Source organism: Bacillus rossius (genome assembly GCF_032445375.1).
Source record: "Bacillus rossius redtenbacheri isolate Brsri chromosome 4 unlocalized genomic scaffold, Brsri_v3 Brsri_v3_scf4_2, whole genome shotgun sequence".
NCBI classification, from domain to species: domain Eukaryota; kingdom Metazoa; phylum Arthropoda; class Insecta; order Phasmatodea; family Bacillidae; genus Bacillus; species Bacillus rossius.
This window is the reverse complement of record NW_026962011.1, coordinates 52,725,765-52,797,853: the sequence shown is the minus strand read 5'-3', so window position 1 is coordinate 52,797,853 and position 72,089 is coordinate 52,725,765. Positions and strand designations below refer to the sequence as shown.

The window sequence follows — 72,089 nt, the reverse complement described above, 5'->3', positions numbered from 1 at the left end:
TAGTTTGAGCCAGCGATGGCACATGTCCATGGAATAATTTCAAATTTCAACATGGCGCATTCCTTCCGCCGATGTGGTCCGGGAGAGTCGTGCCAGATACAAACTGGGGCACGGACAGGATAGTCGGTGTCGACGGTTGTTGCCGGAGACCCGATGGAGCCCACGTCGCGACTGTGGAGTTTGGAGACGGTCCTCGAAGCCGGCTGCTGCAGCTGGATCCATTCTCCTGAAGTCGCCCTCACTCCAGCCAACCCTCCCCTCCCCCCTCCACGCCCCGCGCCTGCCTGCGTGGCTCCAAGTCTGGCTGCAGTGACAAAACACAGTCATACACTTGCAAGACTTTCAAGACTGCTTGGCCCAAGAATCAATTTAAAAAATTCAACGACGAAAAAGTATATAAGTTGTCTTTATGATAGATAAAAGCAAAAACAAAAAATAAATGTATTTTAAAAATGTATTTTAAAGACAGTGATTACCTTCCAGAATTTAACTAAGTGTTGGAAGATTGAATACCAACTTATTTCTTTAGCAAAGAAACACCTTCGCGTGGAACGCTTATTCTGTATTATATAACATTGTGTGTTTCTTCGTTATTTATGCTTATAGTAAAACTTGTTCAGGTAAAAAGGTTTTTCCATTGGATACAATTATAAAAAAAAACTATAGTGTTTAAAATTTGTCTGTTTCTCTGTTGGGATCTTCGTTTGTCTGTTTATATATTTGTTTGCCTACTTCCCACACTATGACGCTAGGGAGCAATATTTTATCACAAGTGATAACATCTTAATGCCACCTTTACACATAAAGCTCGGACTTATGAAGAATTTAGTGAAAGTGATGAATCGAAGGAGAAGCTTTCAAGTATTTAAAGACAAAATTCCCACATCTCAGTGATGCAAAGATCAAAGAGGGAATCTTCGTTGGACCACAAGTTCGAGAGCTGTTGAAGGAATGGAACATTTAAAAGGGCCATCGAAGGGAAAGAGAAAGCAGCGTGGGGATCCTTCAAAAATGTTGTCCACAATTTCTTGGGAAAACGAAGAACTGAAAATTACAAACTAAGCTGTTAATGAACTTCTGAGGACACACCAAGAGCTAGGATTGTAATATGTCGCTCAAAATACTCTTTTTGGGCTCACATCTCGACTTCTTTCTAAGCAATTGTACCGCTGAGTGATTTCAGAAATGGAAAGAAGGTATCAGGGCAAGTGGAACTCATCTATACTTGCAGGCTATTGCCGGAATGTCATGATAGATGCCCCAGAAGTAGATTACAAACGAAAACTAAAAAAAAAAAAAAAAAACAGAAACGCTCAGAGTGAAAAATTTCATAGGTAAGGAACCAAAGGGAGAAATTCCATGCATACATGTATGGTGTGTGTGTGTGTATATATATATATATATATATATATATATATATATATATATATATATCCCTGAACCAAGAGCTAACAAAACATTTCAGGTACCATATTCTTGTTCTTCGACCTCATTTTGGTCGGAATTTACTATTTTTGTTCATGATAGAGAAAACTTTAATTTTTTTGTAGACCAGTTTAGTTAACGTTATTTGTAAACCGTTCCTGAACAGCTTTCAAGTATTAACTGCGCATGTTAATAAGTATATTAAAACAAAATAAAGTTGGATATTCAATTATCTTTTCCATGATTTAAAAAATTTTGCATAAATTAAAATATAAAATTATGCGTTATTTTTCAAAAGAAATTTTAAGAATTATCTCGAAAAACGTATTTCGTATTTGCAAAAAATAACTGTAGTCATGTGTCGTACAAAGTTACAATGTCGTTCTTGTAGTATTACAAACTATTTCTTGCAACTGGTTTCCAAAGGAATCTTTTGTAAAATTTCAGATTCCCCCCCCCCCCCCCCCCCCCCATGTGTTGTAACCCTTGCTCATAACTTTCAGCCAATGGTCACAATACCCGCCCCCAGCTGGGTACTAACGTGTATAATTTTTTTTTATTTTATCCAAATGCAGAAAAATTGCTCTGCCCAAAATACAAACAGTTCCAGAGCCAACACCACGTGTAAAACCCACAAATCAGAATGGGGGCAGACTTAAAGAAAATATTACAAAATGTTAATATCAAAATTAATTCAAAAGCTTTAAAAAATTCTTCACAGCAGAAATCCCAGCACGCGGCATGTGGCACGCCAGGCCAGGCCAGGCGATGCGGCTCGGCCAGACGGCAGATGCAAGTAGTGGCACCCCTGGCGGCCGTGCTTTCATCTCGCACCCCGCCACCCCCTCCCCCCTGGGCCGCCCCTAATTCAGCAGTGACAAAGTCGACTCTTTTGTGTCTCGAGGTTGCAAACAATCAAAAAAGACTTTTGAAGAGCGCGCGGCTGCGGCGGCGGTCGTACGACTTCCTCCCTTTGATTCCTTCCCTCAGATGCTACCACACCTTATCTCCACCCCCCTCCACAGCCCGCTCCACTGGAACACACAAAGCAGCCGCGCTCTTAACCTCCGCACCGCTTCTTTCCGTCTCGCTTCCACTCTGAGTTCTCAGTCCTCTCTCTCTTGCAGGACAAGTGCTGCAAACCCCAGTCCACTGAAGCCAGCATTACAATATTACAACTGTACATTTGTGTCGCTAGTGACAACTGTGCGTAAAACCATTTTCTGTTATTTTCAATTTCGTAATTTTGAAAATAAAATCATCACGTTTCGTAAAATGTTTGAAACTTTCTCAGTTAAAGATACCGTGTCCTTACCCATCATGCAGTTTATTCCCGTGATGTCCTTTCGGTCGACACCATGGCCAAGATACGTAGCTACGCCGTCTACAACAGACATGTCTTTAAGTCATCTGGCTCGCACTCACATGTAAGGTGATTTCATATTGTTTCTTTGGAATAAGTTTTTTTTTCTTCAGTATCTCTTATCATCAATGAGAAACCACACTAATATTTGCACACAAATTACGCTCATACCATTGAATAACAATAAACTCTTCGAAAATGTTTTGAAACTTTATTTGCACGGGGAAAAAGGAGGATATGTTATTTAAACCTATTTTAACAAAATGCTTCTAACATAATTGCCTAAAAAATAATCACATTTTAAAACAATTTCTATAGAAAATGAAAATAAGTAAAAAGTAACAAAAAGTATTTTCTGGAAAAATTCCATGTTACTAAAATATATAGCATATCCAACTGCTTTTGATTTTAAAAAAATCTAACACAAATACCCAAACTTTAAAATTTTTTTTAAATCCGACCCACCAGAGAGTGACATGGTGTAAACGTTATATAATATAATATCGGTAACTCTATACAACTTCTTAGAGCACCTTTTTTTCCCTTAAAAATACTTCTTATACAAATGTAAAAAAAAAATTCAGACCAGATGTTTTGTAAATACCATTCAAAGGACTGGAAAAAAGGGTAGATAATGTTTCCTGGGGTTTCATGCACAAGGTGGGACTGTATTCGATCGAAAAACTTTGGCTGCAGGTTCGCTACGTAAAAATAAGTGGAACATGTACACTCGACTTAGGGTCTAAAGTGCTTCCTAAACATGGCATACGTCTTTGAAATTGCAGCTGAAACAGCCATTTATCGAAAATAATAAAAAAAGAAATTATGATGTAATGTCAATGGTCTGAATAATGTCAAACTGAACACAGTTCTACAAACAATGCTACTCTTGTCACTAAAGTAAATTGTTTTGATTGAAATAATTTAGGGTAACACCCTTATTTAAAAATATATACATATATTTGTGACGCGGAGTTTTTAAAGGCAGATTAATAATTTAGATATAAAAATTAACGAAAAATGTCACATTAATGTATAAACCTTTACCCTAACGTTTTCGAGAAAAAATAGCAACAAATTTAGGACGAAATACTTTGACGCCTGGCAGGCGGATAACACTGACAACAATCTGTTTGAAACATTTGCCTGAAACTAGGGGCGCTTCCATTACTTTTGATATCTAAATTGTTAACCCACCTATAAAAACTACCTTATGCCTCCGCGACACAAAAAAATATGTGAAATAAGGGTTTTACCCTAAATTATTTCAATTAATTAATTTAACTTCTGCAGATTTGCAGTGCTTGTAGAACTGTGTTCAGTTAGATATTATTCAAACGCGCGACTTACATCATAAATTCCTTCTTTATTATTTTCAATAAATGTTTGGTTCAGCTGCGACTTGAAAGGCATATTCTAGCCTTGAGAATCACCTTAGATCCTAATTAGTATGTAGGTTCCTTTCACCTTTTTTTTTACGTGATAAACCTGCGACTGAAGTTTTTCGGTCGAATATCACAGTATTACAGAGTACTGAAACTGTGCTGATGAAGTTTGTTTACGTTTTGCGTTACCGTCACCTAGCAACAACATCGTCATAAGTTTTTTTTATTTACATTCTCAGGATGTTTGTTTACAAACTGTGTTTTGTTTTTAAACGGTATTTAATGTCTTTTGAGAGACGTTGACACTAGGAATTTTATTTATATTATTTTATAAACATTTTCAGTCGTTAAATATTGATTGATCGGGGCGTTGGAACTGAACCCACGCGCGCCCGACGTGTTTGCGAGTCCCAGCGCACGGATAATGTCTCGACGTCGCGGCCATGGGCGATGGAGTGAGAATGGAGCACTGAAGGAGTGAAGTGGTGGAACAGGAGCACCACGCTAAACTCCCCCCGGGAATGGAACCCGGCTTGACAGGCAGGCGACGCGCGTGAGGGAACAGCTCGCGCCGCACCAGGTGTCTGCCCCTCCTCGCTCCCCCGTCACCGGCGGAGACCGCCGACATCTTTTCAAAAAATGGCTGCTTAGCATTCCCTTTGATCTGCGGATCTTCGCCGACGCAAGACCTCCCCTCCCTCCCCTTACCGAGTTGATCCGCCGCAATCCGAGATCCCGAAACGAGGTGCAAAAAAATAAAAATAATAATAATAACTTTCAAGTGGCCGTCGGAAGCAGCGCGAACACTCCAGGGCACTCGGCGGCGGCGGGGGCGGCGGCGGGGGCGGCGGGGGCGGCGGGGGCGGCGGGGGCGGCGGTTCGGGGCTGCGCCGCGCCGCACGGCGGCTTTGAAGTCGGCCGCGGCTGAGGACAAACCCCCCCCCCCCCCGGGCGCCGAGCACAAAGGCGATTGCAATTTGTTTTTATTTGTGTTCCGCCGGAAGGAGGAGAGGCCCAGGTCGTCCAGGTGAGAGGCCAAGATTAAAAAACACGAGAGGCGCGGGAATAATCAGGGGACCGAAACACAAAGAACCAGCGAGGCATAGTGGGGGGAGGGGGGGAATAAGAATCTCGCGACTCCGGCGAGGCTTGCGCGGAATTTGCATCCGGTTAAACGGGACGAGACAATCACTGGGGGCAGGTCAGAGTGGCGACCTGTGTCCCCTTGGCTCGTGCAGGCACGCCCAAGGCACGGCTGTTGCCTGTGTGCAAGGAGATACTGTCTGGAGTCTCGGGCAAACCATTTATTAGTGTCGACAATATGCCATTCATTCCCTGGACTCTACAGAATTATTTAGTTGGCAACAGAAACGATTTGTCCATTTTGACTACTGTATTTTTTCGGCGGCAAAAAAAAAAAGTTTTCTGTGTAGCCTACCTCGAAGATCTGCGTTATTAATAATGTATTAAGAGCCATAAAGTTATTTTATTCCCACGTTTAGTTTTCGTTACAAATCGTAAAATATTGGGTTTTGTGGCAGGTGACGGCCACAGAAATACTGTGTGTACGTATTTCTTTACGTAAAATATCCTCCACCTTTTTAATTTTTTTGTATTTTGATTGTAAATGTTACCTTTTTAAAGCAGTCCAAACTTAAGGTTTACAAATTATTGTAATTGGCAGTCTTCGTGATTAAGTTAGGTTATTTAGTTTTGCTAAATTTAAGTTTTAAGCTTGTTACTTAAAAATAAATTACGGCTTGAAATTTACGTAGTCTATTGGTGTACATGCAGTGCGAGAGCGCGCAAGACACGCGGCGCTGATATGTAATTCCATTATATGTCGATCTAGTGCCTTTCGGTCTACTGGCGCGTTCACATAAATACCGCAGAGAAAGTATGTTATTTTATTCCAAACCTAAATCGTAACTGCAATGTTAACGGTCACACAAGACTGCTGTAGAGAAAAGAATACACTGCTGAAATAAAATATGACTCATATTGACTCATATTAACTTTTACAATTGGAACAAACATGGCGACAATGAACCAGAAAAAAAATGCCCAACAGTCGGTTCTCTACGCATTCGCACGGAATACTGAGGGGTGAATTTCAATAATAATACGCAAAAAAAAAAATTCTTCGCAGTGCAAACTGACGCCCTCTAAAGAATCTATGTACTAAATTTAACAGATCTTGGCCTCTGTCTCTGCAGTACTCACTCTCTCATTTATTACGTATAGGTAGAGTTTTAGTTGGTTGTTTGTAAGAAATTGCCTGTAAAACTACTAAACCGATTTCAAAAAGTCTTCCATTGTTAAAATACACATTATTCTAGCTGAACGAGTTTATGTTTTAGTCTAAAAAAACATTGTTTTGTAAGATATAATAATGTTTATTGCTAAAACCTGAGAAAAAAGACAATATTGACTACTTTCTTGGCTTAACGCTGAATAAACCTTCAGATGTAACAAAATGGTTGTGTTATGCAGGCACGATTTGCACACGTGCATAATCTTATTGTCGTATCTCGCTCTTCAACATTATTTTCGGTTCTTAATTCAGTCTTTCTATAACTATCCTGGCTATAATTTCGACACAGTGTTGGTTAAATAAATTTGAATTTGAAGGAACGGTACAAAAAAATAGTAGTTGTAACGTGGTATTAATTTGTATACAGGTTCTTATAGTGATTATCAAAAAACCTTTCTCTGTTAAAATTATTTATCTACTCGTCCGAAGCCAGTCACCACAGCCGTAGTTTATAATGAAAACATGCGATGACTGTGATTTCGTTTCCGTGTGGCCGTAAGGCGGAGGCGTTTAAAGTGTTCTGGGTTTGAGATAGCTTACGTTTACTTTCTGAGTGCATAATTCCCGACATCACTTCGCCCGCCCAGAACACTTTCAAAGGAGAAACGACGCTCTGCAAACGCTTTGCTATGTTTTTATCATTTTTCCCTCCCGCGAAGAAAATGTAGTCCTTTGATGGCAGGACGGGAAAAAAATTGGGCCCCACTTTGATGTTGACATTTTACTTGGAATTTAAAAAGGTTCTTATTTCAAAGACTTCGTAGAAATCACATCTTCTGTTTTGTGAAGAAAATTCATTTAAAATTTATGTCTACAAGAAAGCGCTTCGTACGTACTTTTCTAATGCACAGTTTTTTTTATAAAATGTGTGACTGTATCTTCCAGGGCTGATATACAAGTTATTACATATAATGTAGTTAAATAATGTTGTTCTTTGATGTTTCACATGAAAGTAAGGCCGTTCTTTGTTCTTATTGAGTAGTTTTTCTCTGACATACGATATACGTTTATTTATTTTTTCAAATGCATATACAAGGGCTTTCAGCTTAGTGTGAGGAAAAATATATATCCTGCACAATTAAGGAAAGTATAACCTCTTTATGTATGTATCCCGTTCTCTGGGCTTGATTAGGTACATAACTAAATATGCTAACATCAATGATTCTCTGTTGTGTCTCTATTATATCCTCATAAGATCAAAAGTAGAATATGGTTTTGTAGTTTGGAACTCAAACACAAAAAAAAAGTCCCTAACATTAAAAAAAAATGCTAGTTAACATTAAAATTATATTTGAAAGAATTTATTCGAAAGATGCACATTTTAATTATCGCTGTATTTTACAAAAATATAATAATTATTCTCTTAAAACTAGAAGTTCTGTCCTGGATGCGTATTTTGTCACATTTTTTTTAAATATATGACTGTATAGAGTAAAAGAGCATACGTCCCTGAAAGTTCCAGCTACAGTCACAGAAACAATGAAATATTCACCACCCCACGATCATATAAATTTCTCATGCGTTCTGTTGCTTGTGCCAATAATTGTAGCAAATCGTTCGATCCTTGTATTAATCCTCATGAAATAAGTATTAATGATTGAAAACAGTCTCTGACATGCGGCATGTAAGGCTGCCTGACTGGCCGGTGTGGCAGAGATCAGAGGGAGTGGGGGTGGCTCTATCAGCCCTTAGAGCAGCCTTAGTGCTTGTAATGACAAAACAAACTGTAATAGAAATTATTAATTTCCATCGATGATGAGTATATGTATGTATTTTCAATGTGAATTTAACAGTGAATTCCTTTGTGTTAATTTTTTTTAGTGGTAGTCCTTCTATTTTAATTTTTTTATTTAACTGTATTCACTTTTAAATGTATTGTGTGAGATGGCTTGGATATGCGTGTCTACACTTGACATATCATTTTTTTTCTTTATTTCTTTTCTATATTTATGTCATTTGTAATTGTTTTATACTGCATTAGTGCCAGCCTATTTTGGACTATGTCTGTTGGCCGGCGCTTAAAAAGTATATAAATTAATAAAAATGTAAAAGCTTATAAAGCACGCAATTAACTGCGTGTTTGAATTCTTTAACTGTGACAAAAAAAGAGAGAACATTTTGCTGTCGATTCTGGCTTTGAAAAGCATTTTATAAACATTTACCCAAATGTATGCCAGTTTCTTAAATGCTCAATAAGATGTGTATATGTGAGTGATGAAATTCTTAAGTCGAATGTTTTCCAAGTGATTTTAAATTAAGAAGATCTATATTCTGGAACATATAATTACTATATATAGCATGCTCTACTGTGGCTCAAAGGAGACTCACAGTTGAAAAAAAAAAACTTGCTGAAATTGACACAAAATGTATGTCGTGGCAGCAATCTCCGCCGATGAAAGTGTGAGTTTATACACCAGTATGTTTACACTTGTGCTGTTTATCTGGAAACTTCCCCCTGCTTGGATATCACCAACTTGCTACGATTGCTTAGCATTGAATACATAATGTAGAGAATCCTTCTGAACAGTTGTGCCGGCAGCAAGAAAACATTTATGAGTGTGACGTCATCGGTAAACAAGAATCTAATCCCCGAGGTTGGTACACAGCCATCCAAACTAATGCAATATCCAAACTAATGCAATGCTACAAGATAGCAGCCTATATAGCTATAAAAAACGCAAATAATATATATATTTTACCAATGTAGCAATTTTTTCATATTCCAATTCTCTGCTCGAAGCCCCGCCTCCCCGCGCCCTGATAAGGTCGCTCCGAGTACAGCAGAGCCGAGGTGTTGATTGTCCGGTGTGGAGGGGGGGGGGTGAGTGTTGTTTACACCGTGCGGCGGTGTTTTCTCTTTGAGGCAGCGGTGACGCCTCCGCTTGTTTGACCTGTGTCGACGTGCCGCGCGAAGTGGCGAAGTGGGCTGTACAGTTGTCGGCTCGAGATGAAATACCGCGGTCGCGATTGTTTGTCGGAGAGCTCGCCGCGCCGGTGTTAGGCCTTCTTGGCACCGCATCAAAGACACGAACCACTTCCCTCCCCCTCCCCGGCTCCACTTGAGCGGCGAGACAGAACAGCCATGACACGTGGTGCCCTGACGTCACCAGCCGTCACTAATAGCCCGGGTGTGTTTTGTATTCTGTGTCCTTGCTGCGCGGTGCGTTCTGCGTTCTTGCGTAGCACGGCCGAGGGTGCGTTACGAGTTACAACCACGGATAAACACTTACGACACTACGGTGGACCAGGGGGGAAGGGGAGGTAACTTCTAACCCTGAAAGCAGAGTCACCCAATATTTACAATTGTAGAATTTGCTAAAAGCATGAAACAAAATATTTTTTAAAAAGTTAATAAACTCGACTTATTTTATTAATCCAGTGTTTGGCTTAGTCGTGCTTAGTTTACATTTGTAAAAAGCTGCTGAGAAATAAAATATTGGTATCCTTGTGGACTTAGGCAGTTCGACACCCGTTTGTTAATATAAACGCATTGCGGTTATCAAAATCCAAACAATTAGACCAATTTGTGGATACAATATAAACCAAGCAATGTGTACTTCGATCCATTTTTCCACTAGAAAATACTTTTCAAAGACTGGTTTGTAAACAATAATGCAAGATGCAAAATGTTCAGCCACAACACTTTAGATTACCCATTTATAAACTACGCAGGGTGCAAAAACGCAACGCAAAATGTTCAATTTCCAACTTTCTTGCGTTTTGGCTTGCGGTCTCAATGGCCATAAATGAATAGAAGTGTTCCGAAAACTTTATTATGTGCGCAGAAGAGCACGTTTTATAATTTTAAGTTTATGGTTGGTGGCATCAGATGACTCGCATGTTTTATAAACGACTGTGATTTCCTGGCTTTGATTGTGTGTTGCTTTGTTTCTTCCTTGTGTATCTTCCGTCATTTATAAATCCAGTATAAGGAATAATTCTGTCTTGACATTTATTATTCATTCAAAAAAAAATTGCTACATAAAATAATAAAATAGATTATTATGTTTGGAAAAAAATTATAGTACATTTTCCTATTCATATTTATTTTTGTGAGATGCAGCTCCACCCCGTTAAAAAAATATACACTTTATTCAAAAATTCAACTCATTAAGCTGATAAAATGAACCAGCAACAATTTAATATTCAACACATGTAATTCACGAACGGAATATTTTCCCCCTAATAGTTCATAGTATCGTCCACCTGCATACACAACTCAACCTAACTCCCAGTTATTCTTTTCCCAATCACTATCTGAATAATGCTGACACACTTTACTTCCTCTAGGTATGTCTTCACCTTAACAAAATTCATGTTATTGCTACTGCTGAACAGTGCGCTGTACCGAGCCGAACTGTTAGTGCACTCTCGCGAGATCGAGCTGCTCTATTTTTGGTTTTATCCTTCCGTGAATTTGGTATAATAATAAATAATACAAATATAATCATAATCTTTACTGAGTAGTGTGCGAATATAATTTACTATAAAAATAAATTACAAAAAGTTTAGCGACTTTAATAGCTCCCTCCCTAAGCAGTGTAATTTAAACACCTTCTAAAAAAAATCTTAATTCTCCTGAGAATACTTTGGTTTTGCATACAAATTAAACTAATTTTTTGGTGGCAACATAATATATATTATGTCTCGCCTTACTTCAAACCATCACACTGTTCTTTACCCACAAGTAAATTAGTTATGTCCCGATAGTAATTATCGTTTACTATTATAATCTATCATATCCAAAATAAATCGAGGTATTAAAAATGTCATTAAACTTCCCCACCTAAATTATTTATGAGTTTACGATACATGCTGTATAGGCACACAGAACTACGGCATCTTCCAGGAGAATATACGTAAAAATGAGGACCAGACATGTCTGCGCCCTGCCAGCGGAATATACGTCGAAGTCCTTCCGCGGTCTACGCAATTTACTGATAAGGCGAACATCTGCAGCGGTTGGAGATAATCAAGAAGGCTCCAAATTGAGTTCGGCGCTTCGACCCACCTTGTACCTCCCGAACAGACTTCAGCAATTTCTTCTTCTTTTGTACATTCTATTACCGAGACGAATGAACCGTTTGGAGGAGGGGGGAGGTGGTGAAAGGCAGTTTCTGACCATTTCAATTTCCAATCTCTTTCTTCGGCCCTCCTTCTTATTTCATCTTCTCTCGAGCCTGCGAGGATGCGAGGATGCGAGGATGCGAGGATGCGAGGAGGCGAGGATGCTGGCACCCCTGGTACTCAATCCTGCCCCTCCCCCCTCGGAGATCCGGCCTTCCTCCCCCCTGCCCTCGCAACCCGAGTTGATGGTCTGTTGACCAGAAAGATTCCCAGTCCTGAGTCAACAAGCGTCGCCGGCCAAGTTCTCCTTATTGGAAGCCTTGTTCGATGGGCGGGGGCTTCGAACGTCGTCCGTAGACGCTCCGCTGTTTCAGTTGGCACTCCTGACGAACAGTGTTTCAGCCCAAGTGCAACACCGCTCATTCCTGTCCACAACCGCATGACAACTTAACCTGAAAATAACCTAGCTTACTCCCAAGCGACAACACGACGACACAAAATTTCAAATTTCAACAGATAATTTGAGTGTGATAAAACCCAAAGCATTTTAGTGAGTTCCAGTTATCTAGTATGGTCCGGAGTCTTAAATCATTTATTGAATAGGTATCACTTAAAACTGTTTCTATGCCCTGTCAAACATCAACACAAACTATTATCTAAAAAAACATGTACTGAGCCACTACAGCCATCTTTTTCCATTATTTCATCAGGAAGTGTAAGTGTTCTCAGCTTCGTACGACCAAGACTTGGCTCGGATTGGCTGTGACTATGCAGCGCATTATAAACAAAAACAATGAAATGTTGACGAGATAGGCCTACATGTCATGTTTATTTCAAAGTATTTCTTACCGCTAGCACCGTGACTGACGCAGCGCTGCTTCCTGATAAATCTCGAAGACCTCACTCACCCTTATTTATACGCCTCGAGCGTAAAGTAAAAATTATTACGTACACACAACCGAATATTTGTGAGGATATTATGGTGCATGTGTTCTGTCAACTCTGATTGGTTTGCGATCTCATGAAGTATTGCAATTCATTCCTTAGACGTTATCCTGAGACGACTTACCTATTACTGAGCTGAGCTTATGTTTATGTCTTGTACCATTGGAAACATTTAGCTAAATTAACTGGATTTCATTAGCTGTAATAAAGGACTTTGATTCTAAGAAGAAGTCTTAGTATCACAAATTTTTTTCTTGCAGAAAGTAATTTTTATTCGTCGGAATTATTTATGGTGTCTTAACTTTCCCCAATTGTGATATTTCATGAGTAGACACCTGCAAAATTCGCGGTTTTGATGGCCTTCAGGATAGACTGCACATACCCCTGTACACTCGGGAAAATAACGCAAGTTCATTGGCTGCCGACTTGTAAGTCGTCTCAGCTGGTTTGTCTGTGATTCGATCCTTCTTTGGTTGAGGGTTTATAACTGGTTGAGATTCGTCCAGATAAACAGTAAGCCAATAGCAAAATTATCTAAGAGGTATATGTGTTTGAATTCTAGCCTATCACCGAATGAATCCGCGAATTTTGCAGGTCTCTAGTGATGAGCATTTGTGGTTAACAAACTTTTGTTCAAGCAGCAATGTTCGCGAATTTTTAAATTCACTGATTTTATGTCTCTTAAAAAAAATATGCGAATGTTATGTGATAAATGATGAGCCGGTTTCAGATTTTTTTTTTTTTTTTTAAAGAACGACACGTAAAACGAATTTCTTTGGACACTTGAAGTAATAGTGATGAGGAATCTCTCGCGAAGATTATTTATGTGGTTTATTCCCCGCCGTGATGTCAGACAGGATTCGTATCCCGCGCCGCGGTGGCGATGCGTGGAGGCTGCCCCCTCCACCCGCGACACCTGGCGCCAGGGGGGGGAGTGCTCCAGGGCGAGGAGCAGGACCGGATACGGCACAAAGAGGCGGCGTCCCTTTGATGTTCCGCGAGCTTTGAGAGCCACTTTTCCGTCATCCCGGCTTGTTAAATATGTGTGGATATCACCGGCGCCCGCCCCCTGCGCGCAACTGTTCTCAAAGCCCCGCCTCTAATTGCGTTTGTCTGTAGAGTCGGCGACGCAAACACTACCCCCTCTCACTCTTTCTCTTCAACCTCGCCGTGCGAGTTCTGAAACTCTCGCCTCGTGTGTGTCTACGGCCATTTTTTTCAATCCCATTATGTGATTTTTTTATTTTATTCTGCTTTTTAACGTCCTTGCTTTGATGCCGTTGCGCTAAACGGCGGCGAAGGGAAATGGTGGCTTACTAACGTAACTTGCCCTGAAGTTACAATTGAAAAGACCACCCGTATACATGCCTTACTAGGGATTCCAACCCAGGACCCCGCGCCCCGACATTTGTTATTCGGTGCAAAAACTGTATACCTCAACCCTATTGGCCTCTCTCATCCAAAATACGACTTTATGCTCACCTTTCTGCGGTTAGAGTGGTTACATTTTTATTTTATGTAATTTGGCAGATCACAACCAACAAAAATGACATATCTTAATATAAAGATTCCATAACCACAGTTTCTGACACCATAGTTACTTAAAGCGTAAATAGTATACCTACATTTACAACTTATATTAAACTACACAGTTTATCAACATGTGAAGCAGACTCTTTATTCACAGCTTAATAAAACATTTTGCATTAATTTTTTATTTAGAATCACGAACCACATTGAAGCCTATTATTTCCACTCAGTGCAAACCTATCGAGCTATCAAGTTTTCTGAGACATGCATAGAAGGCGCCGTCAATTATGGTGCTCTCGAAGAACGTTAAAGCCCGAAGAAACATGAGTCGAAGGAGACATGAAAACGATTATTGCGTACATCTTGTGTTACGTGTACAACAGTCATTGTGTAGTAGCTTAGTGCTTGTTTCTAACTTCTGCCAATCAAAATGGACGGTCTGACGGCAGGACCGGGAGGGGGGTGGGGGGTAAGGGGCGGCTTCTGCGACCTCCCTTGAGACGTCGTTGAGGTACGGAGGCGGAATATCTTGGCCGTTACTGCTGGAAGAAATTAGCGACGTAGTTCCCCATGCTATTTGCAGCCAATGACAGACGTCGAGCTCAGCGGAAATGACTCAATTTTTCATCGCGGCCCAGCGGGGACTGCCCGGAGGGACTTCAAAGACTCGTGGGTCTCCTCGCGGCCCAGCGGGGACTGCCCGGAGGCCGGTGTATTATTCACGCGCCGACGGTTTTTCCTTCCTCTTTCCCATAATTCCCGCTGCGATCACGACCACGCCCTAGCGGACAAGTCGACGGCTGCAAGTAGCAAGTATATACACACGCGCGCCGCGCTCTGCTGTTCCCGGAACAAGGGGACGAGCCTTCAGCCGGCCTGCCATTGGTTCCCATGATCACCCCCCCTCCCTGGCTGCCAACATGGCCGCCAACCTCTGGAAAATTCATCGGCCGACGGACGAACTGCGCGCGTCCTATATACTCATCGGTTCACTTATTCACGGGAGAGATTAAATTTTAAAATCAAACAGCCACCGGTCAAACCTTCACTTCCTTTTCCTGCTCGGAAGTAAAAAAAATTACAAACCTCCAAATGAAAAGAAAGAAAAAAACCTCTTATGTTTCCCACTGCACGCTGTCTGTCGGGATAAACAAAGTAATGTGTCAATCGAAATACGGGATGTTGTTCCTTTTTTCCCTCTTCTTCTAATAGTTTCCGTCATTTGAGAGCAAGAATTGTAACTTTGAAGTATTACGATGTCACGATCCTGAAGCAACATGTATGCCATTTGATTACGCACTTAATGTATGTGTATAACTGAATATGATTGACTATGCCAACAGTAACTTACTTTTTATTAGATGACTGGAAATTCCCTCTGTGTTACGTACTGTATTTTCGTGATTCAAATTCGCAAAAATTATCCATTAAAAATTTTTGTTTCAAATTATTTTCAATGTTCTTCTGATTTAAGTAGATATATGTTGACAGATATTTATAAGCATAATTTAAAAAAATCTTAATTATTGATGGAAATATAGGTTGTGCGCTTAAGGTGAATCTGTAACAAAGAATTTTCAGGCAGCAAACAGAGTATGCGTGCTGTTTTACGGTTTACATGGGAAAGAAATTTCTGTTTTACAATTTAAAAATAATATTTAAAAAAAAAATAAAAAATTTACGTGGATACTTAAAACTCCTGAAATCACCCCCAACAAATGATATCTATGTTTCTTAACGAAACCTATAGTGTTTATAGGCAATTAACAGTATTTTACCCAGTATTTTAGATATACGAGGACTATTCGTAAAGTAAGAACCGTTTGGTCATCTTAATCTATATAAATCCAGTGTCCTGATGTTTGTTTCCAGTGAACTCTTCACCAAGTCAACCGATTTCAATGAAAATTGGCATTTATGTGTAACTTTTTCCAACTTGAGAGATAGGATAGTTTTTATTTCGATTAATGGTCTTAATAATTTATAATTAATAATAAACTGATTATCAATGTTGATTGGTGTTATTAATCGTAAGTTTCATAAATCTCAAACAGATGGCGCCTTAAATAAGTTTTTTACAGACAACTGTTGTACTGTCTGACATAAATATCTCATAGATGGCGCTACGTTTCAATTCAAATTTTATTTTTCTCCATGTTGTGCACATTTTCGTTGATCAGTGTACTACGTAACCTCGCTTTTTTGTATTATTTTTGATTTTATTCTCACGTGTTTACAATTATTGATATCTATCTTCAGCTGTCAATCTACAGATATAATAATAAAAGAAATAATATTAGTTAGATAATCAGAGTTCATCAAATTTGTAAGTATTAATGAATTCTACCTTTCCTGCAAATTTTATAATCTAAGTTTATAAAAATTACAAAAATATCTATGTATTAAGTGCTTGCTTTTTATTTTCTCATTTTGATTGAATTTTTATTATTTTCAGTAAAATGCCACAGCAACGCGTGGCCGGGTATGCTAGTTAAAAAATAAACTCTTGAGAAAGAGTTTTAATTGAGAGTTTTATTTTACTATATATCTAATTAACATTTTCACATGATCGCCAATCAGTTGCAAGCACTTTTCGCAACGCTCTACCAGTTCATTTAACTCCTCTGCATAGAAGCTCGCCTGTCGCCTGGGAATGGAACTGACGCCTCGGCCATAGACATCATGGTCTTCGAATACCTACGCAATGCGTGCAGCCAAAGTACAGGCGCTTAGTGAACATATTCGGTAAACGTTTAAGCAGTCTCCGCACTAGAGTGGAAAAATGGTGGCTACCGTTTTTCGGGACGAAAAGAGCATAATTTTGGTAGATTTATTGAAACGTGGGTCAAACAATTACAGCAAAAACTACAAAATTACGATTCTCACTGGTTTAATTTCCAGGCAGCAAACTTCTATGCAGATGAGATGGGTTAAAGAAACTGGTACAAGGTTGCAAAAAGTGCTTGCAACGAAATGGTGATTATGTGAAAAGGTGAATTAGATATATATTAAACTAAAACTACCAATAAAAACTTTTTCTAACGAGTTTATTATTTTTAATGGCCAAACGAATATCTCTTGTATGTTGTGTGTTATCAGTGCTGATTACCAGCAATATATACAATAAAATTTGATAAATTAATATAAAAGAATTAATAGAACAAAGTCTCACACCACGGCAAGCAGAGTGTGTACTGTTGTCGCCACGATCTGTGAGGGTTATCTGTGCAGGGGTGAGGCCACGCGCCCCCTTCATGCTCTGCACCGTTCTAAAACACTTCGCTTCGCTTCTCCGAATATAGTTCTCAATAATGAAGAGTGACAAACAACCAAAGCTTTTTAGTTGTACGCAAGAAAAAATAGTTTTTATAATGGTAAAAAAACGCTCGCAATTAAGAAGTAAAAAAAAAGAGTTTAAGTAAATAGTGAGCAGGCGAATGTTTGCAGGACGGTTGGTAACCGAGTAGCATGTTATTATGTAGGGGTGTTGTTTTACCACCGATCTGATCATGCATGAAGAGAGAGGAAAACTAGGAAATGACGCTGGGCGACAACAGAAGTTAGCTTCCATCAGGTGTATAAGCAGCTGCTATCCGCTGTCGCTGGAGTGAACAGTCTTCAGGCGAGAACACTTGGACCGTGTTTACCCCGACCTGCCCTAGGAGACCTCCCAGCCAGTGGTGACGATCCAGTCATCTGTGGTGTGGGTCTCCAGTGTGTAGGCGAGCGACACAAGCGACAGCCTGGGAGCACTGCTGCGGTGCGACAGTAGCCCCGTGGCTGACTATACCAGCAGCAGCTCGCCCATGTTGCAGCGTTACGGGCGGGGAGTGTCTTCGAGATATTTCCATCCGCGTGTCTCTCTCTCTCTCTCTCTCTCTCTCTCTCTCTCTCTCGCGTGCCCGTCGTCGTGAATAATTCAGCTCCGGCCGATGAATTATGCGCGTGCTGGCCTGTTTCCTTCCGACCGACGGCCACCACTCCCCCCCCCCCCCCCCTCCCTGTCGACGCGACACGCCCGGAGCGCCTCGAAGCGCACGGCGCTGCTCGTTCCTCGTTCGACAATCGATATCCACGCGATATACACGCGATATCCACGCGATATCCACGCGATATCCACCTCCGGACCGCTACCCGCTCCCGCCCTCATCTTGTTTGCCTTTTTTGATTGCTTGCATCTGCTATTCTCTCACATTTCTGCAAATGGACGCACCTACAGCAGATTCGCAACGATAATAGATGTGCCACGTGTTTGCTTCATGTTTGTCGATATCCACGCGATGGTCCGCGCGCAAGGCAGGTGTTGTGGGACTGGCGAGCACCAACAAGAGGCGCGGATTGGCGAACACCAACAAGAGGCGCGGATTGGCGAACACCAACAAGATGCGCGGATTGGCGAACACCAACAAGAGGCGCGGATTGGCGAACACCAACAAGAGGCGCGGATTGGCGAACACCAACAAGAGGCGCGGATTGGCGAACACCAACAAGAGGCGCGGATTGGCGAACACCAACAAGAGGCGCGGATTGGCGAACACCAACAAGAGGCGCGGATTGGCGAACACCAACAAGAGGCGCGGATTGGCGAACACCAACAAGAGGCGCGGATTGGCGAACACCAACAAGAGGCGCGGATTGGCGAACACCAACAAGAGGCGCGGATTGGCGAACACCAACAAGAGGCGCGGATTGGCGAACACCAACAAGAGGCGCGGATTGGCGAACACCAACAAGAGGCGCGGATTGGCGAGCACCAACAAGAGGCGCGGATTGGCGAGCACCAACAAGAGGCGCGGATTGGCGAACACCAACAAGAGGCGCGGATTGGCGAACACCAATAAGAGGCGCGGATTGGCGAACACCAACAAGAGGCGCGGATTGGCGAACACCAACAAGAGGCGCGGATTGGCGAACACCAACAAGAGGCGCGGATTGGCGAACACCAACAAGAGGCGCGGATTGGCGAGCACCAACAAGAGGCGCGGATTGGCGAACACCAACAAGAGGCGCGGATTGGCGAACACCAACAAGAGGCGCGGATTGGCGAACACCAACAAGAGGCGCGGATTGGCGAACACCAACAAGAGGCGCGGATTGGCGAACACCAACAAGAGGCGCGGATTGGCGAACACCAACAAGAGGCGCGGATTGGCGAACACCAACAAGAGGCGCGGATTGGCGAACACCAACAAGAGGCGCGGATTGGCGAACACCAACAAGAGGCGCGGATTGGCGAACACCAACAAGAGGCGCGGATTGGCGAACACCAACAAGAGGCGCGGATTGGCGAACACCAACAAGAGGCGCGGATTGGCGAACACCAACAAGAGGCGCGGATTGGCGAACACCAACAAGAGGCGCGGATTGGCGAGCACCAACAAGAGGCGCGGATCTGTAGGCTTGGCAAGGAGGGCCCGCAGGGGGACACAGCCCGACAGTTTTATATGGAGTTATCGACACGTCATTTCTGGATGCAATGCTTGTATGTTGTATACTGCACATATGTTGGCCTACATGCGTGCAATAAGCAGAAAACTTATAAATATACAGAAAGTTTTCCATAAGACATAGTTTTGACATCAAACCCGTCTCACAGTCACGCTTTTGCAAGTGAGGGAGGCCTACCCCCCCCCCTTCCCGGTGAGGGGCTTTGGGGGGGGGGGCTGGATCTTCACCCCCTCCCCCAGGATCAACGCCCATATCAGCAAGGGTGTGTGTGCGATACATAGCATTACGTGTAGATAACTGTTGGAGATAAACCCTCGCGTGGTAAGTCAAAGGTTCTTCGCCCTGCAGAAAATATTCGTGTGGCCAAAGGCACTGGCTGGCCAGTATGTGCGTCACTAAACTGGTCAACGATTGACTGGGCGTTAATTTCAAGCTTCACTTTCGATTGCCTTACTTTCCGCTGGCCAGGCTTATTTCTTTGACGTGTGCTCAAACAGACGCAAGCTAACATCACGCGTGAAGCACTGTAAGTCGCTAAGTGCAGGGTGTGTGGAGGCTCAAAGATAGAGGCAGGACAGAAGGTAATGGATTTGCTTCAAGCCAATAACTTGAAAAACGTTTTAGTAACTTGTCTGGCCATGTAATGAAACTTAACGGGAAACTTACAAAAGAAATACAGCATATGTCCTATATTTGTTTAGGAATAATTAAAATTCCCAGGAAATTTACCATATTTGTATTTTTAAAACTTCCCAAACAATTTAGTAACTGAAAAATTACATTTCATGTTTAGAGACGTTACCATATTTTTATTATAGTTAATCAAATGATCAATGTTTTGAAACACAGGTGTTTTTTTACCATTACAAACGTTAGGACTACAGTGCTTGTCAACTACCAATCTATTCCCATAAACTGGAAAAACGCAGTGTACACTTAGGCTTGTAATCACAGCATTCTACTGTTAGAGTAACTCACAGAACTATGCGAAACGATATACAGCTTTCGATGTAACAAACTGCCTTTTATACGTTCAAGGCTCATTAGAAGAAATAAACATTCGATAAACTTCACTATTTACATTCTTCAGTCAAGTAGAAACAAGCAAATAAATTAGTCTCATACAGAAGTTTACAAACAAAAGATATGATTGCATTTTTCGTGTTAAAATTCAACACTACGTTGATTTCATCTCCATATTGGAAAAAAAATGGCGGCCAGAACACAGTTTTCCATAACGTCTCCTTACGTCAGTGTCAAATAACATTGAAGTAAAATATATTTTAATGGGGAATCACTGGGGGCAAGTACTTTTCGTCGTAAAAAAAATCAGATCGCTCATTAGACTGCAATGAGTAGAGACCGGAAAAATTCACGGATTCCTTTCGAGACAGGCTGGAATCCAAACTCGTTTAGCTTAATGCTGCGTCAGTGATTGGACCGCAATTTACCTGAAGGACTCTGAGCCAATTGCAAACACTCAACGAAAGAAGTATCGAATCATAAGAATCGCAGTAAACAGGTGTCCCGAGTCGGTAGCCAATGACCAGGTGATAGTTGCCCGAGTACATAGAGAATCGCGGAGTCCATCCTAGTGGTCGTTGAACCCGCGAATTGTTCCGGTCCCTAGCAACGAGGCAGGGGACTGCGACTGGCGGCCGACGAGACAGCTGGGGGCGGAGTCCCCGCCATTGTCCCGGGAGGGGGGGGGGGCGTGGCCGACCCCTGGCGCCCCGCCCCGGCGGCTGCCCTAATCAGCGGTAATTATGTCCGGCCGGTAACTAGTAGCCCCCGGGATGAGTAATTGCGGCTCTGGCGGCGGGCGCGTGCATTTTTAAAAAGGCGAGCGCGGGAGGAGGAGTGGGGGGAGGGGTCTTAATTACTGCTCGCGGCCGGCACGGGAAGGGGGGGGGGGACACGGATACTCGTGAGAAAGTTTGCCGATGCAGGCTAACGTGTGATTAGGGTCAGCCGCTTCGTGCGGGTTCGGCCGTGGAGGGAGACTGAGGGTAGAGTTCCTGACCTCTTATCGCCGAGAGGGGTCACTCCTCGTCCGCGGTGTCCCCCCCCCCCCCCCCCACCAGAGCGACTGCTAGGAACCGCGTGCCGTGATTTACTCCTTAATTGAATTTTCAAACACGCCCCTCCGGTGTAATTAAGTCTCTCCGGATCAACGTCCCTCCCCGCGGGCTGCATGCTGCCCCACCCCTCCCCGCGTGCTCCGCGCCAGGATAGACTCCACAGGCCTATACTCGGACTCGAGTGTCACAAGCAGTCTCTGTCGTTCCGTGCGACTGACAAGCAGGTGGGTCAGGTTTCCAGCTGATCACAAATAATATTAATGTTTGATTGGGTAAGCTCAGGAACATTTAAAACGGCGTGAATGCACGAGCTCTTGCGAGAGGGTGGTTATTTTTTTTACCCTAACCTAACTAAAGCTAAGTGTGTGTGTGGGAGGGGTCAGGGATAGGTATGTCTCAGGCTGATACCCTATACGCCTAGTCAAACTGGGGTTAGCCATGCAGGGAGAGGGTCGCATGCATTGTGTGCCCAGCCATGGCAGCGATTGAAGCCATGATTTACTCCCCTATCTTAAACTCTAGACTATATCTGGTTAAGTTGGGCCCAGGTAGACGCAGGAACAAGGCACATGACCGCTAGGTCCGCTTTCATATTTTAATTCAGATCTGGATTTCGATAGTCAGGGACGCAAGCGCTCCTGGTGGTGGATGGCTACATTCCTTCCAGCAGCACCTGAACACTAAAGGAAGAGGAGAGATAAAAACAACTTACAACAAGGCACTTGAATAATAGATTCTACGGTGCGCAGTGCACTCTGTGGATTATTTTTCTTTTATCCCGACAAAGCGAGCGGCGATGTTCGTGCATGCTCGTGCATGTTCGGGAGTGATCGGGCGGGGTCAGCGAGCCGCTCGATGCAAGATTGTGTGCGATTACACTCCGTCAACACGAGATGACGAGGCCGCCGTGAATAGTTGATGTGGCGGCCTCCGATCACAGGGGCTCGTCCGCCGACGTCTGGGGGAATAAAAAACAACTTTTATTAGAGGTCGTAGGGTGCGCATAAAGTGTGCGCGCCTGTCTTCTTTTTGTGTTTGTAGTCGTCATGTGAGCTTTTCTTAAAAATGTTCAATATGTGACACCTTTAGTTACACGGCACACACCCAACCTAAAGTCCGATTCTTCCCACTCTTTGGTTAACACGTCCGGAGTAATGGAAGCAACATCCTCTTAAATTATGTGTCTCCACTCTTGAAAATTTCAAGGTAGCGGCGGAACGTGAGACACAATCTTTTATAAAGCCCCAAAGGCAAAAAAAATTGCATGGCATTATGTCTGGTGAAAGTAAAGGCCTCGGAAAAAAAAGAGCTATGTCATCTCGACCATTACGACCGATCCAACGGTCGTCGTCAAACAACTCTCGTACAAACATATTCCAATGGGGAGGGCTTAAATTACAGATCCACTCTTAGCAAATTGCAGAACCCAAGTCGCATATGCGTAGGTTGCGCTGAAAGCGAGAAAACAACGAAGCAGCACTCGCGCTTGCCTTTCATGTAAAACTGAGTTGATCCTTAATTGTGATCTTGAACCAAAAATCTTCAACGCTTACAGTTTATACTATTAACATTTGCAACTGGGACATTCCTTTATTATCTTTGAAAGATTTGTGCAATTGCGAGTGTATGACTTGATGTAATATTTTGGACATACGCCATTGCTAAGCAGATGTATGTCTGTAGAAGAAAACTACAAAAAACACAAAAGATAAAAACACAAATTAAGCAAAAAAAAGTTGCTGTTGTCAGGATATAAACTATAAACACCAGATAATATTCCATAACAGGAATATGGTCAACAAACAAAGAAAAATGGACTAACAAAGCGAAAAAAAAAACCCTCAAATGATGACAGCACAAAAATATTGAACCCGAAAAACATTCAGCAGAACAGTTGAAACGAGACAAGAACACATTGTTTTGCAGATGGACTATTGTACCCGGTGGCTGTGCCCGAGTGAGCGATGCTGTTGCCTGCCCTAGTGCCCTAGCGTGCTCCAGGCGTGCTCCAGGCGTGCACTGCGCTGGGCTGGCGGCAGACTCACCCCCCCCCCTCCCAGTCGCCGGGACGCAGAGCGCCCAGCAGGCGTCCACCTCGCAGCCACGACGGCGCGGGGTCTCGGCTGCGTGGCGGATACACGACGCCGATGGATAACTAGGGACCGGAAAAAATTCGCGGGTTCAATTACCTCCAGGATGAACTCCATAGCTCTACGTACACTCGGTCAAATGTCACCCTCTCATTGGCTGCTGTCTTGTGGAGGTGTCCCAACGTAGCGGCCTGTGATTCGATACAGCTTCGGTTGAGTGTTTCTCACTGGCCCACAGTCGTCCAGGTGAGTTGTGAGCCAATAGCAGAGGCAACACTGAGGTATAACTACTTGAATTCCAGGCTGTCGTGAAATGAATACGCGAATGTTTCCGGTCTCTATGGATGACGGACCCCGCGGCGTCGACGACTGCATCGCCACGTCGGCCGGGACCTCGAATACAAGGCGGACCTGGCGTTTTACGATCGCGTTCGAACCCCTTCAAACTATTGAGAAGAAAAAATCATCTGGGTAGGCTGTATTTCGGACTGCAGCTCGCCAGGGGTTTGTTTCATGAATTCACATCGCGCTGAAAGGGGTATGTTGTGTGTGGAAAAAAAAATTGCGACACCAAACCGCGACAAACTCGCTCCATCGTTCACGACCACCGGCTCCACTGACTCCACATCAGCACCAGAGTCATCAGAGCGCACATCCACGCCCATCACCAAAATAATTTTCTGCATTCCACGTCGTTTCTCGCGAAAAAAAAAAATTAAAAAAAAAAAAAGAAGACGCACGCGTGGTTGTCTACATTAACCGAATCTGCCATTCTGTTGTAATGGTAAGTCGTAATTTCAGTGACTGAGTGGCTCATTGCTAACAATAATATTATGTAATAAATACAGTATTAAGTCTTTTAATCTGGCATGGTTTTGCACATTCTGCAATCCGGCACCAATGGAGCCGATAGCTTTCCCGGTGGATGCTGGCTGCTGATTGGCCGCAGGTCGCATCACTGCGCTGCCAGTGTGTTTAGTTCGTTCAGAGATGATCGACACTGTTGGTTTTCATTTAAGTACAGGGTTACAAAATCTCGTTTGTATTTTTTTTTAATAATTGTTTTAAATACCATTGTAGTGAATGTTAATTTTTCTTTGATTTTCCCGTTAAAGCCAGACAGACGCTCGACAATACGACTAAATCTCTTATCCGACATGGCGGTACTCTCAAACGTTGCCGAATTAAATACTTTTTCGCTTCAAATGGTTTAGTTGAAACTACAAAATTATCATATCATCACCAAAAAAAAATGTTTGCGAGTTTTTCGGTTCTCGCCAGATATGTGCAACATCTGACCTCGGTAACGAGCGAATTCATGTGTTCTCATGTTGTAAATACAGTTGTAATATGAAACTCAGTAACGAAATTTAACGTAGAATTCTTTTAAATAATGCAAGTGTGATGAATATACACCAATTATGTTTTCCACTATATGTCTGCACGCGAATCACACGTAGTTTCCGCACCCACCGCTAGGATTCGTTGGCGGAGCAGCAGTATGTAGACTATCGAATCATTCAATTTGCAGGATAAAATTTTAAATCATAAAATGAAAAGGCTCCGATAAAAGCAAAAAAAAAATAAATTTAAAAAATACTCAACCCCGGCCTTTGGAACCGATTTTAGACAAGGAATTTTTATTGAAATACTGGACATCTTGTTAAAATTCACTTAATATTTAATAGGTAGGGGCAGGTAGTTTTCGCGAATAAATCTGAACGCCTATTAGACTGCAACAAGGTATACCCGCACTTGAGGTTTCTTCCCTGCGATTGGCGGCCGTCAGCGAGAGAATATGTTGCCCTTTTTGACCGGGCCACTCAGGACGTGTTTGCTTCCGCACTGAATCACTGTGATTGGTGTTGTAACAACCGACCTGCGCCTGAAAGAATTGCACCCAATCACGAAACACAGACGATGCTACAGTGTTTTAACTTTCAGCTAGTCTCAGAATCTTTTCGCGAAATATGCATGGCCCTATTAATAGGTACTAATAAGTTTCCCATTGACTTTGTGGACTTTGGTTCGGGCCATCCAATGCATTTGGCGGCAGCGTTTCCGTTCCGCGGGACTTCCGATACCCGTTCACGAAGTGATTTGGTGGAGCGCGCGTTGACATCGGTCCGCACACCGTGTGTCTGGGGCCGCAGCTTGGCGCACACCGTGTGTCTGGGGCCGCAGCTTGGCGCACACCGTGTGTCTGGGGCCGCAGCTTGGCGCACACCGTGTGTCTGGTGCCGCAGCTTGGCGCACACCGTGTGTCTGGGGCCGCAGCTTGGCGCACACCGTGTGTCTGGTGCCGCAGCTTGGCGCACACCGTGTGTCTGGGGCCGCAGCTTGGCGCACACCGTGTGTCTGGGGCCGCAGCTTGGCGCACACCGTGTGTCTGGTGCCGCAGCTTGGCGCACACCGTGTGTCTGGGGCCGCAGCTTGGCGCACACCGTGTGTCTGGTGCCGCAGCTTGGCGCACACCGTGTGTCTGGGGCCGCAGCTTGGCGCACACCGTGTGTCTGGGGCCGCAGCTTGGCGCACACCGTGTGTCTGGGGCCGCAGCTTGGCGCACACCGTGTGTCTGGGGCCGCAGCTTGGCGCACACCGTGTGTCTGGGGCCGCAGCTTGGCGCACACCGTGTGTCTGGGGCCACAGCTTGGCGCACACCGTGTGTCTGGGGCCGCAGCTTGGCGCACACCGTGTGTCTGGGGCCGCAGCTTGGCGCACACCGTGTGTCTGGTGCCGCAGCTTGGCGCACACCGTGTGTCTGGGGCCGCAGCTTGGCGCACACCGTGTGTCTGGTGCCGCAGCTTGGCGCACACCGTGTGTCTGGGGCCGCAGCTTGGCGCACACCGTGTGTCTGGTGCCGCAGCTTGGCGCACACCGTGTGTCTGGGGCCGCAGCTTGGCGCACACCGTGTGTCTGGTGCCGCAGCTTGGCGCACACCGTGTGTCTGGGGCCGCAGCTTGGCGCACACCGTGTGTCTGGTGCCGCAGCTTGGCGCACACCGTGTGTCTGGGGCCGCAGCTTGGCGCACACCGTGTGTCTGGGGCCGCAGCTTGGCGCACACCGTGTGTCTGGGGCCGCAGCTTGGCGCACACCGTGTGTCTGGGGCCGCAGCTTGGCGCACACCGTGTGTCTGGGGCCGCAGCTTGGCGCACACCGTGTGTCTGGGGCCGCAGCTTGGCGCACACCGTGTGTCTGGTGCCGCAGCTTGGCGCACACCGTGTGTCTGGGGCCGCAGCTTGGCGCACACCGTGTGTCTGGGGCCGCAGCTTGGCGCACACCGTGTGTCTGGGGCCGCAGCTTGGCGCACACCGTGTGTCTGGTGCCGCAGCTTGGCGCACACCGTGTGTCTGGGGCCGCAGCTTGGCGCACACCGTGTGTCTGGGGCCGCAGCTTGGCGCACACCGTGTGTCTGGGGCCGCAGCTTGGCGCACACCGTGTGTCTGGGGCCGCAGCTTGGCGCACACCGTGTGTCTGGGGCCGCAGCTTGGCGCACACCGTGTGTCTGGGGCCGCAGCTTGGCGCACACCGTGTGTCTGGGGCCGCAGCTTGGCGCACACCGTGTGTCTGGTGCCGCAGCTTGGCGCACACCGTGTGTCTGGGGCCGCAGCTTGGCGCACACCGTGTGTCTGGGGCCGCAGCTTGGCGCACACCGTGTGTCTGGGGCCGCAGCTTGGCGCACACCGTGTGTCTGGGGCCGCAGCTTGGCGCACACCGTGTGTCTGGGGCCGCAGCTTGGCGCACACCGTGTGTCTGGGGCCGCAGCTTGGCGCACACCGTGTGTCTGGTGCCGCAGCTTGGCGCACACCGTGTGTCTGGGGCCGCAGCTTGGCGCACACCGTGTGTCTGGGGCCGCAGCTTGGCGCACACCGTGTGTCTGGGGCCGCAGCTTGGCGCACACCGTGTGTCTGGGGCCGCAGCTTGGCGCACACCGTGTGTCTGGGGCCGCAGCTTGGCGCACACCGTGTGTCTGGGGCCGCAGCTTGGCGCACACCGTGTGTCTGGTGCCGCAGCTTGGCGCACACCGTGTGTCTGGGGCCGCAGCTTGGCGCACACCGTGTGTCTGGGGCCGCAGCTTGGCGCACACCGTGTGTCTGGGGCCGCAGCTTGGCGCACACCGTGTGTCTGGTGCCGCAGCTTGGCGCACACCGTGTGTCTGGGGCCGCAGCTTGGCGCACACCGTGTGTCTGGGGCCGCAGCTTGGCGCACACCGTGTGTCTGGGGCCGCAGCTTGGCGCACACCGTGTGTCTGGGGCCGCAGCTTGGCGCACACCGTGTGTCTGGGGCCGCAGCTTGGCGCACACCGTGTGTCTGGTGCCGCAGCTTGGCGCACACCGTGTGTCTGGGGCCGCAGCTTGGCGCACACCGTGTGTCTGGGGCCGCAGCTTGGCGCACACCGTGTGTCTGGGGCCGCAGCTTGGCGCACACCGTGTGTCTGGGGCCGCAGCTTGGCGCACACCGTGTGTCTGGGGCCGCAGCTTGGCGCACACCGTGTGTCTGGGGCCGCAGCTTGGCGCACACCGTGTGTCTGGTGCCGCAGCTTGGCGCACACCGTGTGTCTGGGGCCGCAGCTTGGCGCACACCGTGTGTCTGGGGCGAGTCCCTCCTGGAGGGGGGACCAGGGGCGTGTCTGTCGGCGGCGCGAGGGCCTTTAATGTGGCCGGCATTATCCGGCGGCTGATCGCGTGCCGCGGCGCCAGGTGCGTGCGGCTACAGGGGGGGGGTGCGTGCTACAAGGAGGGGGGGGGGGGGGGCGTGCTACCGGGCTTGACCTCGTCTTCCCGCCGCGAGTCCGCGCCGTGGTACGTGCAGCACCAGACACCTCCCGACCAGTGGCACCCCTGCGCCGGCTGTCATCTGCTCGGTAGAGCCACGATTACTAGAGACCGGAAACATTCCCGGATTCATTTCACGACAGCCTGAAATTCAAATAGTTATACCTCAGTGCTGCCTCTGCTATTGGCTCACAACTCACCTGGACGACTGCGACTCTGGGCCAGTGAGAAACACCCGACCGAAGCTGTATCGAATCACAGGCTGCTACGTTGGCACCACTCCACAAGACAGCAGCCAATGAGAGGGTGACATTTGACCGAGTTAACGTAGAACTATAAAGTTCATCCTAGAGGTCATTGAACCCGCGCGTTTTTCCTGTTCCTATTTATAACTAAAACTGATGCTTAGACTACTGCATACGGCCTCGACGGCCCTGAGACAGTTATAAACAAGGTTGACAAGTGGTCACTTAACCACTCGTATCCCGCCAAACCATGTGACCTTGTTGTCGACCGTTGAGCACCGTGAAAAGCATTGATTGTAATTATATAAGCAAGTTGAATCTAGCATGGAGTAAAAAAAAAAATCCGCGATCCAGGATGGACTCCATAACAGTCTTCTGTACATCCGAGTAAATGTCGCCCGTTAGTTGACAGGTGACTTGTGAGACGTCTTCTCTGGTTGGTCTCTGATTCTACATTGTCTGGGTGATGATTTCTCATCGGTCCACGCAGCTCAGCGTAAACTTCGAGCCAATGGCAATCGCAGCACAATGGCATCAGTATTTCAGTTCTAGCATATCGCGAAATGAATACGCGAATTATTTTCCCTCTCTTTAACGAATGGTGCTTGTTTTGAGAACTGTCAAATTTGAAACGGATTGCATTGCTCAGACTACAAACAGCCGTCGCGTTGATCTTGCATACTGAGAAAATATTAACTGCACGCATGGGTAGGGATCTGCTCTATTCGCGGGTTCGACCCACATCCTTGTGGATGAATCAGGACTCTTGTCGTCTGCTGGCCGGCGGCTGCCACAATGTGATCCGCGCCCTGGTTGCAAATGATTGGATCACGTTTGTCATGGGCTTCAGGAGTCATCCCGGAAGGCTAACTTTACACCCGTCCTGCTATCGAACAACTGACAGCCATGCAGTCGGTGCCGACAAGAGCCGAGTGCTCAAAAAATATTTCTGTAGTTTTCTAAAAAATACCTTTGGAAACCAGTCGACGAGAAATGGTTATACCACAAGAAATATATTGTAACTGTGTACTTCACATGGCTATGGTTTTTTTTTTTAATTTATGGAATACGTTTTTTCGAGATAATGCTGAAAATTTCTTACGAAACCACAGTAATTTTCATATGACAAAACAGTTGCAACAGCTACAACTATTGCATTCGTGTGGTTATTTTATTTCATGAACAGACAGTGCAATACTGCAATGGCCTATGGCAAAAAAAATTGTGTTAAATAATAATTGCCCATTGCATGAATGATAATTGAAAGAAGGTGCCACTGACACGTGGCCAAACACGTCTGGAAAGAACCACTGCCTCAAGGTGCAAGGGAAGCAGGTTTATTCCAGGCTAAGACAAGGGGGGCGGCGGGGGCGGGGACTTCAGCTCCGGGGGCGGCGGGGGCGGGGACTTCAGCTCCGGGGGCGGCGGGGGCGGGGACTCAGCTCCGGGGGCGGCGGGGGCGGGGACTTCAGCTCCGGGGGCGGCGGGGGCGGGGACTTCAGCTCCGGGGGCGGCGGGGCGGGGACTTCAGCTCCCGGGGGCGGCGGGGGCGGGGACTTCAGCTCCGGGGGCGCGGCTCCGGGGGGTCCCCCTGGGGGCGCGGGGGCGGGGTCCTCGGCGCCGGGGGCGGCGGCCTCGGGGGCGGCGGCCCGCGCAGATCCGGCAGGTGCGGGTTAGGATCCACGCCGCCCCCGGCCTGCTCTGCCGACTGCATCCTGCCCTGCAACCCCAGCCGCCATCTTGTCTTTATTTACTTATTACAATATACCTATACCCTTTCAATAATTGTTCCATGAAAGTTCATTTTAATTTAGTATCCAACTGTGGAACCAAAGAAAATTAAGGTGTTTTAGGCCTCCCTATCTTGTAATTTCAAATTTTTTTGAAACATCTCACAATAAAGCTTCTGTGCTAAATTTTTTGGCTGACATGGCTTATGACTTAACTCTGGCTGCCTGTTGCAGTAACCACCTGTGCACTGGGGTGGTTACCGACACAGCTGTAGTCGCCCGTGTGAAGTATTCCCCTCGCAGCGAGTGACTACAAATCCTGACTTTGCGAACGGTAGATGATACGTGAAACATACACGGTGACAAAATATGCAACGTAACACAATATTATATTATTTAAATCATTATTTTCTTCATGGGCAATCTCTATTTTGCACTGTATATCATAGAGATAAAAAACAATAACAGACACGGCAAGACGAATACACACGCACACAGAAAACAAGCTAAAGTCGGCCGATGCCAGATGTTAAATATGTAGACGGCACAGAGAATTGCGAGGAAGGAACCAGTGAGAACAATGTTACAGCATCTGGTGTGTTGTCCAGACAATCTGTTCAGTTTAGTATCCGGGTTCCTCTGTCAGTCGCTGTGTTGTCGAATGTTGTCGTGTGTATTTACTGTTTCGTTGCAACTGTATCGACGTTGTCAACTGACTGCGTTCGTATGTGCTGTGATACTGGTCTGACTGATTCCTCCCACAGAATTATCTGTGCTCTCTACACAGAAATATGGAAAGAAAATGATTTTACAAGTCTTTAAATTATTTAAAAACATATCCTACAGTAAATTTTTTCAAAATATCAATTATATTAAATCGAATTAGATATATTCGTTTACTCGCATACTTGCGTAGATGTATACGTTACTTCCAGTTAGGATAGATCTTGTTATTTCACTTAATCCTAACTTTTCCTTTCCTAAAGGCAAAATATATTTACAAATGTCTCTTAAAAAAATTATACCTCGCAACCAGACAGGTATAAGTCACAAATGATCTTTCAGTGATACTGTGTTTTCTATCAACCTCGATATGCGTGTGGCTGGTAAGAAGGAAGTGATGATTAATTTCTTACAAATAGGAGGGTTTTTCCAACAGATACAGGTACGTAACATTGTAACTGGACCTAAGATTGTCTGGCTCAATTAAAGCTTTGGTTTTCGGCTCTTAAAACATTCTTTAAATACTTAAAAAAAATTCTGAGTGATTTAAGACGTTATGGTTTGCTAGAAAAATCACTTTTAAAAATTAATTTGCCATATAACCAAAAATAGCCGAATTTGAACGTTGGAAATTTCGGCTCTAAGGTACGGATAAGCATGAACTCACGGATCGCCGCGCCAGAAGCTATTCAGAAACCAGCTCGGTTGTAACGTGTAGATGTTTTCATACAGGCGTTAGTAAATCTTGGAAATTTAGCATTATGTCTTCTCAATAGGTAGTAAATAATATATATACGACCGATTTTGTCACATCCCGCACCGCACCGCATTTCAAAGATTATTCTACATAGATTAATGAACTACCTACTTTTGACCCTACTGTCATTTGTTTTATTATTTATTTATTTTGCATGGCCTGGCATTACAACTACTGGCTTGGGTTTGTTTTATGTCCACAAAAATTACGGAGGTAATGCGTCAAGCGATATTAAAAACAAATGCATGCTCTAAAGACCATGGAAATAAGACGTAATGGAGTTGGTGTGTGCAATCTTTGCCGTGTTAATACAAGAAGTCAAAATGAGAACATCCTACTATCCCCTTTACTATTTGTACAACAAAACAATTTTTGTTCATAATGTAGTTTAACGCTAATTTCTTGCAGTTTTGTTGGTATTATTATAGAGGTATTTGAGAAGCCCTCAATAGAAATGAATTTTATGTTTATTATTTTACTTCTTACCTCTATGACTTTGTCTTAGTCCTGTTATGAATTATATTTACCAGTATTGTATCTCTATGGTCAGGTCAATTTGGTTTTACTCTTTAAGTATTTTCATGTTTTATCTAAGTAATAATTTTATGAAATGTCTTTGCAAACATTTGTTAAACGGCGACGAATAGGAAATGAGCTTACACCTTTTAATATTGTTTTTGGGTCATTACTGAGGAAAGAGTATATGTGATTGGACGCTCGACTGCGCATATATTTTATTTAAAGAATTTAGTATTTCCAGTGTGATTTCGGAGAGTGTTCAATAGAGAAAGCTTTGACTGTTTGAAACAAATTGGAACTTGAGTTTCTGTTCTACTATCATGGGAGAAGGATTAGAGAGAAAGAGCTCCGTGATTTAGTCATAAATGAATGTAAGAATATCACGTAAAACATTGGTACGACGACTGAATAGCTAGAATCTACGTGAAATTGATGATTTTATAATAAATACCGGAACTACACAATGAAGAAGAGGTAGTTACCGATGTTCGAAGCTCTACTAAAGAATCGACGACGACGATAAGTTTTGACTAACAGCATAAATAGAACTGGATCAACGACGAATTAAGAAGAAAAGAAGAAAAGGACTATCAATCTTCGAGATGGAAGGAGTTCGACAGCGGTAGACGGCATCGTAGACGGTGTACCGGAGTACATCATCCTTCTAGACGACTCCAGGTGACCGACGCCAGTCCTGCTGGAGTACCAGCAGCACGAGAGGAGGTGCATCGAGAAGGAGACCCAACCAGCGACATCGGAGGAGAGTGAGATCTAACCAGCAACATCGGAGGAGAGACAGGGGTTCGGAGAGGTTTTCCACAGCCTCTTGGTATTGTAACGACGCGACGAGGTTTGTTTGCCCCATCCCCGAATTAACAAGAACAGCGAGAAGTTACCTGTCCTATTTTAATGGCAAGATATCTTAAACTATGATGTTTACGATCAAGACCTAATTTGAAACTCGCAAAAACAACTTAATACTATTTAACTACGTAAAGACTTGTAGCTTGTACATACTGGACCTGGTTAACTGACATTGATCAGTAATATGTACGATATCAAAGTTAAAATCTGTTAAAGTCATTAATTGTCTTGAATGTTTAAAGAATAGCCCCAGGTCCAGAAGTCTTGAGACAGTTTGATCTACCGAAAGAGACTGAGCTAGTAAAAACAAAGAAAAGACTAATTTGCCAGTTAAAATGTGTTTCAATAATATTTAAAATATTGACTGATAACCAAACTATTATTCAGTGATACAATTACGTAAAACGTAATTAGTTCTGAAAGACATTTAAGTATAACGGATATTGAAATTTTGTTTAATGAAAAACCTATTTAAACATGAATAATTGTCTCAAAGGTATTTGTATGTTGCTTGCTAATCATTGACTCTGTCACTTTTCATGTTACAGTTGGATATGTTGCAAAAGAGTATTGTCACCCATACAACCATGATTTTGACCCTAGTAAAAAGTTAAAGTTTCATTATATTTTATTTTTCCGATTGATAACCATACTTATATATCATGTGTATATTAAACCAGATAGACAGAAATATTTAGCTTGGATTGTCTTGAAAGAATAATTAGTTTTTATTACACTGAGATCAGCAGTCATAGAGAAGTTAATGCTTTTAAACCCACTACTTATATTTGTTGATTTTAAGGTCAGAATACTTACACACAAAGAGAAGGAGACATACTGCTAAGGAATTATACAACATTTTATTGTTTGGTATTCACACTGAGTCAAACTACACCAGTACATACAACTTGAGAATAATTTATTTTCACTATCAACATAACAAGACATATTTTAGTTAATATTCTGTAGAGGTTAGTAGTTGTGCTACATACACAATCACAGCACTAGTACTTTATAGAGTTTTCACGGCGCCCAACTAGACCACATTTTACATTATAGATATTGGCATTTTAGGAAATATACTCCATAGAGTAATTTTGAAAACACTTCAGAATTTTGGCGCACAACGTGTAAGCCAACGTTAGGGACTATTTTATGATTTTTTTTGAACAACTCAAGACACTTTGAAAATTACAGACAGTAATTTTATTTTGTCAAGATGACAGACACAGGTAGGAAGTCATATTTTTTTGAGAGGTAGCAATGACACTTCTGACTCTAGTCCTGAACGAGAACCTAGAGAAGTAGTACCAGAACAGCACATCGAGACTACTGGTATGGAGTCACAGCAGGAAATGGATTTGGGTCATTCGCCGCCGACACCAACTGTTACCCTAGATGCACTGTTCCAGTTCATGAATAAGGAGAAATTAGAACGGGAGCGTAAAGAACAGGAGGAGAAACTAGAACGGGAACGGGAGAAACAAGAACGGGAGCGTAAAGAACAGGAGGAGAAACTAGAACGGGAACGGGAGAAACAAGAACGGGAGCGTATAGAACAGGAGGAGAAGTTAGAAAGGGAACAAAAGGAGCGAGAAAACGCCGAAAGACTAGACAATTTAGTGCAAGTCTTAAATAACACTTTAGGCAGGATTGCAGATGAAACAGCAGAAATCAGGCATGACTTAACTGAAACACAGCACGAGATGCAACAGAAGTTTTCCAGTGTACACACTCGTATTGAAGGTGTAGAAATATTCAGTAAACGCACTGACGATAAAGTAGTACACTTAAGCGAGCGTCTAACAGGAAGGTTAGATATGGTAGAGGCGAAAATAGGGGAAATAGAAAGAGAATCCAGACACATCGCAACATTCTCGCCCCAACTAACGACTCACCACACTAGCGAATGTAATACCGACAAGGAAGACACGCCGGTAAACAAATCGATAACGATAGAAGCCGAGCGAAATCCCGCGAATATTAGTACTGCAATTATGTCAGCAGATCCGGTACTTACACTACACCACCCTTCTAAGAAATGGTTGGATGACGTTCCAACATATTCAGGGAAAAGTAATGAAAACCCTCGAAGATTCTTAAATCAGTTTGGAGAATATTGCCACACATTTAAGTTAACAGACGCAGAAAAATTGAAATGCGTTAGCCACTGCTTGAAAAACACGGCATATTATTGGTGGGAGTTGGCGAAAGATTCGGTACACGCATACGAATCGTTTCAGAAAGCTTTCATATCCCAATTTTGGAATACTCGTATCCAAAGCAATTTGCGAATACAGTTGCATTCTGAAAAATTCGAAAATCGTAAATTTCAAAATTTAGAGGCGCATATCAGCGATATGTACGAGAGAACTCGTTATCTTGATTGCCGTATGGAAGACGAAGAGTTTATTGCCATGATAATTTCGCAATTACCACTCAATTATCAATTACAACTTAGTGGACGGCAATACAGTAATATTGTAGATTTCAAGGAACAACTGTTAACGTATGAACGACTCGTTAAGCTCGATAAAACGGTAACGCACAAAGAAACTAACGAGCGCAAGAACACGAACCAACAGACACCGTTATACAATAACTGGCGCAACCGAAATGAAGGGCAGAACAGCGGACACAAACAACCTCAAATTCACACACTGAACGTTGAAAACTGCGGAAGTAATTGGTATCACAATAGATATCAAGGTCAGCGATATGGTAACGGATTTTATAAACCACAGTACTATCGTCGTAGAAACGAGAAGCGACAAGACAGACGCGAAAATGAATCACAGTGGGAGAATAAACGTCAGGAGGGGACAGTTAATTTCAGAGAGAATTCAGGCGAAAATCGAACAACGAAAGAACGATCGGCAAATTACAATAATCATTCCGGAGGTCAGTACAGCATAAATGCACAAACGTTTGTACCGTCTGAAAAAGGGAACAGCTTTAGCACCACCATTCACGACGCGCGACAAGGAGAAAGAAATTCATATTCTATAGCGCCAAGTCACGAGCAAAGCAACACGGAATGGCCGCGCATGCAATCTAGCAGAAGCTCAGATACAAACCAAGGAGGTAATAACACATTTTTGATTTCACCGAATGCAAATAATGGATTTGCTAATTTGTCACAAGAGCAAATTAGAGGATTTAAGGACAGTGCGGTAAACTAATTAGGGATGGCGAAAACCCGCTCCGCACGTCAGTCCCTAATTGTAAGTTAGACGGGGCTAGTATAAAATTGGATCCCGACGCAAATGACAAGAATAATTATGTTCAAAGAAAACGAGCGTGAATTTTTACTCAGCGAGCACACAGAAACCGAAGTTCAAGCGAAACAAGCACTATGTCCGGAGATATCGTTAACTTTAAACGGAGTTAAAGTGCCTGTACTATTAGACAGCGGCGCAGAGATATCCTGCATCAGCGAAGACTGCGTAGCCATGATAGAGAGCACCGGAATATCATTACCGAGAATGCCAGTACCGAGTTTAAAGATTCTAGGAGTTACATCAAGGGCTAGTCCCATCATTAATCGTCAGACCTTATTGGAAGTAGAAGGGTTAGGTAGCACCAAGTACATTAATGTATTAATCGTAAAAGGATTGGCCAAACCAGTAATTTTCGGGGTAGATTTTCTAGCTAGCCATAAAATAATTTTGAATTTTGCAGGTTGGATGGTAACTGCTATGGATGACACAGAAAATACGAAAACTACTGAAAATTGGGAAGTTTCGGAAAAATGCATTGCAATAATACAGAAGGAAACTGAAGAGTTGGTCGCAGCCAAGTTGACATCCACGGCGGATCTTCGGAGAAAATACCAGAAAGATTCCAGCAAGATGAGTTTTAATTGTGGAGATTTAGTACTCAAGAGAACGAATCCAGTAAGCCAATTTTGGAAGTACGTTACTAAGAAGCTATTTCTACTCTTCAATGGACCATATATGATCACGAAGATTATTAGAAGTAACTGTTACGAACTGTCTGACATTAAAACGAAACAAGTAATAGGACACTATAATATAACGCAGTTGAGGAAATATTACACTCCTGTAGAATAGTATACACTGTTACACATATGTCCGTTTGAAGACATATATCGGTGACAATACTCTATGTTTGCAAGTAAGTATGTAAATAAGGTCAATAATATGAAATGTAAATTTTCTGCAAATAATTAGAATATAGATGAGATGTTTGTATGATGAGAAATGGTCCTAAGACCTATATCAGAGTATAGTTCGTTAGTCACATTTCTGAAGGGGACTATTCTATAGAGGTATTTGAGAAGCCCTCAATAGAAATGAATTTTATGTTTATTATTTTACTTCTTACCTCTATGACTTTGTCTTAGTCCTGTTATGAATTATATTTACCAGTATTGTATCTCTATGGTCAGGTCAATTTGGTTTTACTCTTTAAGTATTTTCATGTTTTATCTAAGTAATAATTTTATGAAATGTCTTTGCAAACATTTGTTAAACGGCGACGAATAGGAAATGAGCTTACACCTTTTAATATTGTTTTTGGGTCATTACTGAGGAAAGAGTATATGTGATTGGACGCTCGACTGCGCATATATTTTATTTAAAGAATTTAGTATTTCCAGTGTGATTTCGGAGAGTGTTCAATAGAGAAAGCTTTGACTGTTTGAAACAAATTGGAACTTGAGTTTCTGTTCTACTATCATGGGAGAAGGATTAGAGAGAAAGAGCTCCGTGATTTAGTCATAAATGAATGTAAGAATATCACGTAAAACATTGGTACGACGACTGAATAGCTAGAATCTACGTGAAATTGATGATTTTATAATAAATACCGGAACTACACAATGAAGAAGAGGTAGTTACCGATGTTCGAAGCTCTACTAAAGAATCGACGACGACGATAAGTTTTGACTAACAGCATAAATAGAACTGGATCAACGACGAATTAAGAAGAAAAGAAGAAAAGGAATATCAATCTTCGAGATGGAAGGAGTTCGACAGCGGTAGACGGCATCGTAGACGGTGTACCGGAGGACATCATCCTTCTAGACGACTCCAGGTGACCGACGCCAGTCCTGCTGGAGTACCAGCAGCACGAGAGGAGGTGCATCGAGACGGAGACCCAACCAGCGACATCGGAGGAGAGTGAGATCTAACCAGCAACATCGGAGGAGAGACAGGGGTTCGGAGAGGTTTTCCACAGCCTCTTGGTATTGTAACGACGCGACGAGGTTTGTTTGCCCCATCCCCGAATTAACAAGAACAGCGAGAAGTTACCTGTCCTATTTTAATGGCAAGATATCTTAAACTATGATGTTTACGATCAAGACCTAATTTGAAACTCGCAAAAACAACTTAATACTACTTAACTACGTAAAGACTTGTAGCTTGTACATACTGGACCTGGTTAACTGACATTGATCAGTAATATGTACGATATCAAAGTTAAAATCTGTTAAAGTCATTAATTGTCTTGAATGTTTAAAGAATAGCCCCAGGTCCAGAAGTCTTGAGACAGTTTGATCTACCGAAAGAGACTGAGCTAGTAAAAACAAAGAAAAGACTAACGCTAATTTCTTGCAGTTTTGTTGGTATTATATATATTTGTTTAGCAATATCCACTGCATGTGTGCATTTTTACGAGTCTTACTAGCGAGTTCTTTTTCAAGCTATTAAACAAATTTATAGCACATCAGCCTTTATACAGATACGATTTGTTTTGCTATCAAATTGCTAGCCAGTTGACTTCAACTTAAATATCGTAACAGGGACAATATGGGGAACTGGTAAAAAAATACGCGAGACTAGTGATGTCAGCGAACCTGGTGGTGTCGAGTGAACCTATGTTTTTAAGTGCGTGAAACTAGTTACAGTAGTGGCATCTAGCGGCGCGGAGTGAAAGCAATGCAGTAAATAGTCTGGCGCTTCGCCAATGCTAATTTGCCAGAGTTTCCAGAATTTGTCGTATTACGATATTTGCTTCAACTTCAGAACATAGCCCACTCACTCCATAGACTAATACCTCCATGTCAAAGATGTACAAACTGATCATTTTCTTTATTCTTCCACCGACGTTAAAAACCCAGGGCTTTTACTTCATCATGCGAGTGAGTTCTCACCTAAACAACATGATTTCACAAAGCAACTTATCACATTTATAGTTGTTTTTTAATATCATGTGGGAATAGGGTTCGAATTTGGAACCTAGATTGCTTTTATCGCTGATTATAATAAATAAAGTATTATTTTATTTTGTTCCCTTGACTTTTATTGAGTTTACATATTTCAAAATGGCATGATAGAGAAAACTCATTATAAACTATACTTTTTTTTATTTTAAGTCATTTAGGTTTGTTTAAATTTTTAAAAGTTTTTAATTGAATAGTTTGATTTCGATTAACAAATTATGAAGGTGACATATTTCACTCACGGTGTCATAATTCAGTGACATCCAGACGTCAAGGCCTTGGTCAATATCGAAGGTAGTGTCGAACACGTCTTGGTTCCAGAACAACTGACGTTAAATCATATATAAGTAAATCCATTCACTTTTGGAGAAAAAAATTTCAGGCCAGCTGTATGTATCAACATTGTAGCATTGCCTGTGTTTCGTGGTTGCCTGGGTTTATTTCACTCAGCACGCCCATCATAGCTGTCCAGTGCGGAAGCAAAACGTCCTGAATTACAAGGGAACAATCGCTAGCTCGGATGTACCTTATTGCAGTCTAATGACCAATAAGATTTTTTCTCGAAAAATACACACCCTATATATATATATATATATATATATATATATATATATATATATATAGGGTGTGCATTTTTCGAGAAAAAAAATATATATATATATAGTAAGAATATCGGTGTTGGTGTGTGTGATGGGTCAAATCCCAATTTTTCGAATCCAAATCTCGAATTCGAATCCCAGAGAGTCCCTCGAATCAGAATCTTGGTGTCAAGAGTCAAAATTAAAATAATTTTCAATATATAAAAAATATTAACTTTGGTCTTCCACCCTTTAAATGGTTGTTCCACAAACTAAGTTTCCAGAATCAATAGCCTAAGTATTGTAATTTTATTTATATTACTTCGTGTTTTAAAAAGTGAAATATCTTGGAGAATGGTAACCAGGATAGGTGTGAAGAAAGCAATTCTCCTTGTAAACTTCAGAAATTGTAAGTGTTGAATTGTTTGATTTATTTTATTTACTCTAATATTTTTCTTCGAATCTTTTCCTTCGAATATCGAATCCTTCGAATACTAAGGATTTGATGGGATTTGAGGCTATTATTGGCCTATATATACACACACACTTCTAATAGCGTCTTCAGGATGACTTTTCGGGAGGGGCTATCGCACAAAGAAAGGTCGTAGTTGCAAAAAATGAAAGTGGTCAGATATTGGCCTTGGAATATTATTTACAAATTACAGGTTTCAAATACAGAGCCTTAGTAGCTCCATGCAACTTTTGATGAATTGAAAGTTTAACATATGAGATTAAATATTGAAGTAGACATGAATATACACTAATCAATATAATTGGTCTCGGGAGGGGCCCCCCCTCCTGGAGCCGCGCTTGCACACTTGATTCCTGGCAGACACCGTGCCAGTCCCTGGGGTTGTGCGAGCGATGCTGGGGCTCTGACCGAGCAGAGGGTACGCTGCCTTCCCAAATGGGCTCGCTTACCCCGAGACGGCCAGGGTGCTTGTTATTGATACTGTCCACCCCTCCCCTCCTCCCGCACCTCGGTTGAATGGGGCATTGTCGTGTCTGGCCGCGGCACGCGAGCATCAATCACTGGTAACCAGCCGCCTGGCACCGACCCTCCAGCCAGCTGATTGGCCGCTCGCCTGCCACTGCACTCGTCTGTAGCTCGGCGTGGTGACGCTGACTCGCCATCTTTGAATATATATACTGTATAGAAGTCGCGAGTGGATAGCATTTACTCTACGTTTTTCAGAAGCGTATGAGGAGCAGCTTGGGAACTTCACCGCTGCAGGGCGCTGCCGTAACGCCCTGTATCGTCTTAGTTGTTATTTACACGTTAGAGCGCAGCACCGTCGCCCGCTGTAATTCCCCGCACCCCCCACCAATCATTCACTGCAGTTCAAGGTCGTTCAACGGGAGGGGGGAAAGGGTGTTTGAAGAGTTCGACACTTTTCCGCTAGGGACCACCACAAGTCGATGCCCTAGAGATGGTGGCGATTGCGGCGGTGAATTAACCAACTACCTCAAACCGTATTAGAAATTTTAACCTGGGCTGGCGACTTCTATACAGTATATATATTCAAAGCTCGCCATGCTCTGCTTTCCCCGCGGCTCACTTGCCACCGCCGTGTCTTGATTCACCGTTCAAGTTCGAGTACAGAACTGTTGCAAAGAGAAGCCTGTTGTTATGGGTCAGTGGCTACGGTACGTAAACAACACCTAGAAAACAGTACCCTTAAAATAACAATAAATCAGTAGAGACATGCAAAATTCGCGGATTCATTTCGCGATAGGCTAGCATCAAAACAACTATACCTTCGTACCGCTTATGCGATTGGCCCACATTTTATCCGGGGAACTGTGAGCCAATTGGAAACACTAAACCAAGAAAGTGCCGAATTACGGACAGCCTAGTTGAGACGTCTCACGCGTCAGTAGCCAATGAACAGGTGTCATTTCCGCGAGTATTTAAAGGACTTTGGAGTCTATCCTAGAGGTCAATGAATCCGCGAATTTTGCAGGTCCATATAAATCAGACAAAGTCCAAATCAGCTTTAAACCGAAGTAAAATAAATCAAGACCTTAACTTATAAAATTTATCCCCCCCCCCCTTTTTCCCAGAAGGGCCGGAAAACCCACGCAGTAGAGGAACTGACCACCGCTTAGGCGACTCGAGCTTAAAATGGGTTTGCATTTTTGATCAGTTGGTATCCACTTGGTAGTTTGTGTAGTTCGTCATCCTTGAACGTGGAGGTGACCAAGGATAATATGAGACTGAAAAATAATTTTTAACAGTGATAATTTTTGAAAAAAGCATTTGTTGGTAATGATAGATGTAGTTGTAAATCTCGGGAGGATGTGTGTATACGAATGCTATGCGATGGCCGAGGGCAGCGCGGCAAGATGGCGGCGGCTCCCGCCTCATGAATCATTCATGGCCGCGCTCGCTCGAATCACGTCAGCCACGGCCGCCTGCTCCGGATCCTCCGGGAAACGCAATAAACGTCGCCGCGGGGACGTTAGGGGCAGGGGGAGGGGGTAGGGGGCGGTAACCGGTTTATCAATAACAGCGTGAAATCCTTTGGCGGCGCGAGGCATTTGTCACCTGTACGCGCGTGGAATACTCTCTCCCCCTGCTCCCTCACCGCCCTTGTCAGGGGTGCCCCATTTTACACACCGCGCATAGCCCCGCTAAACCTAACTTAACAATTACGTGCGTAAACGCCTTGGCATTCTACCGCAATAAAACCCTAAACTCCACACAACACTGATACAGGAACTTGGAGCTCTAATTCGTCATCTGGAGCTCGCTCTAAGACCAAGCACGCAGGCACGTAAAGTTTTCACTAAAAAAAAAAAAAAAAAAGAATAACAAAACGATTAACCATTTGGGAGAAGTTGAATAAAATGCATTAAGGATTATTTTACAAGCAAAAAAAAAATCCTCTTTTTTGGCTAAAATATTTTCAACACAACATCCCTATTAATAGGCCTATATGTGAATGATTTGCATACGCTGAAGAGTAATGAGTAATTGCAGCTACGAACTTTAGATATTTTTGGTCTTGTCGTTCAAGTTCTTCAAAGGTTTTTTTTTTTTGGATATGTGTTGTTTAATTTTATTTTTCAGTCTTCATTTTTTTTCTGGCATTAGTATCTTTGTGGAAGACCCAGAACTATGTTAAGTTCGTAGACGTTTTACAGGCGTATTTGTTAAAATAGACAAAAATTGTATTTACTTTAAAAACAACTAATGCATTTTGCTGGTGAATAATACAGCTACATTACTCTCTAATCTTCAACATATGCGAAGCATTTACATAAAATAATAGGGATGGTCTGTTGAAATTCACAAGCTAGAATAATAATGTGTAGAGACCCGTGAATTTCGCGGATTCATTTCGTGTTATGCTAAAATTCAAATAATTATACCTTAGTGCTGCTTCTGTCATTGGTTCACTGTTAATCTGGAGGACTGGGGGCCAATTAGAGACCCTCACTCATAGAAGTGCCGAATCACAGGCCGCCCAGTCGAGACGACTCACAAGTCAGCAGCCAATGAACAGTTGGCATTTGCCCGAGTGTGTAGAGTGTAGTAGAGTCTATCCTGGAGGTCATTGAACCCGCGAAATTCACGGGTCTCTAATAATGTGTCAAATAATGACTTATTTATTTTCAGATAATTTCAAACCTGCATTTTACCATTACTACTTATTCATCAATGTAAGCCCTAAACATTTTGATAAGAAGCAAAAAAAAAAATACTAAAAGTTGAAAAGCTGTAGTAAGTTAGGTTTAGTTTACGCAGTTATTTATACTTATATATTTATTACATTATTGCTACGTTTAAACGAACTTTTATTTAAAACTGAGACAGTACAAACTATCTTACATCATTTTTCCTTTTTGTACGTTCAGAAAATGAACACCTAGGAGAGACCATGTCGCAATTAGCCAAGCGAAAAAGCTCAATACTGGCTCATTTGTGGCTTTTATCTGGTATCAAAATTTTGAAAAAACCTTGTATTAAATGTTTCTACAGCAAAACATCATTAAGAATCGTTCTAGGACAAACATATCACTAAGGTTCAAAAATGCATTACAACCACAGAGACCAGTGGGATTCAACTATGTATTTGCATTTGAAAATGTTCTGATATTGTTGACGCATTCATATCAATTCTAATAACTGTGCCTAGCTATACCATTAGTTTCAGATGGGTTGTTGGTCTGTACAAACAACAATAAGCTTTAAAAATATTTTATAATGACTATAATTTTGTATTTAATATTGTAATAATCGGTAGGCTGTAAAGTGGAAAAAAATTTCTCTTTGCTCCGCTCACTTCATTTTTTGTAAGTTCTTATGCGTTATGTGGAATGTATATATACTTTAAAACTATGTTACATTTAAAAATAATAATGTTGGAGGAAGACCATGGTTTAATATGAGGTGCCATGTTTAGGAGTGCTACCAAAAGCAATGCTTGCCTGTTGAACAGGCTTTAGAAGTCGCCCGGGGGTGGGAACGAGTTTCTGCCGCCGCTTCCACGGAAGAACGGAGCACTACTCGTGGGAGAGAATAAAAACAAGTTAAACCCGTGGCTGGAATAACGGATGACAACGCGTCGGCGATATTAATTACCGAGAAGGCAGCCGGCAGGAATCGCTTCTGCTAATGGACAAGTTGCGCGCGGGAGGCAGAAGTTGTTCTTTCGCGAGAGAGGCGTCGGCTGACTGGTGGCTGCGAGGAGGGGAGGAGCGAAGCCCCAGTAATTACCCCGGTGTTTGCGGTGGATTCCCGGGAAGCAGGCAGCGACGGGAGAAGTTGAACGTGTCACCACCCTCGTTTATAAACCCCTGGAGCAGGACATACTCGGTCCTGGATAGCATGATTTAAAACAGCGTAAAATAAGGAATAATTCTCATTGGGTAGCAAAGTGGAATTGAAGCACATCTGGTTCGCGTTGATGATTGAATTCAATGCCCTTGACACGCTTTCGACAATCCTAAGCCAGTTACATACATATACAAACAAGGAGAAACTGTGGTTACCCAATCACGTAAAAGCCAAGAGATGTGACCTTTTTACCGACCAATGAGCACTCTAAAATGGTTTGGTTATGTGTTTTTGTTCAGTCTAGCCTGGAGCCGTGGTTATACTTATCAGCTAGGGGCAGGCATTTTTCGCGAATAAATCTGAACGCCTATTAGACTGCAACAATGTATACCCGCACCAGTGGTTTCTTCCTTGTGATTGGCGGCCGTCTGCGAGAGAAGTCGTTGCCTTTCTTGACTGAGCCACTCAGAACGTGTTTGCTTTTGCACTGAATTACTCTGATTGGTGTTGTATGAATCAACATATACCTGAAAGAAATTCACCCAATCATGAAACACAAACGGTGCTACAGTGTTCTAACTTATAACTAGTCTCGGAATCTTTTCGCGAAATATGCATGGCCCTACTTATCACAGAGGAATGAAGGTATGCCAAATATAAGGTAAAGGTTATTGCAAAAAATAATTGTTTTGCAATCCTATTAGAGACTAGTTGCGTAACTAGTTGCTGACGGGAGTGATTTCTGTTTCGTGAAGAAACTTCCCCATTCTTCCAACCAGGAGCGCGGTATTTTTCCAATATCTACGTTACAATGAAAATTGCAGGCAGATACCTGCGGTGTAAAATATTTACAGAAAAATCTTCAGAGAACAAGGGATATATTTGTGTGATAATTTCTTATAGGAGAGAACAAAGCATGCTGCCCTTTCTGCATGATTAGGCATAAAGGCTCTGTCCTGGGACGCAACTACATAGAGTTCTCCCTAACCCAGACCCCTCACTAACAAATACACTTAGTTTTAGTTGGATTAGAAAGATAAAATAATCATTGGGAGTGAATGTCTGGAAGTAAACTTTGAAGATAAAAGTACCATGGGGTTATCGGAGCCATTGTTCTTTGGTACCCCGACGCAGGACGGGCGAGCATCTGAGATGCCGAAGGAGGTTTACGTTTCATGGCCGAACCTCGACTGTGGGTTGACGGAGATTGTGAAGAAGCTTCTTGTTGGGAATCCACCTGCTCCACTTCCTCAGCAACATTCCCGAGCTCAAGCACACTTGTACTTTGGTATCACTGAGAGTCCACAACGTCCATGTTGCTAGTTGAGACTTCTGGATACTAACATAATCTTTAAAAAAAGCTGTGGAGCCAATTTGACAATTATGCAAAGCTCGCAAGTTCCTTACGTACGAGTTCCAGTAATATATAAAAGTAGTTCCAGTCAAAGGTTCCAGTTTGAGGATTTAGGATGGGGTCAATGAACCACCATCATGACATCACGGTGGCCATATTGGATGACCTTTCCCTTCAAAATTTGCCAAACATTACCAATAATATGCCAAAATACGCCAAAAGTCCAATTTTTGAGTAAAATCCCGCAGAAAATCTAAAAATTAAAAAAAAAAAAAATTTAGAGGGGAATAAACGCGTAAAAAATTATAAATTTGAAATGTCTCAACAAATATTTGCCTTAAAACAATAAAAAATTCCTAAAAGCGGCTTAAATTCCTTATCGGCAAGCCGCCCTAAGCCGCTGAGGTCATGACCTTGACAATTAGGATGTCAAGGCTGGCATTATGAAAATTATGATGTCACCGTTGCACTGTTCGTTACGGGCGCCCTCTTGAAAATCCGTAATTATTGAGCTAGAAAATCGGGAAGAATTTTAGAATTCATAAAAATAATAATAATAATTCATTAAATTTTAATAAAGAGATTTTTCTGTCATTTGAAATTTCTTTAAAATCTGTAATTTTCATTAGGAAATTTTGGGAAAAAGTGTAATATTTATAAAAAAATAATTTAATTAAATATTGATGATACAATTTTAAAAAAAGGTACTGGGTTCAAAGGTGGCGAGGTTATTCGAGTAAAGATGGCGACAGATCCTACCTCCACGGAAGCTACTGGCAGACTGACCTCCCACCACTAATTCCAAGGAATATATTACGTTAGCCAGTATGACATAATGGCTGCCATCTTGTTTTCATCTGCTGGAGTCCATCTTGGATTCGACAAATTGTTTCCCTCTGCTAGAGTGCGCCACCATTTAATTTTTTGGATTATAGTGCATAATTATTTATTAAAAAACAGTTAACTGTCACGATATCCGCCATCTTGTTGGCAGTCTTGGCCGTATCTTGAAAATCTGTAATTATTTAGTTAGAAATTCGGGGAAATTTCCCAAAATTATCAAAAAATCGCTATTAAAATAATGATTTATTCTATCGATTGCTGTTTTTGGTTCGATCCTTGACTGATGAAAATAAATTAAGGTGAAAACCACTTATTTAATAAAACATTTTGAAAAATCTTAAAAGATGCATATATTTCTTAGATTCCAGCCTCCAGTAATCTAATAATGATATAATGGCCGCCCTCTTGAAAATACGTAATTATTGGTCTAACCTACAGTTTGGAAAAAAAATCCGAAAGTCATCAAAAAATCAGCAATTGATTTATTGATTGATTCGAAAAAATTTGTCCGCGGTTCGATACCAGGCGGTACAGAGTTAATTAAATTGATCAATTATATATTAAAAAGTCTAAGGTCCGGAATACAATAACTAAAAAAAAAAGCAGGGCAGAGAAGAAAGGAGTTACCACACATCAAGTGACAGTCAGTAATGTGGTGAGGACCACGTCATCGATATCCACCTGCCTACTTTGTGTTTTATTTCGCTCTTGCATAGAAAAAATAAATTCCAATTCACGTGAAGTTAAAAGTATTCACGTACCAAAGGCCGAGCGAGGCATGTCTGGCGTTGAGCGACTCGCAAGCCTGCCGAAGTGTCAGGAGACCCAGCTACTCGCTCCAGCTACTCGCTCCAGCTACTCGCTCCAGCTACTCGCTCCAGCTACTCGCTCCAGCTACTCGCTCCAGCTACTCGCTCCAGCTACTCGCTCCAGCTACTCGCTCCAGCTACTCGCTCCAGCTACTCGCTCCAGCTACTCGCTCCAGCTACTCGCTCCAGCTACTCGCTCCAGCTACTCGCTCCAGCTACTCGCTCCAGCTACTCGCTCCAGCTACTCGCTCCAGCTACTCGCTCCAGCTACTCGCTCCAGCTACTCGCTCTAGGCGCGCAGGCTGTCGCATCCCGCCCATCAGCCAACACGTGACAACATGCTTGAAGTCATAACCCAGTACATGAAAAGTACTTGTTGGAATCGCTTCAAAGTACGGAAAACGGAACGAGAGTGGAACACTTCCCTACCAAGGTAACATATGTGCCACGATGCATGCGATCTAGCACAGAGTCTAGCCCAGGTCATATGTCACAAAAAAAACATCGTCATGAATAATAAGAAACAACAAATCTCCACACAGGCCAAGCGTCTCCGAACCAAGAGGTTTTTTTTTGTCGATACTCGGCAAACATTTTAAACAGAACATGTACAATGTCAGGCGTATAGGCCAAGTATCTTCGAACCAAGAGACCAGGTCATGGCCTTATTACAGTCTTGTTGAAGCATATTCATCAAAAAGGAAGCAAATCCACATAAAGGAAGCACATTCAAAGAAGGAAGAACATTTAGAAGCACAGTCAACGAAAAGGACGCACATTCGACAAAAAAGAAGCATATTCGACAAAATGAAGCATATTTAGAAGCGCACACAAACAGAAAATGTATCACATTTGAAAGCAAATTCGACAAAAAAGAAGCATGGGAAACATTAAAAAAAAAGTATTTGTATTACAATAACTCAGTGGATTTTTCACCCAGTCATTCTCCTCGTGTTGTCTAGCATTCTTTCCCAAGATAAATTCTTTGCTGCAGAACTTACACCTGTGACCTTTCGATACAGCTGCAAGCAACCTGCCAGTATCCATCTTAGCTTGTGAGACAAATATCAAATGCAAAACTGAGAGTTTTAAATGAAAACCATTACTTAAATATTTGTTAATATTTCGCCAATAGATGACGTCTTATGTTGTATTGAGATAAATATTATTTATTTTTATGTGGGATGCTCCCTCACAATCGCAAGAGGAGGGCTTCGCTAGACACCAAGGAGAAGGAAGTTCGTCTTACATTTTAGTGTTTCTCAGCTGTCTCAAGGCATAGTAATCGACTGAGTAATGTTTCTCTTTCAGCAAAAAAAATTAATTGTATATGATTATTAGTTTCAGAAATATAGACGTGCCAAATCGGATGATTCTTATTGATACACTCTGTATTATATTGCGTTTGAATTCCACATGATAAAAAGTATTGTTAGTACTGATTGTTTAACAGGAATCCGCCAACTAAACGAAACTATGAATGCAACTGCAAGTCTCATTTCGAAAAGAAAAGAAAAATGCATGCAGTGTTGGTTTTTCAGAAATAACCCGAAGCACACGGAAAGCACCAGCAGAAGTACTGTCACGAATATTCAGGAGCGCTCAGAGAACACCGACAGCCGTCATGCCAAGAAAAAAAATCAGAAGCACTCGGAGAAAACCAAGAGAAGGCTTGAATATCCAGGTCAGTGAATGTTATATTTTGTCGATTAATATATATATATATATATATATATATATATAATGCCTTGCATAATTGTTGAAATATGCACATGCATGACACATATATAAATATGCTAGGCACGTTACTTTATAAAACATGTAAGCATGCGTCACGGAAACGAGCAGCGGGAAGCGACGCCGCCAGCTGATGGAGTTACCGCGGGGCAGGAGGAGGGGGGTCCCCAATTAGCGCAGCGCCCCGCGACTACCACCGCCAGGAGAGGGTGTCCCGCGCCGCTGTTTTCCATTCCCGCGAAAACTAGATGTTTCTTTTAATTTCCTTGCGCCCGGTGCCGGCGCCACATCAAAGGAGCCGCCAGCCGAGGGACGGCGGCTCAAAGAGAATTTAAGGGGACGTCGGTTTTGAGGCGGCGGCTAGGAGGGGGGGGGGGGAGTGCAGAGCTGTAACCTTTCCTCTCAGACCAGGTCCTCAAACACAGAGGTAAAAAAAAAAAACCGTGCCCGCATTACTCTTTCGAGTAAAAAAAAAATGTACCTACCTCCTCGGTACGACTTTCCCAGAAACATTCGAGCTAAGTCACTATTTTTCTTACCCGCTGAATGTCATCAGTCAACGGAAATCTCGAATTAAAATCGTAACAAAAAAAATCTTACATTTTTGCGTGCGCGCGCACAGGCATGAAAACAACGTCTCACATCTCCGCACAAGGCTGATGTTTTGCGAACGGAGCGTAGAGCCGGCGAGCCCCGTGGCTTTGATTGAATGCAAAGCGAGGGAAGAGTTGCGCAGGTGGAATAAAAAAAAAAGAAGGAAAGATCGCGAGCGTTGGAGGGGTCGAAGGAGCTGGAGGCGGGTGGAGAAGGAAGAACAAACGAGGAACAAACAAATAGAAGAAAACTTTCCAAGAGATTACAAAAAGACTCTAAGAGCCGTGATACGCACGTGGTCGGGCGGCGGGGAAGGCTAGGGCCTCCCCTCTCCCCCGCGTGGCTTTGTAATTGATGAGGTAACCTCAAAGGCCGCGGAGGTAAGGTAAAGGCGCGGGCTCCGAGGACGGCTGGCGCTGCGGGACCAAGGGAGGGGAGGGCGCAATAATAAAACCAGGCGCACCACATTCCGTGTTCAACCAGAGACCTCCCCCACTATCATAACCCCCCCCCCCCCCACTATCATCCCTCGGACGAGACGGCGGGGTGCGAACCGCGGCCCTTCTCCTTCATTGCTTCAGATCTCAACAATTACAATTTTTTTTCCTAACCTAACTAAAGACTAGATGTATCTGGTTTAGGGAAGACTCTAGGTGCGTCCAGGTTTGAGTCTTCACGCCTAATCATGCCGGGTTTCAGCAATGCACGAAGGGTAGCATGTATCGTGTGTTTCGTTCGGGGATCGGCCGGACATGGCAGCGATTGAAGCCATGACTAACTTCCCTTGTCTTAGCTCTAGACTATAATTAGTTTAGTTGGGTCCAGGTAAAACCTACATAGACCTAGGGAAAACCCTGGGCTCATTCATGAGGGGTTAAATATTGCAGTCACTAAGCAGATAGGTTCAGTACAGGACAAAACAATATGCTCCAGGAAGAACAGTTGGTCAAGGGCAGAAAATTTCAACCATGCTGGAGTTTGGGCTTTTTTGGCCAGCATTGGTGCATGTGCGCATCTGGATGTGTACCAGTGACGCATGCGCCCCTGGTGGCGGGTGGCAGTACTCGTCACCCTTAAGGCAGCCAGTCAGCGTGTGTGCTTAGAGCTGGGATAGAAGACTGTGTCCAGAGCATATAAAATAATTGTGTTAATTAATCGCGAGCTGGCGCATCGGAACTCACTCCAGAAGGGACAGAGTGGTAGATCACCTGTCGCCGGTAAAAGGCTGTCGCCACTTAGCGAAATTATCAATTGTCATTGCAAAACCCTAGCCCAGCATCTACCCTTCAGGAGTTAAGAGTTAATTAAGATAAAATCACCTAACAGCGTGTTGGTGCATCGGGATACACTCAGTAAAGGACAGAGCTGCAGTAGAAGGCAGTCGGTTAGAGACCATCACGAGGCCCCAGCCTCAACTTCTGCGTATTTGTGATCTACGATGTTGCACGTGCTGTAGAATAGCTTAGTCTTATATTATGAACTGCCGGCATAGGTACTTGTGTTGAGTGTGCCAGTATATAAGCGCGCATTGTCCAGCTCAATCTTAAAGCATAGGGCAGAGTTCTCTCGTCAGACCGCAACCACAGGGCTTTGGTCGGCTCGCGGGAAGTTGCTGCGCTGTGATTGGCCGAGGGCTCTCGGCTCAGCCAACCACAGTGCACCACGGTGGTCGGTGCGCAAGCAAAAATTTCAGGACGTTTATATTTCTGTATCTCGTCGAGGTCGTACCTGCCGAGAGAAGAAACAAGTGGGGTCAGATGTGTTTCTCATTGGCCATGAAACTGTCCGTGGTTCGGACATGGAAATCATGCAATGTTTCTGTGTTCGTCTCGCGGTGTAGTGCCTCGACTGCGGTGTATCTGGGGGCGTCTGTTTTGTATTCGCTGCAGTTTCATGAGGTGCGTGTCTGCGGCAGTAGCCACACTGGGGCTGGTATGCAGTCACTGGTTGGATGTACTGCCGACGCGCCTGCTCTTTACTGGGTAAAGTGTTCACACTATCCTGCATGCCTCCCCTCCTTGAGTATATGTGAGTCCGCCACAGTAGTTTGCGATCCACCTGGACACAAAGGTATTTCGCATATTCCTTGAGGGGAATGTGTTCTCCAAACAGGGTTAGTTGATGCCTGTGATCAACTGGCGACAGATTTCTGCGAGTGAACACTTTATTCACCATGCCGTGCACCACTGCTGTATTGCACTGAGCGCTATTTGCAGTCGGTCAGTGGTTAATTGTAGGTTATGGGACCTATTATACAGGACTGTGTCGTCCCCTTAGCAGCCTAGTTTCACAAGGCGATGCTCTAGCTTAAGCATTTCACTTACGTAAATATTAAATAGTACAGGGCCTAGGATGCTGCCTTGTGGCACGTCTGAATGTATAGGTTTTAGGTCTGATTTAGAGCCTTCTGAGGTGACTCATTGGTACAGTTTATATATTAAGTCTGTATGAAAGACTCCGTCAAAGGCTTTTTCTACTTCCAGGAATGTAGCCACTACATGATCCTATGTAAGGCGAACGAGCTGTTGTGCTGTGGAGTGGGCGCTGTGGAAACCCAACTTCTCATCAGACAGGATATTATTCTCTCGTACGTCTGTGCAGTCCATGCAGTAGTAAACACTCGGCTACTTTCGAAAGTTTATTCAGTAGGTGGATTGACCTATAGTTTTGCCGTAGAGTTTTCTTTTTTCCCTGGTTGGTGGAAGACTATTACATTGGCTTCTTTGCATTGAGATGGGAAGCAGTGTAACGTTAGCATTGCATTAATACACGCAGCTAAGTATCCCAGGCCGTCGTCTGGAAGTTGTTTGAGAACGACCAGCCTGGATTCCGTTGTTCCCTGGGGCTTTTCTGTACTCCATGGGTTTAGTTAGGCTTTTAATTCTCTTGTGCTTGAGTTGGCCATGGCTCTGCGACAACTGGCTGGTGGAATTTAATACTCAATTCCTGTATATTATACATATGTGCGCAGTGAATCGCCTGTCACAGGAATGGTTGTTCGGCTGGAAAGCAGTTTCCAGTGTGTTCGCGAAGGCTTCTGCCTTGTCGTGGGGCTAGACAGCTATTCCAGTGTCAGTTTGTAGCGGAGGGTGTTTTTACGATTTGTCGATGAGGCGTCTAGTCAATTTCCAGGCGCTGTTGTCCTGAATATTGAGATTCGCCCGTGCTGTCTCGTCACAATACAGTATCCTCTGAAATTACAGACTGTATTTCGTTAATTCTTCGCTTGGTTTCTCTCTGCCTGCGTCGTGTGTATTCGCGGTGTAAGCTTGTTTTGGCATATGTATGCTGGCAGTTTTTTATGCACTTACCTAATTTCCTTTGCTATGCTGGCCTGGATTTTGTCTGAGTTCAGTGATCGCCGCCTCGAAGGCGTCATGGTTAGTAATGTTAGTTTCAGTCGCGTTTCGGAGATTACTTCTTGAGTAATTTTGAAAGTCCCTCCGATTGGCATTTTGGCGGGGTGGGTTCGGTGGCATGCTGTTTAATCTACCGGCATCATGAGTGGACTCTGAGGGGGCATGTACCTGGTAATTATTATTCAATTGGTGGTAATAAAGTAGCCTGCCATTTGCTGTCGAGCGTCTGCAGTTCCACTCCTGAAGCTTGGCAGTCCTCGCTTATATACTCACAGTCGCTGGAGTAATATGCAAGTCAAAACAACAACCATTTACATTAATACATGAGTCAAAATAGCATTTTAAAAAAGAAGCCGATTTAATGAAACGACACACACTCGACAGAAAGGACACACGGACGTGACGACATAACTCAAAATGGCGGGATTCAAGATGGCGGAATACAATAAGGTGGACGTGACTTCATCCTATATGGTCACCTAGGTCAAGGTCAAATGTCCCAAGTGGCTTAATGACGGCTTGATGACTTTGAATTTAAGCCACATTGGGGAATTTTAGTTTTTTTTAAGGCAAAAATATTTATAGGAATTCCAAATTTCGAATTTTTTAAATTTTTTACTTGTTTTCTCCTCTCAAAAATAAAATTAAAGAATTTTCATATTTTTTTATTTATTTGTTTTTAGATGTTTGGCGGAATTTCTTTTCTAAAATCTGGAAATTTAAGCGAATTTTGGTAAATGTTGACTCATTTTTTTGGCAATTTTGGGTCAATTTTCATGGTCAAATATCATGTCTGAGGTCAAAAGCTAAGTTCAAGGTTATCCAAGTGGCCACCGTGACGTCACAATCCATCATGGCGCCTCACCCAGAGCCCAGGGCTCAGACATACATGTATGTACTTTTTAGGATAGCCGGAACATAATCAAGGGTAGCGCATATCACCCGATATAGTGAGCAAATAAAATACCATAACTTAAAATCTTGTGCAGCTGTAGGTCTCGCGATATGTACATTTCATTAGCGCTACACCAGTTCTTGCTATCGATCGTATCGATTCTTAAACAGCAAGAACTATTTTCTGAACGAAAACTATCCATACTATGCTTTCCCTTCATATACATAGTTCTCGGTTATAAAATAATCGTCTAGCAATTGACATTATTAAGTTCTCCGAGTAATTAAGCAGTTTTTAAGTTCTTAAAGCAATATAAACTCTTCAAAGTAACATTTTTTTTTGGCGGGGGGTAATTATATATAGAAATGATTTTGCTGCTATTTTAATACTTTGATGAATATTTTTAATGAATCAATTATTAATGCTTCTAAATTAAAATAGCCAAACTTTCATTTTAGTTACTATTACCCAGACATAACTTCCCTCCAAATATAAACGAATATTCATGCGAGCATTTTATTTATGTAACACATCTAACACAGGAGCGTAGCCAACGCAGAATTTCATTTGGGAGGGGAGGATCTAACCACTTTGCCCACTGTTTGCTTTCAACTTTTTTGTTGTTGTTAGAAATGATAGATTTGTACACATTATTTAAGAATTTGGGGAAAGGGGGGTGTGGTTATAAATTCCCGTCCCTAGCAAACACCATTGAACTAATCTACCTTTAATTTTACAGCTGTAAAAAAAATAAATCCTAAACAGCTCGAACGCGGATTACTGAGGATCGGATGAAAGTATGTTCCTGTGACTGGCTCCTTCGTCGCACGGGCGCTTGGCCGGTTGTCATCCGCCGCTCCCCAGTTTTCCTGTTACCCCGCGAAGCTACAAAGAAGCGCCGCGAGATAGCGCGTGCGTGCGTGTGTGTGCGTGTGTGTGTGAGCGTGGAGGCGCTCTTTCTCCAAGGTCGCGTCGCGAGACGCCAGGGGTCTTAATTACATTTCGAGCTGATTTCCCTCTCGCTTACGGCGCCATGCCTCTAGCCTCTCCCCGCACCCCCATCCCTCCCCCACCCGCGCGTAATTCACATTTCCGTCCCAGTGGCGCGCGCAGTCTGACGCGTCTAGCTACCTCCCCTCGTCCCAGCGCCGCACTTCCCCCGCGTGCGGGAGTGGGTGGGAGTCATCTCGTGAATGGGACGGACATGAGTAACAGGAAGCAGGGAGGAACGCGCGGCGCGGTCCACACAGTGGCGGATCCAAGGGAGGGCACCAGGGGCAAGTGCCCCCCCCCCACGAAAAAACCAGTTGTCTGCTACATTAATATGGCCGACAAAAATGATTGTTTCTGAAACCAATTAAAATATTTTAATATAATTAATGAATTATTGTAGAATCATAAAATCTGGTGGTTGGATGTTATGTGTGTGTAGTGTGAGTAGATTAAATACAAATTCAATAATTTTAAGACATTTTTTCTCTGGCTATTCTGCAATCCCCCTCCGAGGTGAACCCCTGGATCCGCCACTGCTATCACATCTGCGCTCTCCTCCTCTGCCGGTTCCCCCACCACGTTCCTGACTACTCCCCTCGTGCGTTCGGAAGTTTTCGTAACGCTCAAAATTTTTAACCCCATTAGCGAAGAAGTTTCACTTCAAAAATGTACTGTTTTATTTTTCTCGTACATTTAAAAACAAACTTTGATTTTAAACAATTCTTAAACTTGAAGTGTGCCGATAATTAGGTAGTTAATGCAGCTTGAATGGTTTTCCAATTGGACGTTTGTAATCTGAGGTAGGTATCTGGCATGTGAAAGTGACAACATGGCATACGAATAGGACCTAGCTCAATGCTACCTTGTTGAGCTACACTCCGATTGAGAAATATTCACGCCTTTTAGTTAAACTTAACATATGTGTACTCGTGGGCTCGTAAATACAATAGGGTGTGTAATTTAGTTAATCAAATAGTTCGTGACAAATAATTACCCATGTCAAACTAAAGCGTGAAAAGCATTATACCAGCAGAAATATGTAGTTACACAGCTAAAACAATACTCACATAAAACTGTTTAAACGATACTGATTTACACAAGTAATTAAATTAATAATACATACATGAATGAACAATATTTTCTTCGAAATATGGCCCTGTGGCACGGTGCACAACAATGAGCTCAAACCTCGTTGTGTTGCCCTCTGCCCAAACACTCCCTTACTAGATGCCAGCAAGTCAGACGCAGGCGGGTCCCTACCGCCGCGACCCGCCTATCCCTGCAGCATGGCGGGGTTCCACCTGAGCCGCACTAAGCCACGTGGAGCCCGCTCAAGGCTGCTCCAGCGACCACCGCCCGCACCAACGGCCCCGGAGTGGGGATAGCGCGACCCGCCTATCCCTGCAGCATGGCGGGGTTCCACCTGAGCCGCACTAAGCCACGTGGAGCCCGCTCAAGGCTGCTCCAGCGACCACCGCCCGCACCAACGGCCCCGGAGTGGGGATAGCGCGACCCGCCTATCCCTGCAGCATGGCGGGGTTCCACCTGAGCCGCACTAAGCCACGTGGAGCCCGCTCAAGGCTGCTCCAGCGACCACCGCCCGCACCAACGGCCCCGGAGTGGGGATAGCGCGACCCGCCTATCCCTGCAGCATGGCGGGGTTCCACCTGAGCCGCACTAAGCCACGTGGAGTCCGCTCAAGGCTGCTCCAGCGACCACCGCCCGCACCAACGGCCCCGGAGTGGGCATAGCGCGACATCCACCCCCAAGAAACATCAGTGCACTTGAAAGAGCGCGAGAGAGCAAGAGCGCAAGTATGCTTGCTTCATTCCCTGCTGTATACTCTATACGTACTTAACGATTCCCCTCCTCTTCCGGTTCCGTCGACACACCCCAGGGCTATTTCCCCTTATGCGATCGGAATTTTCGTAACGCTCGCAAATCGCAAATTTTTGCTCCATCAGAAAAGAGGTTTCACTTCAATCATTCTTTTAAAGAGCTAATTTATCTGATTGAAACGCAGTTAACTCCGAGATGCGGACGGCGAGGTATGGCCTCCGTGGGCGGCTCGGGGAGGGGAGGGGAGGGGTGGTCTCTTTGCCGCGCCATGTTGGGTATACGCCCGGAACTATGGCTGAGTTGTGGTGTTTTCAGTGCAGGAACAGTTTGAATTACTTTATTTAAAAAAGGTGAAAGTAACTGTTTTGAATATTGGAGATTGTAATCCATGCTTACCATGAACAGACGTTATCAAGCACCACTGCTGCTATGTTTTGAGTGAAGGTGAGGTTAACAACGTCACAGCTCGCTGTCTCCCGCATGCCGTCCCCCCCCCCTCATTCGACTACGGGCCCTGGACCCTAGATAGGAGACGGCCCTCTCCCATAATTTCACAGTCACTTGCCATATTATAATTGTATGGTTATTTCTTACCTACACTCGTTTTAGAAAGTTATTTAACCTGAAAATACAGGGTGTAATTATGGTTACTATTTTATAAGTCCAAACCAAGCTTTGTTTATAAAATTATTTTACTTTAAAATAACCACAGCAAGTATTTATACTTATTTCACACACTAAGATAAAAATGAAAATAGTTACAGAAAAAATTAAATTAGTTGTAGGTTTGTGAAATCTTCTAAAATTACATTGGATCAAAAAAATATTCAATATGTTTATATAGTTTGTAGATAATGATGATAGTTGAACATTTAAAAAGAAACAGGGCTTGTGGCGGCAATGGTCTCCCTGGCTGTCCCCACGCCGCGCGGACAGCGGGCAGTTGGGCCGCTTTGCTCCCACAGCCGGCCCGGCTGCGACTTGATGACGCTGATGGAGGGGGGGATGATGCCTCCCGCCCCCACCACCCCCTCACCCAGCCTGTCTCGTGCCGTCACGCCTGCCTCTCGTGCGCTGACATAACCACAACCTTCACATTTACTGTGGAGCAACTGCATCGCTGACATCGCAGTATCGCAGTGACACCGGGTTAGCATTCTTGCCCAGGCATATGTGCTTTGTGTTTTCCCAGTACTTCCAGCAGTTGTAGTTCCAAGTATTAACTGCACAAATTAATAACTACAATAAAAAGAAAGTATTTTTTATCAATAACATCAATAAAATATTTAAAATTGTGAGCCAATCTTCGTTAAGGGCGACAAAAAATGCAGCATTGTTTTCAAAAAAGTATTTTATTTATCAAAAAATAACCATAGCAATGTGTTGTATAAACTTAAAATATCTTTCTTCTAGTATTACAAAAAAAAATTCACGGCAAATGGTTTCCAAATTAATATTTTGTAAAATTACAAAAAAAAAATACTGTGAATGCGTGTAACGATAGTGAATATGCATGACGGGAGACGGAATGGTTCCTCAGAGAAGAATTTGAAAGGAGAACTCGGAGCTAGCTGAAGGTCGCGACTTGCGGGATAATTCCTCTGGATTGCGAGACCAGCGTTTCACCACTGCGCAACCTTGTTTGATTGGTGGCTAAACAAACACAACAAGAGACAAACCTACCCGGCACTAACCTGCGTGCAGTGCCGAGGCTTGAAAGGTGAGTCATTCATGGATACGACGGTTGACGACGGAAACCATGAACCTACGGGCGGGATGAGATCGGGACCAGACGACACATCACCTTCGTCGGGTTGAAGTCATTACTTAGAAACATACAAGATAGAATTTTCTAAGTTATGCCTGATATAAGTTATGTGTTTCTATGTTATGGCTATTCTAAGTTGTGTGATTCGGCATTGTGATTTTATAAGTAACGTGTTTATATGTTGTGACGGTTCTAAGTTGTGCGATTCTAAGTTATGATGTTTCTAAGTTAATCGGTTTGGCGTTACTTGTTTTTAAGTTATGAAAGTTCTAAGTCCTGTGTTTCTAAGTTATGTGTTATGAGTTGTTTAAGTTATGATAGTTCTAACTTATGACAGTTTAAGGTATGGATTTTTTTGTAGAGAATTATAAGTTATGACTGTTCTAAGTTGTTATATTTGTTCTATTTTTTCTGTTCTGTTCTATTTGTCGAACAGTTGGGCATGACACTGGTGCTCCGCTTCGGCCCTTCAAAGCTTGGGCAATGGTTCGCCACACTATCAGATGAAATACGCGAATTCTGTTGGTACCTTTTTTTCCAGTTCATAAAAAGAAACAGATATAAACCCCGACACTTCAGGTTCAGCCTCGTGACCTTCCTGATAATACCTGAGATAAGATTGTCTGCCAATACACAGACTACAGAAGCTTTAATTTTGGCACTCGGGAAAAAAGGAAACACAATGGACAGAAAAGGAAGGGAAAAAAACACAGTATTTCAGATGAATATGTATATGGAATGTACACCAAAAACCACTTTGAAAACACTGCTATCAGCTTATATGGTACCGCGGCCTTAAATCCCCTTTCTTGGTTGCAGCCGCCTTTGAACAACTAAGACATCTCGAATGACTCGAATGAAGTGTCTACTGTTAACTACAGCAAAAGTTCTTTTTTATAGAACATCAATCAGCCCTTTAATCCGCCGCCTACCTGCGGTAAGTAGAAACATACAGAGCTTTACAAATACAGCCGTTATTAGTAAACTCTTGATCATTTTGTTACACGGGTTGACTACGAAAATCATTTAAGAACCGGTTTGCATCCTTGTAGGCGTTTCGGTTAGTGTATTGCGTTTCTAAATACTATTGCATAAGCCGTAAATATAACTTTAAAAAAGTATTTTTATGGTTTTTTATAGCAGGAATATCAGTAGTCATATCAAGAACTTGGTAACATTATAAGGCTGCAGAGAAAATATGTGTGTGCATCCAAACCAGCCTAGATCTGTGAAACATTTTTCTCTGGAACTGCATTATTAGGTACAGCTTATCCAAGAAAAAAATACAAATACATTCACTCAGCATTTAGATCTACAAGGCCTACAGAATCTGACTCCAGAAATCAATAAATAATCTAATAATAACTAAAACCTATATTTTACATATGTAAAACGTGTAATTAAGAAAATCTAGTATTGCTGGATTTTTGCATTGACCCCTCCCCCCCCCCCCGGAAGTAAAGCGAGATGGTAAACACCTTAATTTGGCAAACCATCTGATATTTCTTCATTTAAGAATCTTCTCCACATGTGCTGGCGAAACGTGAGAGCAGTTGAATGCCAGTGTAGAGCAGACATGTTATCATGAAGGATCTGCTCCGGGTGGAAGACGGCGCAAGACTTCGCCCTGAGACGCGATCAGACGCGCAGATAAGGGTCGCAGAAGTCGTCGATGAATGAGCGGCGGCCGAGACTCGTCAAAGCGCGCCGAGAGGGGGGAAGCTCCCCGCAGGGAGGGGGAGGGGGCAGGGACGTGGAGCGACCTTTGAAGTGAGACGACATCCCGCTCAAAGTGGTCAGACTCTTAAAGACGCCCGGCCGACTCGGCAAGTCGGGGCAGAGACTAGACGGTCTCGTTTGAGGTCCATGGTGGGGGGTACACACGCGCCACCGCGGGACGCGGCAGAATTTCTCATTCTAATTTCTGTAGTTGGTATTCCGAGGGCGAAGCTGGGAGCTGAGTGACAGAGTGGCTCTTGCGACACGGCTGAGTGCTCCGCCAAGTGGCGCTAAACCGGGCCGGGAACATTAGCATTCGCCTGCAGCTTGAGTTTCAGGCCGCAACTCTTACAGGGCCTACGTGAAAAGGCGTGCCTAGACTCTAAGGTGGAGACCAGACATGTTATTGGACCCCTCAGTCGAGAAAGGTCCTCGTAAATTGGAAAATAATTCTGCGCTGAATTTCATAAAAAACAAAAGATTATCTGTACTGAAAATGGCTTTTGGCCATCACAGGGAAAATGTGTAGCAATGCCTTTCGTTGAAATGTCTCACTGAAGTAAATATATAACAAACTAGAATTTCTTAACGCATCGAATTGGCGGTACTGGGACAAGACAGATCATAAATTCACGGGTAAGAATCCGAATCCAGAATTACTGCGAACTCTATTTCATGTTAATGTACAAATTTACAAATATCTGTAATGTTACATGACTATTTCTTAGCTACAGCGTGGAGAAAAAAGAATTGTGAAATATAAGCGGCTCTGAATATTTGCGATCCTTCACCACTTCCTCTGTGGTGTGTAGTTGCAGGTCTGTTGGGACACCCGGTGACTGAGATGTGGTGAAGGCCTGTGTTAGCATCCCAACGAGCCGACACCTCAGTGTTTCGGAGGAGGCTGTCTTAAACGACGTGTTGATATTTTTCGTTTTTCATCATTATTTTTTTAAGGGCTCTCTCTCAAATTTGACTCGATACCTCCCTTGGATTTTTTGTGCTTCTACAACTATTTTTAACATATATTCACTTAGTGTAATATCATGTGTGAAAAATTGCGCAAGTGATAGTAATTACAAATACTTGTGCGCAATTTTACAGCCATGATAATACACTAAGTGAAAATCTGTTTAAAATATTTTGTAGCACAAAAAGAAACCCCAATGATGTGTCGAGTTAAAATTTTTATAAAAACCCTATAAATATGTATTGAAAAAAAAAACAAAGTCAAAATGGCATGTGAGACCGAACCTTAAGTGTCTTTGCAAAACCGTGCGTCGTATAAAAATATCAATACTTTTAATTTTACCCCTGTGTCACTAATGACTTAACTGTGAAATAGACTCAAATCCATAAATAGGCTTACTTAGGTTTTTATTTTATATTAATATCTGCTTACTTTTTTCTGTTTACAAATATTAGTTGATACTTTATTTCATTTAATTCTATTGCAATCTGAAAGTACTTAGGACTGATATCTCCTGGAGTGAGGGCGAGTTGTTACCTGTGCAGCTGGTCGTGTTGGTGTACAAACTGCGTGTGGCACTGAGGAGCACGGGGGCCCTTGTTGCGCGGACAGACGGCGCGCACTCGCAGATCCCCGGCTGAGACGTCGCCGCGCGCCGCGAGATGGCTTAAGTAATCTCAGCTGAAAGCTTCGCAGAGTGCAAGAGGAGAAGAACTTCCAGGGGGGAAGAGGGGTCATTAGCGTATCTTCCCCCCCCCCTCCCCGCGGTGACCTCCAGGGCTCGTGTGCCGTCGGCAGGCCAAGTTCGGCTCTGCGTAAAGCTATTTCCAGAATGTGATATTCGCCGCTCTGGAAAGAAACCTGCTACATCCCACATCAAATTTTATCCAGAGGTAAGACCGTGTATTTCTCGCGAGAGCTGTGTGTATGTAACATTGTCGGTGTTTCTTGGTTGGGTGGGTTTATTTCAGGCGCATGTCTACTGTCAGCCAGCCAGTGAGGCAGCACACTCGACCTGAATGGCCCGGTCAAACAGGGCGATGACTTCTCTGGCAGGCGGCCGCCAGTTGCAAGGGAACAATCACTATCGCAGGCGCACCTCAATGCAGTCTAATAAGCGAACAGATTTTTTTCGCAAATAATACACGCCCTTCGTTATTTGCCATGTTCTGAAGCCTGTGAACACTAATGATCACCTGAGACCAGAAATCAACGCGAATTTCGCAAATTTCCAGTCCTTAAAAGTTGTTATGTTGTTGCCTTATATGTGGCCTTGGCTAGCCTCACAACCCAGCAGTTATTACCTTCTTCTTCCCACTGGGATCTCAAGGGGGATCAAAGACCAGAAAAGGCTCAACATAGACTTTCCTGTCGCCTCTGTCGCCTCTGTCGCCGCTGTCGCCACTGTCGCCACTGTCGCCGCTGTCGCCTCTGTCGCCTCTGTCGCCACTGTCGCCTCTGTCGCCACTGTCGCCTCTGTCGCCTCTGTCGCCGCTGTCGCCACTGTCGCCACTGTCGCCTCTGTCGCCACTGTCGCCTCTGTCGCCTCTGTCGCCTCTGTCGCCTCTGTCGCCTCTGTCGCCGCTGACGCCACTGTCGCCTCTGTCGCCACTGTCGCCTCTGTCGCCTCTGTCGCCGCTGTCGCCACTGTCGCCTCTGTCGCCACTGTCGCCTCTGTCGCCACTGTCGCCTCTGTCGCCTCTGTCGCCTCTGTCGCCTCTGTCGCCTCTGTCGCCTCTGTCGCCGCTGACGCCACTGTCGCCTCTGTCGCCACTGTCGCCTCTGTCGCCACTGTCGCCTCTGTCGCCTCTGTCGCCTCTGTCGCCTCTGTCGCCACTGTCGCCTCTGTCGCCTCTGTCGCCTCTGTCGCCTCTGTCGCCACTGTCGCCACTGTCGCCTCTGTCGCCTCTGTCGCCACTGTCGCCTCTGTCGCCTCTGTCGCCTCTGTCGCCTCTGTCGCCGCTGTCGCCTCTGTCGCCGCTGTCGCCTCTGTCGCCTCTGTCGCCTCTGTCGCCTCTGTCGCCTCTGTCGCCTCTGTCGCCACTGTCGCCTCTGTCGCCTCTGTCGCCTCTGTCGCCACTGTCGCCTCTGTCGCCTCTGTCGCCTCTGTCGCCTCTGTCGCCACTGTCGCCTTTGTCGCCTCTGTCGCCACTGTCGCCCCTGTCGCCTCTGTCGCCCCTGTCGCCCCTGTCGCCTCTGTCGCCTCTGTCGCCGCTGTCGCCACTGTCGCCTCTGTCGCCGCTGTCGCCTCTGTCGCCTCTGTCGCCTCTGTCGCCTCTGTCACCACTGTCGCCTCTGTCGCCTCTGTCGCCTCTGTCACCTCTGTCGCCTCTGTCGCCACTGTCGCCTCTGTCGCCTCTGTCGCCTCTGTCGCCTCTGTCGCCACTGTCGCCTCTGTCGCCTCTGTCGCCTCTGTCGCCACTGTCGCCTCTGTCGCCTCTGTCGCCTCTGTCGCCCCTGTCGCCTCTGTCGCCTCTGTCGCCGCTGTCGCCCCTGTCGCCTCTGTCGCCTCTGTCGCCTCTGTCGCCGCTGTCGCCGCTGTCGCCTCTGTCGCCTCTGTCGCCGCTGTCGCCTCTGTCGCCTCTGTCGCCTCTGTCGCCTCTGTCGCCTCTGTCGCCTCTGTCGCCGCTGTCGCCGCTGTCGCCTCTGTCGCCTCTGTCGCCGCAGCGAGGCCTGCCCGCTGGCGCGCTAAGTGCGTGCTGTAATAAAGTGTATTTAAATATGTTGTGTATAAATTTACTCCTTAAAAATTTTCAACAAAAACTAGCATATATTGGTGTACTGTTAGCAAACAAACCAACATGGCTTTGTTGACATCAGCACCATTAAGCAGCTATGTTGGTAAATCGCAAGAATCTGTCTGTATCGTATACTCAATATGTGGTTTAAATGCTATATTGTCACAAAGAGACGAAAATCAAATTGATAATGAAAAAATTCTGCGTTCTTATGGGGGCTTCGAGTAGTGAACATATGTTTTACGTATTTTTGTGCGTGTGTTTCACCACGAGAAATATGGCCGGTTGCGAGAATTTGTTTAGAAAATAAATGTAAGAAACCTCATTTTTTCAGATGATTTTTTTTTTACATTTCTAAGTGAAAATAATGACACACAACATTAGTAGCATCATTTTATTCCACAGTATTAATTTACGCAAGTTTATAAGTGGGAGAACAATAAACTATTATTTCAAAATTCTGAAAAACTAAATTAATCTGTATTAAATATTTCCTAAAACCTTCAAATCTGGTTTGTAGAAATCCTACACTTATTAAGCAATATTAATAAAATTTATATAATTTTTTCTAAATATTAAATAATTAGTTATTTAAAATATATGTAAAAGATTATTAAATTTAAAGTAGTTTATAAAAAATCTGAAAGAAAAAAAACTTTTTATTTTATTTTAAATTTCTTATGGTGTCAAACGTTTCATGTGACCTGTATCTGAGTTAACATGTGTAAAATAAAAGGATTAGGCCTACTCTTACAAATTTGTATTGAAACACGTATTTAAAATGCCTGTATTCATCAATGATATTCGCAAGATAACCTCGAGGCGAGTCTAGTTAGCATTCATAAAACCGTGGAGAGCGCTGAGCTGCGCAGATTGCAGCTGCACTCACTTCACGGCGGGGTCGTGACGTCATCGTGCGGAGGGAATCGCTGATCGCGCAAGTGGGTACGAACTCGGGCAAACAAGGGGGGTGCGTAGTCACAGGGAGGGTGGAAAAGGGTGAACAGCTCACCGAAACTTTAGGCACGTCTTCTTTTACAAGAATGTGACATCAACCTAAAATCCAAGAAGTAGTTAGTGACTCTGGCCAGAAACACCAAAGATCTGTATCAGAAAATAATACCACTAAAAAGCTAAGCATCAATTTATTTTTTTAAATATTGCGAATTGAAAAAAACGCGTGGGTTCGTGGTCACTACACAAAAATGAAAATTTCAAAAGATAGAGGTATAGGAATTTGTGCAAGTATATGAATAAATATACGAGTGTGCTGTCATGAAAGTGCTCAAGAATGCAGTGCAAGTGAGCAGTGTGCTATACTGCAAACATGACCTTGATCAACCCACACCTGATCATTGCAATTTGAGTTGTCCTGTAAGCATTACGCTGTCGTGACGCTCCGATGACATCGTGGCGGCTGTAAAGCATGTTGGCTTCAACGACGAGTGCAGGCGACACCGCCACACATTCGGCCTGTTCGTGCTGAGTGGCGCCTCGCCTAAAAGCTGAGTGGCGCCGGGGGAAGTACAACTCCAGCGAGAGGAGTCCTTACAAAAACATCTCCCCCTTTCAGGAAGGAACCGCGCAATCCCGGGACTGATTGACTGCGGAGATTGCCTGCCGCTCCGTGAAAGACCCGCGCGAGGCAACACTGCTCCAGCGCGCGCCGTTGAATGGGCCGACTGCTTGTTTCTTGCGTGAACAGACATTTAGAGAAGAGGCTCGCCATGCGTTTCTGCCTGTGGCTCAAATACCGCGGAATGTCTTGGCATTTCCTAGAGTGCATAACGCAAGTCTCCCGAGACTGTAATAAGTATGTAAATGTATCAAAACATGTAAACAGATTATTCAAAGAATAGTTCTGCTCATGAGTAGAGACCTGTAAAATTCGCGGATTCATTTCGCGATAGGATAGAGTCCAAATACTTTTGACATTATTTTGCTTCAGTGATTGGGCCACAGTTTATCTGAAGGACTCTGGGCCAATGAAAAATCTTTAACAGAAGAATTAGCGAATCACGATCATTCCAGTCAACAGGTGTTACGAGTCGGTAACCAATCAGCAGATGTAACTTGCACGAGTGCATAGAGGATCATGGAGTCTATCCTTTAGGGATTTGAAATCGCGAATTTTTCCGGTCTCTACTCATGAGTTAAACGTGCCGGATGTAATGGGTACGACTCCCAGTAACTCCCCATTGATAAAATAGGGAAATGGATACACCACCATTTCTTTGCGGCTTGGGGGTGTTTAGGGGGGAGCTACAACAAGAGGCTGATGCGACCCATCCCAGCACCATGGCCACCCATTACCCCTTAGCCCATCCGGCTAGCCTGAGACTGACTCCATCCTGAGAGTATCACGTGGAGTCTAGTCGAGTCTGTCACGTCTCTGGGACCCTCGGAGCCTGTGGTCTGGCTGAAGCCCGTCCAGATGTTACGACCCAGCTGTCCCAGCTGTCCCAGCTGTCCCAGCTAGTGTCGCCACTCACTGCGTCCACCCGTCAAGGGAGTGCGTATTCCTGTGTTAGGTACCTTGACCAAATAAGGCCCGGGTCCAAATAAGGACCGTCATTGAGTTTACTAGGATAGCAAAGAGGTTTTCACCGGACGAGACGTGCTGCGGACAGCCTCTGGCATCTAGCGGTCAATGCAGGTACTACTTGTTGGGACGCGAACTGTTCGCCATTTTACATGCATTAGAGACCAGCAATGAATTCGTAGCGGCTGTGGTTACTAATTTCGACGAATCGTGAAAAACGACTTCACATTAAGGTAATGTAACGGACACAAAGTATCTATATACCATTTTAAAGCCCGTAGTATACAGAATATGTTAGTATGGTTATATATTCTGAACTCTTGTTGTGTATTAAACTGTGAGTAAAACACTTAATGAAAGTAACTCCAAATAAAGCCCACACTGGAGAACCAAATAAGGCCCGCGGGCCTTATTTGGAACATCTGTTCTAAGCGACCAGAACCACTAACCGCCAGTGTATTTCATCACCATGGAGGGCACCTCAGCAGGAATCCCAGTATCAACACTTGTCGTCACTCTCTATTGCATAGATTTTATATAGCACTAGCGGGCTTGTGATTATTTCTCGAATTTGGTCACTTTATTGGTAAATTAATGTGATATTTAATTCAATTATCTTTTTTGTATTGATCAAAAATTGAACCAAATAATGTATCGATCGAGTCAATCAGTAAATTAAAAGGTGTTTTTTCTTTTCATGAATTTTCACAAGTTTATAGCAACAAAAATTACAAATGTTCAAGATGGTAGCCAAAATGGCTCACAGGGTGACGGATGCCATGGTATTAAATACGACTGCACTCTAGAGGGTAAAAATTAAACTAATATGGCGGAAGACGAAAAGAAAATGGCGGATCTAATATGGCCGCCATTACGTCATGCTGGATGACGTAATATATTCCTTGGCATTAGTGGTGGGAAGTCAGTCTGCCGTGGCTTCCGTGGAGAAAGGATCTGTCGCCATTTTTAATCGAATGACCTCACCATGTTCTAACCAAGGACTCTAATATGTAAATACGTTTTTTTATTAATGATTCATTAAAAGCTCATTAAAATTTTTTTTTTATAAATTTAAACTTTTTCCCTAATTTTCTAGTTTAATAATTTCGGATTTTCAATATGGTGGCCGTAACGAAAATTATAACGATCTAGAATCCAAGATGGTGAACGTAACTAAAAGTGTAATGTTCCAGAATTCAATATGGCAACCGTAACGAAAAGTGCAACGTTCTAGAATCCAATATGGCGGCCATGACATCCTAATGGTCCAGGTCATGACCTCGGCGGCTTAGGGCCGCTTGTCGATGCGTTATTTTTAGCCCCTTCGGAGACATTTCAAGCCTCTAACAATTTTTGGTGAATAAAACGGGAAATTTTCCCTCAAAGCGGGAATTTTTCCCTCAAAAAGAGATTTTTTTTTTAATTTACTTACCCTTTTTTTGGCGAAATTTCCCCCCGAAAACTGGAGATTTTGGCGAATTCTGGCTAATATATGTCATTATTTTATTCGTTTTTGGCTATTTCTTTGGCAATTTTGAAGGTCAAGGTCAAAGTCGTCATCCAAGATGGCCACCGTGACATCACAATACAAGATGGCGGTCGGCACAGCGCACCACACCCTGCACTCTGTTCCATGAAGTACGTTTCTATATACTACTCATTATAAATCATGCTGTAATTTTGTAACAATTATTTTTTGTTGATTAGGTTGATCTAAACTACGTACATAGTTAAAGTAAAACGTACACTTAATTGATAGAATTATGAGAACAATAATTATTCTTAAATATAAAATAATTATGTTCATTTATTTTGCCTCTCTTCATTGTATATGTTTACCTACCAGACGTGTGGAACAACTTGGACGTAGGAGGAACAGTAAAGTAAGTCAAGTCGAGGCTCCAGCCTCACTGTCGTTGTCGGCATGCATCCTCCGAGATGCCGTGAGCAAACATCGTAGCGGGTCTGTCGCCCCGCCCCTTCACAGACGCCCGTTATTGTTGGCGCAGTGCCGAAGTTTCGCGGTGTTTCACCACCCAGTCTGTGTTCCGCCAGCTCCCGCCCCCTCCCTCGCTCCCCCTGCCGGCGCGGAACTCAATCTCGCATGCTGCGGGACCCGCAAACTGGATTCTGTTCCCTGGAAATCAAATATTAACCGACGCGTGCGCGCCAGACCTGACGCGTGTCAGGGGTGGGGGAGGGAGCGAGAGGGGGGGAAGAGAGGGGGGAAGGCGCGCATGCGCGGCGCGGCCTCGCCTGCGCGGTAGGCAACCGGCGCGCGCGGCCGCCAGGCGGCACAACGGCCTCGCGCGCGGCAGGGGCCGGACACAGCGCCTGTCGGGACCGGCGCCTCACGCGACTGCGCGCAGGTGCGTTCCGGCCCTTGTCGCGTCCACCCACGGCGAACATTTTTCAATATTCTCGTTATTTATTTACAGAAACTTTAAAAAAAAGTTACTTGCCCGTTGCAACCTCAGCATCGTTAACTTCCAAGCATATTTAAATCTGAGATTTAAAAGTTCTAAATTATTTCAATAGATAACTTTCTGACGGTTCCCGACCGAGGGCGCAGATTCGCGATCTGCGATGCTTTTCGCGAAACAGTTTCAAGTATCGCGGGAGTTTAGTATCGCCTGTGGGAGCAATCACTCGGTAAGTCATTTCGTCGGAAAACACGTTGCTTTTTGCTCGGTCGCCTTGTGCATTGCCGCCTCATAACTGGTCCAGGCCGTTTTATAAACTACATTGTTTCTGGGCGTTATGTTGTCATCATTAGATTAAGCTATAAAAGTGTGACATTGCTTACTCGTCAAATATTTTGTAGGTTGTTCTTAAATGTCGCAAAGTGCAAGTATTGTCAACTGCGTATTTCCTACAAGAAAATTTACCACGTCGTTTGGGAAACGTATTCTAAATACAAGTACTATAAACGCGTATTACGTAAAGCACATACAGTAAAATATAAATAAAGTCCTAAGTTTATTTCCATACAACGTCGTTGAAAATAACTAAGGCTCCAAAGAACAGATAATACTGATATAAGGACCAAAATCATATTGGATTAAATGTGCTCGCAGCAACGCTGTAAAATATAATTTTTAAAAAAAATTTCCACTTATTTGGTCTGCAAGCTTCCTATAATATCTCGACCGATTAACTTTAGCTTGTAGTTTACTAGTTTTCATTTATTAAATCGTGTGTTTAAGGATGATTGTCTTTTAACATTTCAAAATATAACCTTTTTCAATGTTAAAATTTTCAAAATTTTGTTTAAGTACATTTATTGGTCCTCGAGTTTTGATAGGTGCTGTAAAAAATTATTGAAACTTAATATTTGTCTTGAAGATAAGGAAACATGTATTCAGATAAATATAGTTGTTAATGTCGTGTTTAACTATACCTTCATATTATTGGCAAGAACCAAAATTAATTTGGTAAATTTTTCATCTAAGTTATTAATCGAACACCTTTCCCTGGTCTGTCAACTTTTTTTTTTTTTACAGTGATACTCTACTCCGATTCTTATGAAGTGTACCAGACGTAATGAGCGCTTCGTTACTCAGTCTTAGCTCTATCTCACTCTCTCTGCTAGTTTATGTTATTTGAGTTTTGATTCACAAGTGTTCACCACTTACACTTTCTAGTAACCGTTACTAAAGACTACCAGGGAACGTAAACCAAAATATTTGCACTCATTGGATGAACATTGTTTATTTAAATATTATGGTATTGTTATAAACGTTTTAAATATATAATTACAAATTTAACAGGAACTTTAATAAAGTCAGAATTATTACTTAAATATTTGTATTTACATTTAATATCATTTATGTATATATATTTAAAGTACAATAAAAAGAAAGTTTTCATAATATACCATTTTATTCGAATTAAATTGCTGACTTTAAACTACGTAATTTTGATTGCAATATTAATTTTAATGTTTTAAATCAATTTACAGTTTTTTATAATGTTAAATGAGAAAGTGTAAGAAAGTTTAAAGTTTGAAAAATCGTTTTAAATACACGACTCCTTCTTTGCTTTTCCCATTACTTTTTTCCGTTAAGTAAAAGTATATAAAACAAAGTATGTATAGGATATTTAAATGAATGACATATTTTTAAGATATAAAAATTAATTTTGCGCTGAAAATTGACCGAATATTTTGCTCAATAAAATATCTAAGATAATTAACTGAAAGAAAAAGTTATCATATTTATGTGTGCAAACAATAACTCAAAATACGTACTAATGATGTTTCCGAATGTTAAGTGCATCGTTATTCAGTATTTATGAAATAAAAACAGTAATATTTATTATGTTTAATGACAGCCGTGTATGTTAACTCTGAAATTCAAACAATAAATCTGAAAAGTATTTTACACTAAGGCATTTTGTGCCATTGACTATATCCTCATGACTTTATAAATGTTCGAGAATTGTAAAAAAGTTATATAAATTTTAGTTTTTTATAGACGTTTAAATTAATTGTATTTTACTTTGTAATATTAAATTTAATGGTAAGTATTGCTGGATAAAACTCACTTTTACCTTTTTTAACATGGATAGCTGATCTTTGCTATTTTTTTCTAAAAACTAATAAAGGTTAAACTTTGCTTTAAAGTATTAGGCTAGGTAACTAAATGTCCACATCTATAACCAGAAGCAATATCTTAGATAGGTAAGAATCTATGAATAAATAATTTATATGTGTGTACCTAAGAGGCATAAGGCACTATGTCCACTTTTGGACAAAATGCACTTTCAACCATAAACTTGACCACCGTCTGAAAATCATTTTAGTGGCATACAACACTATTATCTATGATATTTTTAAAAAAAATCCCATATTTTAGTTGGAAAATAGTTGATTAAATTCTTTAAAATCCGCTCTCGACAAATATAGTTTTTGTGACATTTCATTGCCATCGAGGTACAGATATAATATAAGTTTGCAATATTCAGTAGAATACTTCATGCCCATTCATACGACTAGTTTTCTTTATCATACTGCCTTTAATATTTCAAAGATCAGTAAAGTTGACGTTAATGCAAGTTTTATTCCACTAACATGAATAATAATTTTTTCATAAAGATCAGTAGTATTAATTTATGAGCGG

The 72,089-nt window shown here is 43.4% G+C and overlaps 1 protein-coding gene across 1 annotated transcript; it reads right to left on the bottom strand.

Moving 5' to 3' along the window:
- Positions 1–30,077: 30,077 nt before the first annotated feature.
- On the bottom strand, positions 30,078–66,777 carry LOC134541862 (fibril-forming collagen alpha chain-like). The gene is made up of 4 exons (XM_063385562.1): positions 66,773–66,777; positions 63,065–64,344; positions 58,156–58,292; positions 30,078–30,302 (listed from the first exon to the last, which is right to left on the bottom strand). The coding sequence occupies exons 1-4, from the start codon at positions 66,775–66,777 to the stop codon at positions 30,078–30,080; spliced, it is 1,647 nt and encodes a 548-aa protein (XP_063241632.1).
- Between the last annotated feature and the right edge of the window lie 5,312 nt (positions 66,778–72,089).

Bases quoted from the DNA above. Each gene is read 5' to 3' on its own strand.
- LOC134541862 (XM_063385562.1), bottom strand. The intron at 58,293-63,064 runs GCGACAGGAAAG...CACGAGAGGCAG, and splicing joins CGGCGACAGAGGCGACAGAG to GCGTGACGGCACGAGACAGG. The intron at 30,303-58,155 runs GTGGGGACAGCC...GCCGCCCCCGAG, and splicing joins CTGCCCGCTGTCCGCGCGGC to GCCGCCGCCCCCGGCGCCGA.